This window comes from Epinephelus moara, chromosome 11 (genome assembly GCF_006386435.1).
Source record: "Epinephelus moara isolate mb chromosome 11, YSFRI_EMoa_1.0, whole genome shotgun sequence".
NCBI lineage: Eukaryota > Metazoa > Chordata > Actinopteri > Perciformes > Serranidae > Epinephelus > Epinephelus moara.
The window spans coordinates 15,441,390-15,513,478 of NC_065516.1; the positions used below are offsets into that span (position 1 = coordinate 15,441,390).

The 72,089-nt window shown below is 40.8% G+C and overlaps 3 protein-coding genes across 6 annotated transcripts in view; 2 read left to right on the forward strand and 1 right to left on the reverse strand.

Moving 5' to 3' along the window:
- asap1b (ArfGAP with SH3 domain, ankyrin repeat and PH domain 1b) overlaps positions 1-1,278 on the forward strand; it is an 83,860-nt gene extending 82,582 nt beyond the window's left edge. For all 4 annotated transcript variants that reach the window (XM_050056571.1, XM_050056569.1, XM_050056568.1 and 1 more), the window contains one exon: positions 1-1,278. This exon is cut by the window's left edge and continues 100 nt beyond it. The gene's annotated coding sequence lies outside the window, so the exon portion shown is untranslated.
- Positions 1,279-3,068: 1,790 nt separating this feature from the next.
- eef1a1l3 (eukaryotic translation elongation factor 1 alpha 1, like 3) lies at positions 3,069-5,487 on the reverse strand. Its single transcript, XM_050056560.1, has 7 exons — positions 5,328-5,487; positions 5,074-5,253; positions 4,697-4,993; positions 4,473-4,623; positions 3,978-4,234; positions 3,666-3,900; positions 3,069-3,580 (listed from the first exon to the last, which is right to left on the reverse strand). Exons 1-7 carry the CDS (start codon positions 5,469-5,471, stop codon positions 3,471-3,473), a joined length of 1,374 nt encoding a protein of 457 aa, XP_049912517.1. The 5' UTR covers positions 5,472-5,487; the 3' UTR covers positions 3,069-3,470.
- Positions 5,488-8,755: 3,268 nt separating this feature from the next.
- fam49bb (family with sequence similarity 49 member Bb) lies at positions 8,756-53,919 on the forward strand. The gene is made up of 12 exons (XM_050056561.1): positions 8,756-8,905; positions 22,458-22,549; positions 35,013-35,095; positions 36,216-36,337; positions 38,298-38,403; positions 43,639-43,778; positions 45,215-45,292; positions 49,395-49,511; positions 49,611-49,690; positions 49,777-49,903; positions 51,095-51,165; positions 53,140-53,919. The coding sequence occupies exons 3-12, from the start codon at positions 35,023-35,025 to the stop codon at positions 53,201-53,203; spliced, it is 978 nt and encodes a 325-aa protein (XP_049912518.1). The 5' UTR covers positions 8,756-8,905; positions 22,458-22,549; positions 35,013-35,022; the 3' UTR covers positions 53,204-53,919.
- Positions 53,920-72,089: the final 18,170 nt, after the last annotated feature.

A 72,089-nucleotide genomic window follows, 5' to 3' on the forward strand; every position in this document is an offset into this window, starting at 1 on the left:
TCTCCCTAAATTGGGAGGTCCTGTAAATAGCTATCATAACACCTCTTGTCACACGACAAGTGTCCTAAAGAAAAAAAAACAACAAATCAACAACGAAGAAGAAACCCAAGAAGGCTCATCTAGCCATGGATGCCTCATCCATGCTGTACAAAGAATGTGTGTATTCTTCCTTTACCAGTATTATCTTAACCCTATAGCATGGCTCAGACGAAGCCACTCTCAAACCCTAGCACTTACCTAAAGTCTATGTTTATGCTGTTACTGTGTATATATGTATGTAAATATATATATTTGTGTGTGAGTGTATATACATGTTTTATTGTACAAAACATGTACCATTGCTCTCTCTACCTGTCAGATTAAGCATCAGGGCGGTAGACTTTGAATTTTATCTGTATTGATTTTACTGGCCCTCATGAAATTATCAGCTTATATTTCTGGAAAAAGGACAAACATGAAAAGGAATGTGAAATAGGTCATGTCACTCTTTGTGTCTTGCATCCCTGTTTACCACCATAATTGACTGAAGAGGCTGGAGTCTCCCACTGATCTTCCCCCGAGCTGAAAACATTAAATGTACTCCTTGTTCTTGCTTGCTTTGTGTGTACACGTATTATGGTTGTTTTACAGTATAGAAACCTGCTGCTACTGTGTGGTGGAATATCAAAGCCTGTGGTTCACTGTAGGTCACTAATTTACTCCTTGTTACACTGTTCACTGTGTGTATGCTCTGTGTGTGAACTCGACGCCATCTCCACAGTCCTTTGACCTTTTCTGTGCATGGTGTAACAATGACTGGAATTGAGTGGAGTGCTGCGTTCAAGGACGCTCACCTCAGGGTTTGAAGAGCCACTATTAAGCAGGACTACACAAAAAGAGGTATCCTGTTGTTAAAGCCACTATTAATGACAAGTGCGGGAAACTCAAGAGGACATCTTAGCAATAACTTGATTTTCTGACAGGCTAGAAATTTCAACCTGTGTTCACAATTCAGTGTCTTGTTTAAAAAAACAAAAACAAAAAAAAAAACCTCATGAGCTTGAAATTTTTAAGTTTGAGTCATGTAATATCATTCCATGTTACTGGATCCGATGCGTTTCCAGGTTTGCCTGTGAAGCAGAGATGTCTTTTAGAAGCACGGTGGACTTTGTAAAAGGCCGGAGAGCCGATGTATTTTCACCCAGTCCTCACTGACTTGCAGTTTTACCCATGTTAAGGAACAAACCCATCAACCCATTGTATCATTAAAAGTGCTGTACTTCAACTCCGAGCCTGCTCTTTTGCTTTATAGCCATTATTCCATGTGGTATAAAGATCTGTTTGTGCCTCCCTTTGGAATTCAGTCTCTGGTATGAGAGGCAAAGTGCATTTTTAAGCAGCTTATTGAAGTTACAGTTGGACTCAAGAGAAAGACATGGTAGATGTTTTGGGAAATATGCTTATTTGCATTCTAGAGAGAAAATCAATACCACTCTTATATCTGTCTGTTCAATGCAACCAAGGTCATGCAATGGTGGATTGTAGTTGAGTACAATTTTGAGGCACAGTTTTATGCCGCTTTACATTCTATACTTCATTATAGATATATAACTTTTTCTTCTTTTTTTTTTTTTACTTCTAGTACGTATTGCAGCTGCCCTTCCAAAGTCTGTACTGTTGCATGGAGTATGCATACAGTTGGGACAAACATTAAATTTATCGTTATAGACTACCCAAAAGTGAGTAACCTCAAACAATTATAACAGGAAGTACTGCTTATTATTACATCAGTTGTCATTTTGTTGCCATTACTTGCAGGTCATTTACTTATCAGGTGGTGTTTCTCAAAGTCAAGGATCCTTCATTGGTAGGACGAGTCCTTCCAAGGAAGGATCTACAGAGACAAGGCAAGAGTCTGTCCTAACATTCGATGAACTCACACGCGTGCCCCCAGGTGAGCGTCATTAACCCTCCGGGGACAGAGGGGGTTCAAGGGAACTGTGATAATTAATGTCGTACTATTTGAACAAATGTAAGCAGTATTTTCAGAGTCGTGTGACTTTAAGTGAGAATATAGCCTATTTCTAGATTATGCTTAAAAACAAAACAAAATAACAGGTAGGCTAGATTAAACCCTTGTAAAAAGTAGTTTTAGATTTCTGCTACCATGTGTAAAAAACAAAACAAAACATGACCTTACCCACTTAGCACTCCATCCCTGCTGTGACTGATGAATTCAAAAACTGGTTTTATCTAAATCACATTTAAAAAATCTCATTTGGCAGTGGACACATTGGAAAATGCAGTTTCTGTCAATATTTTTTTCATGCTTTTATAATAAACACTCCTGCAGATATTATCCCAAATAAATGACATGTATCTAAATCCTGCCAAGCTGTCACTGAAGCAGCCCCACCTTCACTTCCAGCAAATTGTACACAAAGAATCGTGGGTACTTTCTATCAGCTGAGGATACACACATGCAACCCTGAAAACTGTCTTAAGGGTTCAGTCCCCAGTAGAAATTTGAAGGATCCTTGACACTGGAACGGTCCTAAGGTGGGACTTCATGACATCCTTATAATTCAGCCATTTAAGGATCTGCCCTTGACTTTAACACCCAGGGAGTCATTTCATACTATGGTGTTTCAACACCATGTAGCCTGTGGAAGTTTTAATACTTTTGCCACTGTATGCATTTAATTCAGCTAAGGCCAAAGCCAGCAGCCATTAGCTTAGCACAAAGCTCTGACCAGTTGTAATAAAGATGAGTAAAAGCTCACCAACATGTTTGTTTTAATCCGTAACAGACCATAGTGTAAATTTTTTTTTTTTTTAAAGATATTTTTCGGGCATTTTTAAGCCTTTAATTGATAGGACAGACAAGTGTGAAAGGGGGAGCAAATGGCCACAGGCTGGATACGAATCCGGGCCGCTGCGGCAACAGCCTTGTACATGGGGCGCCTGCTCTACCACCAAGCCACCGACACCCCCATAGTGTAAAAGTTGTGTGAGGACTTACTGAAGTCTCTGCTGGTTGCTTGGCAGCTGCTCAGATTTGCCATTTACCTAGCAGCAGCTTTACATTTAACCCTACAGGTATGAGTGGCACACTTTTGTATTTCCAGAAATAGCTAACTGTTCCTATAAGGAGGAAAAACCATGGTAAAGGCTGACTACTGTAGTTTCAAATTCTTTTACACACCTTACTGTGCAAAAAAGACAAAGTATTTGTTTCTACATTAACAGTAAAGAACATTAAAGACAAAAGTTCATCTCCAAATAATTCTTTATTTTGTTGTGTCAACAATTCACATAAACCAAAGTATACCATCCAACTCTACAACTTCTTTTGGATTTAACATTAACACAGGAATACATCACTTTTAAGACAACATAAATACTTTGTGTCACAACACAAATTGCATTTTACGAAATAAAACTGTTCACCAAAGCATCCATACCAGAATGTACTGGTAACCAAAAACAAATTATTTACACACTTGGGCTTTGTGGAGAGGTTTTGACCCTTTGTCCTTCTCCACTGACTTGATGACGCCCACAGCGACTGTCTGCTTCAGGTCTCTTGCTGCAAAGCGACCTGAGGAGAAAAACAATGAGTTGTTTAACACTGCGGAACATGGGTGACATTTATTTTACATTAAGACTGAAGTGGATTTATGTACCTAAGGGAGGGTATGTGAAGAAGCTCTCCACACACATGGGCTTGATGGGAACCAGTTTGACTGTAGCAGCGTCTCCAGACATCAGTATCTGCGGGTGGTCCTCCACTTTGTTTCCCGTGCGCCGGTCAAGCTTCTCCTTCAGCTCGGCAAAGCGACAGGTCACATGGGTGGTGTGGCAGTCCAGGACAGGAGAGTAGCCTGTTTTTATCTTCCCAGGATGGTTCAAGACGATCACCTGAGGACAGAAACAAAATGTCAGCACAGGGAGGGCCACTACACATTAAGTAAAGATTTTAACACCATTGAACCCACCTGAGCTTCAAAGCTGCTGACATCTGATGGAGGATCCTGCTGAGCGTTGCCAGCCACATCCCCACGCCGCAGGTTCTTGACAGCCACGTTCTTAATGTTGAAGCCAACATTGTGTCCTGGCAGAGCGGCCTGCAGCCCCTGGTGGTGCATCTCAATGGACTTCACCTCAGCGGTGATCTTGGCGGGGGAGAACAGGAGGGTCATGCCAGGTTTGAGGACGCCAGTTTCAATCTTACCTACTGGCACAGTCCCAACTCCTAAGAGGATGAAAAAAAAGAGCATTTTTAAGTCAACTCCAGGTGTTAAAATTAAAGTTTAAAGCCATTTTATCAGCCAACAAACATGGTGACATTGCTTTTCTTCCCCTACTCTGCTCCCTCTGCTGCACCTGCATCTCATTGTCTTAATGGAGCTCGTCAATTAAGCTCACAAGCTTGGAAACAGAGTCAAGGCAACTTAAAAATTACATTAAAATTAAGGTTGAGCATTTCTAACCCCCAATTTTGTAGACATCTTGCAGAGGTAATCGAAGGGGCTTGTTGATGGTGCGCACTGGTGGTTGAATGGAGTCCAGGACCTCTAGAAGAGTTTTCCCACTTGCACTCCCCTCCTTTCGTCTGGATTTCCAGCCTTGGAACCAGGGCATCTGTGGAGACATTACTTTAGTTCAATGTGTTGCATGTCCTTTGCAGATATTCTAAATTTAAAACCATAGTTACCTTCTGAGTTGCAGTGATCATGTTCTCCCCAGTCCAGCCAGAGATGGGAACAAAAGGCACAGTCGTGGGGTCGTAGCCAATCTTCTTGAGGAAGCCGCTCACGCCTCGCACCACTTCGTCAAAGCGTTTCTGGCTGTAAGGCGGTTCAGTCAGATCCATCTTGTTCACACAGACGATGATCTGCTTGACACCTAGAGTGTAGGCCAGCAGGGCGTGCTCTCTGGTCTGACCACTTCTAGACACACCGGCCTCATATTCTCCTTTAGCTGCAGAGACCACCAGGAGGGCGACATCAGCCTGAAATTACATTTATGGTATAGGTATAAAAAAACAAAAACACTTAAGTATACAATTAATATGCACTTTATGCTGCTTACCTGTGAAGTCCCTGTTATCATATTTTTGATGAAGTCACGGTGGCCAGGAGCATCAATTATTGTCATGGTGTATTTTTGAGTGTTGAATTTCAGCAGAGATATGTCAATGGTGATTCCTCGCTCCCGTTCAGCTTTCAGCTTGTCCAGCACCCAGGCAAATTTGAAGGAACTCTTCCCCATCTGCCAGAGAACATAAAACAAATCTTGTAACATGTTTTAAACAGTTTGAAGCAGCAGCTTTCTCCCTTCCTCACCTGTGCTGCAGCTTTCTCAAACTTCTCCAGTCTCCTCTGGTCGATGCCCCCACACTTGTAGAGGAGGTGGCCAGTGGTGGTCGACTTGCCGCTGTCGACGTGACCGATAATCACCACATTAACATGAGTCTTCTCTTTTCCCATGGTTGAAGGTGGGTTTGCAAACCAAACAATTTGACTGTAGGCTTCTGAGATGAAATGACCACGTTCACGCTTCCAGGTTCTTCTGTAAAATGAATGTGGCCAGCCTCTAAGGCCTGACTTTATAAGCTCCACCTGGCCTCACAAGACTCTTGATTAAACACAGGAGTGCTGCTCAATTAAGCTTAATTGGTGGATGATGCCTGTGTGGATGCTGTTCAGTATCAAAGTAGCTTGAACACCAAAAAAATAAAATGCTGGAAAGCTAAAAAATGCTTGCAATTTGTTTTTGTGTGTGTACTGCAATGAGAAAGATTAGATTATTGTTTTATGTGAACTACAGTGAGAAGGATTAAATTATCTTTCATCATTGCAGCAACAGGCAGGTACAGTCCTTCAAAGCTCACCACTACGGATCAGTTAATGATCTCAGAGTACAACCAGGTGTGTCATTCAGAGGTGGCCGACTTTGAAGAGTCTAATAAGTAACCTCTGCCTATGTATCAAAGGAACTATGACGCATTACAGCACTAAACTACTACAGGGAAATATTAAAGAGACTGCTGACTGTAGAGGTTCAAATGTGTGCTCGTGCATATAAAATAAGAAAATGAGGAGCTTAATAAAGATAAATCTGCCATCACAGATGCAAACAGACAAAAACTACAGTCTCTACAGAGGTGAAGGCCCTCTGATAAATGTCTCATTTCATCTTCTACAACTCCAAATTAAAATTACAAACATATGTTTGCATATAAACTTTGAATCCTTCTTTCGGTGAACAATTATGGGTCAGTTCAAAGAGACAACAGATTTGATTTCTTTTTCACCCTGCATTTTTGTGTTTTTTTTTTTTTTTATTTAGTTCCTATCATGCTTTTAATTAGACTATATTGAATTTAACCAAAAACAATTCTCTGCAACACTGTAATTTTTTTCATCAGTAATATTTTATTGAACTTTTTTGCTTTTGCATAAACATAAACAGTGTCACCGAGTGTTAATAAATCAAATATATGCACATAAACATGAGGGGGAAAAAAACAGAATAACAAAATAAAATAATAATAATATAAAAATACATAAGCAAATCTTTAAAAAAAAAAAAAAAAAAAAAAAAAAAAAAAAATATATATATATATATATATATATATATATATACACACACACACACACATTCCTACATAAATATGCAATACAATCTTCTCTGATTTCCAAACAAGCTCTGAGACACTCAGAAGGTGTGCAACGGATCACCATGCACATGGCGTCTGATTCACTACAAGATACATCCACACCAACTTCTCCACTTCGCCACATATTTCTCCGTCCTGTCCTCACAACTGAAAGAGATTTGTTCATATGATACAACTTTTGCCAACTCTGTGAACCATTCCTTAAAAGAAGGTTCACCTGGTTCCTCCAGTGTGTCATTATAATTTGCTTTCCCACCACTATACTGGTCTGAGATAAGCCCTTGGCTCCACTGTGAGATGTCCTTTGTGGGTCACTGAGAACATACAGCCTCGGGCAGTACTTGAAGTTAGTCCGGGTAAAGTTTTTTTATACATTCATGAACCTTTATCCAGTGGTTCTCAAACATGGGACGTTCCCAGAGTAGTTGAAGACGTGTCCCTTCAGAACAGCAGAACTGGAGCTGAAGCTTAAACAGTCTGGAGGGGGTCATTTATTGTTTAGCCCTGTTATCGTTCCATCTACCAATGACAATAATCAGTGGTGGAAGTATTCAGATCCTTTATAGAAGTAAAAGTAGCAATACCAGACTGTAAAAATATTCTGTTACAAGTAAAAGTACTGCAGTGGAAATAGTAACTTTAAGTACATTTTGTTGATACTGCTTATTATAATCAATATTATCAGCAAAATGTACTTAATGTCTCAAAAGTAAAAGTTCTCAAAATGCTAAAAAAAAAAAAAAAAAAGCAGTTTGTCTGGGCTGATTTTAACAGTTTCGTATATTGTTGAGTAGTTTAATTTATTTTATGCACAAAAGCAAATAATCTAAAACAGTTTCATTTTTATTATTGTTTTATAAGTTCATCAGTGGTGAAAAAGCATTAAGATCTTTTAATTAAAGGTCCAGTGTGAAGGATTTAGTGACATCTGGTGGACAGGTTGTGGAACTGAAACTTCTCCCGTGTGCCGAGCATGCAGGAGAACTACGGTGGCTGATGTGACAATGCAAAAACACAACAACATGACAACACAAAAACATGAAAATGCTTTCGCTAGTTAAAATCATAGAGTCATAAAATTGTCACTAATTTATTGTGCAAACCTTTGATGGAAACATGATTATGATGCACTACTTCTCTAAAATCTAATATGTTCATATCTTGTGTCAAGCCAAACCTAACACTTAGCCTTGCCCTCTTAACCCAACCTTTACTAATCCTGACTAGCATTTCTTTCAACCTCAACTATTTTTTTCAAACATTTGTTAACCCAATTAAATGTATTTAATGAATTTTGGATTTAAGGATTTTTTTTTTTTTTTTTTTTACATCTCAGTTAAATGTGTTAAGTGAAATTTGGTGGGGCAGAATTAAGGGAGGATGTGCGAGGGAGGGGGTTGTTGTGGCAGAGAGAAAAGACAGCTGCATATTGTATGAATTGGACGGACGTCAGAACTTAAGTTCAACAGAAATGTACATGTAGTCTTAATTTATTGGAATGAACAGAAAAATAAAAATGGGCATGTTAAATTATATCAAAGTATGAAATACATTGTGCAATAGATATGCTTACACAAGCCTATATTAGTGATAAGATGTCCTGTCCCAATCACCCTTAATTCAACCTACTTAGTAAATGTAAGTAAGTTAATGTAGGCTAGTGAGTTACATTAAAACAACACCAGTAATACCCTGACAGTGATAAACCCTCATATTAAAGAATTACATATATCCAAATTGATCCCAAAAGTGACTCAGGGGTCAAAGTGCAGGGTCAGACGGCTCATTAGCGCCCTCTAGAGCTTATTTGAGGTTTAATTTAGCGTTTTGTTCAAAGATACGTCGGTAGAGTGAATGAATAGCGGACAGCCGGTTCTACCTGACCGGTTTCCAAAGGTGAGGAGAGCTAATTAAGGCCACGGCGAGACCACAGGGTGACACATATTAATAGGCTGGGTCAGTTGTAATCCGGTGGAAATCACTGTTAAAACAGGCCAGCGGGTCTGCGCTGACCGGGCGGGTGTATGTACAGTTAGGGGAGGAAGGTGTGCAGCTTTCTCCTCCGCGCTCAGAGGTGCAACAAACCGAGCTCCCCTCTCGTTTGACGGCCACAATGACGCTCAATAACTAACCCGGAAACAGCAACAGCAAATCGCTTTTCTTCTTCTTTCAGCCCGTACCGCTGCTTCTCTAGCGTGGTGTCCAGACGTCGACTCCAGTGTTTTCTCTACGAGCATCAAGGTAAAAACTGAATTAATTACCACTTTATCTCGCCTTTTTCTGCCTCCTAAACTAACCGCTTTCACCGTCCACCGGTTGCCATTCAGCCCGGCTTGTTTTAAGTGTTAAATTTTGTTCCTCGGAGGCAAAAATTAATGATGAATCATTAACGTGTGCGGCGAAAATTAACCCCACGTATCGTGAAGTTACTGTGAAATTCAAACAGTGGGGAATATGAGCTTGTGTTTTTAATTTACACTCTTTAAGCCCCGTTAACTTCCCCTTTTCAGAACAACGGTCTCAAGGTAGACGTTAGGCGACACCGCTAGCTTGGTTCTTCCTTTATTTGGCCACAGGCAGTGAATGTTACATGCTTGACCCATATATTACCAGGTTTATCACATGTGTTTGGCCTCGTCTACATTGTGGAGACAGTTAATGTGCTCAGTTATCAACTAACCGTATGGCTCGGATTAAGACTGCTCGCTTGCAGGCAGTAAGTGATGCATCATTAAAGCTGCATTAAAGGAAATGCACACACTGACAGCTGGTTAGAGCTGGTTTGTCTTTGATGATTTACATGTTCATCAATGCATCATTGGAAAAATTGTCACAGGTTTCCAAACTGTGGTGTTGGCAGTGGTGGAAGAAGTGCCATCAGGTCTTTTATTTAAGTAAAAGTAGAAATACTCTTGAAAAAATACTCCTGAAGTCCTGAATTCAACTTCATGCATGAGAAAAAGTACAGAAGTTTTATCAGGACATTTACTTAAGCAAAAATAGCAATGCTGTATTATAGAAATACTCCTGAAGTCCTAAATTCAGAATCTTGCATGACTTAGCAAAATATAACACTATTATATTATAGGATTATAATGATTATGAGTGATGCACAAAGATTGTTTTAAGAACTGTTTTATATACTGTTGGATAGTTTAATTCACTATATAATAACACATCGGGTTACATATACTCATGTTAGATTGATAGATTAAAATCTCAAGCAGCAAAATAGCTAGTAACAACAGTTGTCAAACAAATACAGAGGTGGGAAAAGTGCAATATTTCCTTTTGAAATGTTGCATAAAATTGCATGAAATTTAAATGCTAAAGAAAATGTGCTTCAGATTTGTGCTTAACTACAGTGTTCTGGGAGCTTCCCAGAGTCCACAGATACAGATAAACCTGTCACTGTTATTTCATTTGAAAGTATTTCACCAAGTGGAGTTGGTCGCTTTAAAGTTTTCTCTTTGCATCGGTTTTCTGCATAACTCGGCTCTAGCATGATGGAAGTATATGTCGTTTCCTTTCCGCCCAGTCTCTGCAAAGGTCTTGAAAGTGGAAGTGAAACGTCCCAGAAAGCCGGATTTGATGGCGCGTTGGGCAAGTTAAACTCTGTTGTGGTTGTGATGCAACGTCTTTTGTCTCAGAACTCTCACGGTCTCTGCTTGTGCAAATTGGGCCAGTTTCACTGCACTCAGGCTAGTTAGACATGAGTATGGAGACTCATACAAGAGTTTAAAGATATGTTACCTCCTCATGTAACAAAAAATAAACAAGCTTTACAGGCATGTCTGTAAGTGTATGGTTTTGTGGAGAAAATACTGCAGGTGCTCTGCTATAAATGATGTGCTGCATTTATTTGTGTAAGGAAAGATGGGTTTACTGCCAGCCAGTGTAAAAAGGTCTCCGTCTGTCATGGCAAACCCAGTTTTGCTGTGTGAAATGACATGCCTCCAGGTTATTTGCCTTGTCCTCTTTTGCAGTTTGTCCTCCTTATATCTGCCACTGCACATTTTGCAAGAAGGATGTGTCACCTTGCTCCATATTCTTTAACAGATGGACCCAAATGTATGCTCTCATAGTTTGAGTCAGTGTAGATGTGTAAATGTGGGCTGGAAAAGACATGACAATACCTGACTTGTGCCACAGTTGTACGACTTTTTAGACATGGTACAACTTGTTGTGCCATGTCTCATACTCTGTCTGCAGTGGTGTGAACAGATAGACGGAGTGATTATCAAGGAGTTCAAAGCTCAGTTATCGCAGGGCTGATTCTTCCTTATTTTGCTTGTAAAAGTTGCAGCAGCAGTTACAAAGATTGCAAAAGTGAGGGGACCACTTGCAACAAGAAAGTGAGATCTGGTGTTAGGTAACCAAGTGGAGCTTTTTCTCACAACCTTGGCATGTGGCACAAGCGTGAAATGAGAATAGGCTCATTTGGCACAATATAGTCCCTCATAAACCCCGGTTTAATTCAGGTAGAGGCATGCAGGTGCACTAAGTCATGAACCATTCTGAGACACGTATTGGATAATGCAGCAATATTATTATTATACAAAGCAAACAGTAGCAGCTCTCCCAAATAGGATTTAGCTTTTAAATGTTACTGTTTAGTCAAAATCTGGCTGTAATCTGGTGATACAGTTTTTGACTCTCAGTCTTTGTCTATGTAAGGACACTGTTGACATTAGATAAGACTTTTGTCAGTGCTTTACATCAGTGTTTGCATTATGGGCGCTTGAATAACAATAGGGGCAGAGATGTGTCAAGTATGATTAAAATAGTCTCTCATTGTGCTAACGTAATGAACTCTGTTAACCCCTGAGGAAGCCCGTGTGAGAGGATTTTCCACATACTTTCTGAAGCAAATGTATTTTCTAGTTCGGACAACTGTACATACTGTAGCTGGGGTGATAACACAAGGGCAGAGTCAGTGTAATGGTTGTTAATTTGAATTATTAATCATTTTTCCAGGAGTCCTCCCAAGGACCTTCAGGGCAGAGCAGCTCAGACAAACTGATCTATATTTTATCATTTTAGAGGAAATATTTTGTTTATTATTCTGTAAACTGTCTACACATTAAAGAAGAAAACAGTGGTGAGATTAAGATCTGTTATTGCAATACATTTTTTGGATATTATGTTATTAGGAATAAATTGTTGGCTTCACTGGAATGCCACAAAGTCGCCAAAGGGTCCAGACCCCTTTGAACACACCCAGTGTCACTGAGCTGCCGGCTGCAGGTTGGGTTACTGCAGTTATTCTTGGTATGAGCTTCACTGTCGACTCCTGCTGACAGTCAGACTATTTATTGTATTTCCGGCTGCAAGTGGATCCACTCATGCTAAACGTCTCGTCTAGTTGACTCATTGTTGCAACAGTTAATGTACCATTGTGTGGTTGTGCTGTATTGTTGTGACATTTCTGGCAGCAGACGTGCGTTTGTTTACTATACAGTGACTGAAAGACTTAAATACTTTTCATACTATCAGCTGCATGTCGCCTTTTATCTTAAAATGGAAAAGTATTCGCCATAGTGAGAGTGTATGAACCACTTACAGTAACTTCCTCTTTTTATTTAGTGGTTACGTAGGCTGTTTTTGTTTTTGTGATCTATGGTGGGAGGATACAGAAGCATGAGCACTTGTGCAATGTAGTAAAATGCAATCACCAGCAGCTTCAGAAAACAACCACAGGCTTAAACCAACACCTCTCTGAGACAGTCGCCACCACAACTATATTTGATTTAGAAATCTGTTTGAATCATATTGTTAGTGTTAACATTATTGTGTCTACCCCGCCTGTATTCCACACACTACAGGCAGCTATAGACTGTATAAAATAATGGGCGAAGCCACAGTGACATCACTCGTTGGTATGTGGACTCCCATCTTGAAGCCTTGAGTTTGGCATTTTGGCCGTCACCATCTTCCTTTTTAAAGTGACCATATGTTGGAGAGAGGGTGGGGCTAACCCTAACGCTAGCTTTTAGTTTAGTTTGCATGATGCATTTACAGCTATAGTTTAGGGAGCAGTGTGTAAGATTCAGGGGGATTTAGTGGCATCTAGTGGTGAGGGTTGCAGATTGCAACTAGCTGAAAAATCTCCAGGTTAGAATTCTTTCAGTGTTTATTGTTCAGGGGATTTTTACCAGAAGCCAAATTATCCACAGAGCCCTCTTCAAACAAACAAATGGACCAGGTGATTTAAACAGGTAAAAACACAGAATAACCCAGTTTCACAGTACAAATCAGTGTTTCTCTTACGCTGTCCTGCATGTCGCAGATGGTCCGCTAACCCAGCACCTGCTAATGTGTGCTCACCTTTTTCTTGATCCAGATGTTTTGCAGGTTTTTACTGGGAGGCAAATTATCCACAAAGGTCTCTTCCTCTCCAAAACAAATAGACCCGAGGAGTTAAACTGGTAAAAACACTGAATAAAGCAGTTTCACGTTACACATCAGTGTTTGTCTGATGCTCTGATTGTTTTTCTCTGCTAACTTAAGATCCAGACATTCAGGAGATTTTAACAGGGAGCCGAATTATTTCAAGAGGCCTCCTCCTCTCCAAAACAAACAGACCTGGTGATTGATGAATTTAAACTGGTAAAAATACTTTGTAAAGAAGTTTTACATTAAAAAATCAGTGTTTTTTCCAACACTACTCATCACGGAGGGACTACTTACCAAAGTAGCCAACGCAATAGCGTAAATGGCCCTATTTAGAGCCAGTATTGGTTTTTCTGTTCTGGGCTACTGCAGAAACGTGGCGCTGCAGCATGGTGATCTCTGTGGGCGAGGACCTGCTTCCTGAGTTGATATAAATTGCTCATTCTAAGGTAATGAAAACACAACCATTCTTATTTTCAGGTGATTATAAACTTAAGAAAACATTCTTATTCTGTGATTATCTGCCAATATATCCCCGTAAATCCTACACACTGGACCTTCAACTGTGATAACAGCAGGCTTGAGACCATTATATATAAAAAATGTACATTGAACTCCTTTTGGAACAACCAAATGCTGAACTTTTTTAGGCGACCAAAACAATACAGTTAACTCTGAATCTGGGATCACGGCATGGCAACGTCACACAACCAGTGTAGTCACCATGGTAGCAGCTTGTTGTCAGATCGCACCCGCCTGTTAGTCAAAGTAGTCACGCCCTTAATTATGCATAACTGTAAGCCTTAATAATATTTTTAACAGTTGAGTTATATAAAACTTCACCCTCGTACAGTTGTCATGAAAGGAGAAATTAGCTTTAGAAACCAGAACTTCTTTTTTGTACCAGGCTGTAAATGTTTATTTCTGCTGTAAAGTTGCATTTTAACATGGCGGTCTATGAGGATATACTCGGTCTTGGAGCCAGCCTCAAGTGGCCATTAGAGGAACTGCAGTTTTTGGCACTTCTGCGTTGGCTTCATTTTTCAGCCCTGGAGGTTTCCACTTGCAGGCAGCATTGCGAGGTCAGGTGCTGCTGTCTGAGCTTCATGCAGAGTGGAGCTGAATTGACCCCTTTCTGTGACATAATACTGTTTGTTCAATTATTTGGATTAACTTCCTCTAACTGATTATGCCTGTTCAGCATTCTGCTCTAACACCATTATCATGACACGGCTTAATGCTGGAGAGTTAGCGACTTCAGCATCATTTAATTCATACAGTGCTTTCTATTGTTGGTTTTAGAGGCACTTCACTAACAATTACAGTACTTTGTTTGGTGTTTTGGAATTGTTCTATCTGACAATTAATACATCCACACATCTGTGCTATAGGAGTAATCTCATTCGCCTCTTGAGTACACATACTCCCCCTTCCATTGCTATTGCATGTCTGCTCTTGTCCATAAGCAGATCATGAAATGATGACATGTATGAGTCAGTCAGTAGGAAAGGCTGACTGTGCCCCCCTTTTTAAAGTAGGTCTGCGTGTTTCTGCACACAGCTGAATTATTGGAGAGCTGATATCATACACGATGTCACCGTCTACTTTAAAAGTTGAGAAATGACTGCATGCTTTTATTAACCTTATGAAGAGCCCCTGCTGCTCTGAGATTCATTTAATAGTTTGTTGATTAACACATGCCGACTGTTTTGCTGTTAAACAAGCAGAGAAAGATGGTCTGTAGCAGCCGAGGTCCTAGCTGTGGTGGGTTTGTGTTTGCAGCCTTTGGCGGTGGCGAGTAATGTACTTTTGATGTGTGTCTCTGATGTGTATGAGTCAGTATGTGTGCCAGTTTCTGATCTGCAGCGCTGGCTGTGCTGGTAGGCTCGAGCATTCCTCTCAACTTTCTCACTTCCGTCCTGTGATGTTGGCTTATCTGAAGCCCTGAGCTCGAATATAATGAGAAGAGAGAGCAATCTCTGTTTTTGTCCTGCAGGCAGTCCATCCAAAGGACTCTAGCAGGATGCTTTCATTTGTTGCTCACCGTATGCAGCAGCAGCATCTTCAGAGTAAATGTGATACAAAAGCAAAGTGGACTTTGCATAGATGATCTCAACATGACGTTTTGAATAACCCACTCAAAAGGAAATAAAGCTCTGTGTGCCCCTACCCCCACACATGCACAGAAAAACCCCTCAGGCTCAGATCTGAGAAAATCTACAGAGAAAACATCGGAGATCAGGATCTGTTGATTTTCTCTTTTGACTGCAGTTAAATAATTTTTCAATTGTCCTGCTGTCTTACAAAAATACAATAATATGATGACGATTTTATTATGTCAAACCAGGCAGGCATGAGATCCTCATGTGGCCGCCTACACGTCAGTGGACACACAGAGCAGGGGTGTTGCCACAGATGGCAGATCAGCATGTTAGAAATTCAGCTTTTGCATGAAACTGTTGCCGTGCCTGCTGCCCCCGCACCAAACCTCCACCCTCACATGGTGATAAGACTGTCAGACAAACCTGTCCTACTTTTTACCCCAACTGCCTGTGCATTAATTAAACTGTCTAGATTTAGGAAAGGATGGATGAAAAAATGTCAAAAGACTACTTATTTTTAGCTCCATATTTAATAATATGTATCATAGTGATGCATGTTGTTCTGTTTTATCATGAGAACATTGCTCTTATAGTCAAAGCTGCAGAAACCTGGACCAAAGGAGGAGAACTTCCTACTAATAGCCAAAAATTTTCATTTTATATTGTTTATACAGCACACAGGGCTCTTTATATGGGGTTTTATTTTGCAGAAGAAAATGAGAAGCAATTTCAATGTTGATATAGAAATAAAGATTGCATTATTTAAGATATTTGCATGGTAATTGCATTACATGGTGTAAACCAGTTTTGACTCTAGCTGAGATGCACGAGCCCTCAGCAAGTCATCTGTTGTGACATTTTGGTTAGGGAATCTCCCGGTCCATGTAACTGATCTGTGGAGGTTTCTCCTAATGAAATGATTTTCCACAGAGGCTCGGCCGTGCTCTGTGGGCTTCAGAGACTCAGTCGATAATATCCCTCCTCAGCCCCTCAGCTCTGGCTCACCAATAGAGACAGGGGAATATAAGTTGTCATGGCAACTTATATTGGAAGTTTTACTCAGTGGTACTGATATACTTCAACGACCTGTTGAATTTAGGCTGTATCCCAGTGTCACTTGCTTCAGTTTGGTTTCCTTTAAAAAAAAGTAGTTGATCTACTAACTGTGTAGCCTACATTAAAGGTCCAGTGTGTAGGATTAGGGGAATATATTGGCAGAAATGGAATATATATGTATGTATAATCACCTGAACGTAAGATTTTCTTACGTGTTTTCTTTACTCTGTATATGGAGCGGGCATGCTGAACAGTGTCGGAAAAATACTGATTTGCAACATGAAACTGCTTTATTCTGTGTTTTTACCTGTTTTCATCACCTTGTCTGTTTGCTTCGGAGAGGAAGACACCTCTGTGGATAATTAGGCTTACAGTAAAAACCTCCTGAACAATGAACACTGAAGGAATCCTAACTGGGAGAAGTTTCAGCTGGTTGCAGTCTGCAGTTCCCACCGCTAGATATCACTAAGTCCTACTAACTATTCCTTTTAAGAGTAAGACTAGATTTCAGTTTCCAGTATCTGGTAAGGCTGTGTGATACCATACGTATAGATATGTTTATTTACTGGATTTTTTGCTGCTGATGTTTGCAGACTCATTAGTTGTACTTAAATACGTATTTTTTATACTTTAATGTTGCTTGTATTTTGAAGTGATAGTGGCTGGGTTCTTATTGTTGAATATTTATTATCCCTTACATTCATGCCTTTTTCTATTTTTTGTAAATACTTGTGAAGATTTAATAAGAAGCACCATTTGAGGATGATGCTTTTGCAATTTTGTCAGGCTTGCATGATGACAATAATGTTCTAGAAATCTTAAAAATCATGAAACAGGGGTTGTGATTCAATGTATTGTGATAAATAGTGATACTGTAAGCAAGGTGAAATATTTGCCCAGTCGTCAGAGGAGAATTTTGGTGTTGTATGTTTTTGTAGTCCACAAATATGTTACATTTGTGCCTTTCCTAAGTATCTTACCAGTGTTTCTAAAGTGATGTATTCTGATTAAATGTTTATGAGCAGATGTCATCAGGGAGATGGTGGATAATGTGACGCCTAGGTGAGATGCCTGCCAAGCTGCAGATCACTGTGTGACACCAACAAACAAACTGGTGGCCTTGTAGCAACCCGCCTGTGATTCAAGGGTTTCAAGCAGCTTTTTAGCTGCCTAATGTGGGTATTTTTTAGCAACTCGACACAGTAAGCATTTTTTTTTTACTGAGATATTGCAGTGTTTCCTGCCAGGATAGTCACACGAAAAGCGTTTATTTTTATTAACGGTTTCTCCAGCCGTGATTGTGCCACCAAAATCTGGTATTTTATACCAAATCGTTGTCTTTTCCTAACCTATGCTATCCTATTGTCAGTGTTGTGCATCCCTAAAGATGTTCTGAACTGAACTCATCTGCCAATTGAAGTACACCCAGTTTAGACTAATCCAAAATACAACAGTCTTGCAATAAACTTACCTTGACCTTTTTGTAGATGGTAATTCGTGGTGCTGTTTAACTGGTGTTTCTGATATTTTGTCCACCCCATTTACACCAGTGTGGTTAGACTAAATAAACTGGTAAGTGAGCATGTATTATGTATGTGTGTGACAAATGGACATGTCCCACATATAGATCCTATTGATTACCTCAGTGGTCTGCTTTGTAGTCAGACCCGGCACTCGTCAGTAGCACACATGGTCTACAGCAGGCCCACACATGTTGGCTCACATTTATTGACCCCTTCATGTGGTGGAGTCAATTAAAACCAAACAAATGTTTGTGGCATGTTGACGTACTGCTGCTTCAAACTCCAGATATGAAAGCACAGATTAAAATATGTCTTTGCCACTCTGAGCTTTGTTGTTGAGATGTTGCTGCCTCATAAAACAGCTCTTGTACACAAAACTCACAAATCCAGTTTTGCTATGTACGTAGCTACTGTTCAAGTATCTGGAAATGACAAAGCAAAACAAGGAAATAAGTCTTTGAAGCAGCAGGAAGTTAGATCAGAGAAAACTTGACTGAGCAGCGATGATTTATTGCCTCTGATGCTGTGGGAATAAAGCAATATCAGACTAGTTGTGTTGGTAAACATGAGCATGCTGTGTGCAGTTTACCTAAGTTTTGTTGTGTAATTTTAAGGGTATTGCAGTTCAGATTTCTCTTCACCCCTAAATTGCTGCCATTACTCATCTGCTCCCATGACTTGATCTTTACTCAGACGACCTCTTTCAAGTTTTTGTGAGGATAAATGACTCCTCACGTGACGAGTGGATGTCTCCACGGTAATTGAGACACAAAACAGTGAACCCCCCACAGTGACGCGGGTTAACTGGGCTGTAGTGGTTCCCCTGGATTTAATTGTTGCTTGAAGGGACACACACATATACACACACAGTGCCACCGTATGATCTCATCATGTGGGTCTTTCCCACAGCAGCTCTGAGATAAATGACAGTATTCCTAAAAACAGTTTGGGCCACAAACCTAAAGAGCATAATAATGGTATGAGTAGCACAGTAGTGGTGTTTGTCATTTGACACAGTGTTGCTAAAGGAACATTCAGAACATTAATATGGCAGTAAATGTATTTGCTATGTAAAGATATTGTGAAGTAATGGCGTCCTGAGCAGAGAATTAAGTCACACTTCCCCTGTGTGTGTTGTAATCTGAGCTTCTTTGTTGCAGTAGACAGCCTGGCTGCACGTGCATGTTAGTGCATGTTAGTGCATTTGAGTCCCTGTGTGTCTGTATCCCACTGGCTAGCTAATGGTCGCTGCTCTGCACTGTGCTCTTTAACTGTTGGGAATGTTGTCCTGACCCACAGTGGCAGGGCTATCGCTGCAGATGCACAAGGCCCACCCACTCTCTGATCCCCCCCAAAGTAAAAAATGTTTGCTCTGTCAGCACTGTTGCTGTTGTTAGCACTGTTTGCACCATTAGTGCTAGCCCCCGCCATTGTAACTCCCACATCCATGTTTGAAGCTCAGACTCTGAATGTCACATTCACCTCCTTTGACACTTTCATATAAACTGATTGAAGATCCTGGAAAGAAATTACAGACAATATGTTTCTCACTGTTACAGAGATGGTGAGCTAACAATCAGCATGTTAGCATACTGACATTAGCATCAAAATCCAGCATGCTGACCATAGACTGTTTAAGATAATGGGCGTAGCTACCGTGATGTCAACCATTGGTTTGTGGACTTCTGTTTTAAAGCTTAAAGTTGGGTATCTGGCTATTGCCATCTTAGTGTTTTTGGAGCCAGAATTGACCATATTTGGACAAGAGGGTGGAGCTGTGGAGGAGTGAGGGGTGGATCTTACTCATAGACTGTAGCGCAAGTGGCCCAGCCCTTAATTATGCATAACTTTAAGCCTAAATAAAATGTAAATGGGTTAAATATAAAAAAATTAAATATAAAAATTCATCCACCATACAGTTGTCATAAAGGGGGAAATTAAATATAGAAACCAAAACTGTTTTTGTCCCAGGCTGTAAAAATGTTGCTGCTGTTGGATGTTTTAACATGGCACTTTCGCATCGACTTCATTTTTCAGCCCCGGGGGAACTTGCTGCTTGATGCTGATGTTAGCATCAAAGATCAGCCTCATGAAAGGCATGGCTGTAAACTCTTAGTTTTGTTGGCATAAACAAAAGCATCTTGTTTGGTATTCTTAATTTTTTCTTTCTTAATGTTATGAACTTATGTAATTTATGTTTGGACAAAAGAAAATGAGGATGTTGGTTTCTTTTGTTCAGTAAAGTAAAAGTACGGATTCTAAAAAAAACACAGTTTTGGAATTGGTACCAAAAGTCTAGTGATACATATCGATTTTAAACGTTTTCAGCATTCATTTTCTACTTTATCGATACACTGGTACCAGCTACTGCAGTCAGTCTGCTGTTCTCTGCATCTAATCAGCAAGAGAAAAGTTGTCATATGTTTGAAGGTATTGAATCAAAGTTAGAAATTCCAGTATTGTGACAACACTACTCAGGTATGGTACTGGGACTAGTAGTGGAAAAATTCCAAATTATATCCATTCAACTTTATGATAGCCCCACAAGATATGTGAATTTTTTTTAAAGAAAGTAAATAAAAAATAATTAAAAAGCTAAAATTTCTACTCTTTTTCAGCTTTACAACCTTTTCCAGCTTGAAGAACATGAAATCATACAAACAAGACACATTACTTGTTTTGACTCCATCATTCTAGTAATCTTGCTTTTGTGTATTGAGGTAATTTCATAAAGAAACATTAAGTCCCTTGTTTTGTGTCGCCCAAAATACTCATGTGCTGCTCCACAGTACTGTAACCCCGTTAACCTCATGTGCTCATTCAAGGGATGATTTGGCCTTATGTTGTGGCCCCCAGCTGTAGGCATGATGCATAGCTGACTCCCATGATGCCCTGCAGCAGATGTCACCCAGAATGTCCCCTGTGTCGTGTCAGCTGTAATGTATTAGGAGCAAGACATGGTCAGTTTGCATGAAGGGAATCCTCTGTCACAAGGAGGCAAAAGAACAAAGACTGTTACGTCGTTGTTTTTCAGATTCAGAGAAATGTTTCTTTTACCTCAGCATCTAGTCTACTTCCTGCTTTTACTTTTGTAGTCTGCCCTTTTCACATTGTCTTATTCAATCGTGTTACCGTCTCTCCCACAGCTCTCGGAGTCCCTGTGGGTTTAAAGTTTCAGGGTTTGAAGTCTGATCACATTCATGCATGACCAACACCATGCATTTGTATGCAGGCTGGCGCAGAGAGCAGTGCCGTGGACCTAATGGTCTCACAGTCTACTGAGCTTGTACTCTCATTCAGGGCTTGTGAGCAACTTGTGAAATGAGCTTGTGGCTTAAAGAAACTGTACTGAATCTTTAATCTGGGGCGACTCTTGTCTCACTTCAGGCTGAAACTACATGTGTGTTTTTCGATCACAAACATTTGATTGCCTTTTCCAACTCTTGTTTCACACAGAATGAAAAGACATAAATGTGAGCCTGACTGAGTCAACTGTGTTGCTAAGCTCTTACAGGAGGGCGCAGGGAGCCAAAAACCTGAAGTGAATCAGAGGAAGTGTTACACAATAGGAAGTGGTGTGGGTTTTTTTTTTCATGTCCGTCTATTTGTCCCATGTTTTATAAAAACTCTGCAATTAGCCCATGTTTCACAAGGAAGGTAGGACACAAGAACAACCCAGTTATTGCATCCATAAAATGATATTGTCAGGCTTTCTATAATGTTCCCTTTTTGTGTGATTTTAGTGTTTTATCACCCATTTTAAAAGGGAACTTGCAGTTAGATGCAGTGTTTTGTTAAGGGTGTGACCAGTATTTGTGAAGAGTGTGCTAGTTTGTTCAAGTGTAATTTGTTCCGCTGATAATGCCCAAAAGGAAGCAGTCTTGTAGGTACTTGAGACAAACGAGAGGAAATGGATGTTTTCAGTGATTTTTTTTTTTTTCTGTGCATTTGTGTATTTTTAGAATTAAGCATTTTATTTGCAGATGGCTTCATTTTGTGAAACGATGCCACACTGTTGTCTCTATCAGTCAGTGTTTGCATTAGTGCCTGAAATCCTCCTTTTCACTCTATATTGTTATACATTTTAAATGCCTCTGCGCCGGACGTAGCCGTAGCTGGACTCTGGAGGCATTATGTTTTCAGGATGTCTGTTCATCTCGTTCTTGTGAAGATATCTCAAGAAAGTGTTCAGGGAATTTCTTCAAATTTGGCGCAAACGTCCATCTGGACTGAAGAATAAACGGATTAGAATTTTTTTGGTCAAAGGTCAAGGTCACCGTGACCTCACAAAAAATGTTTTTGGCCTCAACTCAAGAATTCTTGTACTAATTATGACAAAACTTCACACACATGTCTAATAGGATAAAATTATGAAGTGATAACATTTTATATCCAAAAAGTCAAAGGTCAGATTCACTGTGACATCATAATATTCTGCATAAAGCACTTTTCTGGCCACGACTCTACGTCATATCACTGTGACAGAAGGGGAGACATTTGATCTGATGCTTAATTGGTAAAACTAATCTTTGATGCCTACCTTGAAACTGTGCTTGTTTAGATCTTATGTTCGTCTGGGCTGATAATATGTGTGAAGCATCCATGTTTTCACAGACATACATGTAAACTGTAAGAGAAATTTAACTGGTACGCGGAGGCATACAAGCGTTAATTCTAGTTGTATTGCATCTGATGTGTTACTGTTGACCTGTGTTTCAGAGGCTGACCTCTGGTGGAGGACTGTGACCCGGGGCCACCTGCCAGGCTGGGCCTCCCTGCTCCTGACTGACAGTTGCACAGCTCCACTGCTGGTAAGTCCTTGTAGCAAGTCATACTTTTTGGAGATTGGAGAAGGCTTGCTTTTAAAGGAGTCATATCAGGCCGCAACTAATTATTGTTTTCATTATCAAGTTTCAGTTATTTGTTTGGGCTTTAGTGTCAGAAAACGGTGAAAAATGTCCAAAATCTGAAGATATTTGATTTACTGTAACATAGGACAACATAGGACACTCACACCTGAGAAGCTACAACCAGCTATTGACTGAAAAAACAATTACTCATATATTAAAATTGTTGCTTTTTATTTTCTAATGATTAGCTAATCGATTTATGGACTAATTGTTTCAACTCTAGCTTGTTTCAAGAGTGTCTCAAAGGGGAACTTTAGTATTTTTCAACCTGGTCCCTATTTTCCCATGTTTTAGTGTGACTAATGGGAACAACAGCATTGGTCTAGTATTGACCGAGAGGCCTCAATACCACACCAGTGAAACAGGCAGTAATTTAACTACTTGAGACATGTTTGCACCGTCAATTTACATCCACTAAAAGTGCTTGTTTTTGCCACTGACAGGCTCAGACTGTTATTCTAAGTCAAAGACAACATTATGGAGAGGATTCCTACAGAGATAGACCTTTCTGTTGAAGGGTAACGCTGAAAACACACCAAGGAATGGTGTATTGCGGCTTGCGGTGAGCTGCCATGAAATGTGTGTGGAAATCTTTGGCGGCCGTTCCGAGCTACGGCTGTTTGATACTGTGGCAAAGTGCAGCCAAACTAAAAGTTGGGAACATTTTTATCTTTAAGCTGTGAACTGTGGCCAGAGAATACCTGCAGCCGGTCAGTTAACATAGCCCTGTGACTCCTCTGACAAGTTGACAAATGTTATAAAAGAATTTCCTCCTTCCTGAAACATGAACATACCTCTCATCCACAGAAACATTTGATTATTGGGGCAAGCTGCACTTTGAAGCTGCTTGGTGTGTTTTTGGCTTAAGATCCCTTTTGTTTAACCAGAAACAGCCCTGCAATCGCTATCTCCAAACCTTACTCCATTTAAATTAATAGTAGTTTTATCATTGTAAAACACACTTCATTTAGAGTTGACCGAAACAGAATAAAGCTTACAAGAACTGTTTTGGTTCCTCTTTCCTCTGTTTCGATATTCACCATCTCAGGTTTGGTTAATATAAGCACTTAACTCACCTGGATAAATGTGAATATATACTGACTTTGTACACTCTAGAATTACTGTATTTTTAAATGGAGTCTGGTGGGTTTGGTGATGGTGGTTTCAGGGCTGTATTTGACTAACAAAAAGGATCTTACGCTTGAACAGAGAAGTCTGTCTCTGTAGGGATCCTTTCCATACTGTTGTCAGACACTCAGAATAACAATCTGAGCCTGTCAGTGGCAAAAACAAGCACTTGTAGTGGGCATAAATTGATGTGCAAACATGCCCTGAGACTTTACATTGCAGCCTGTTTCACAGCTGCCAGCTACAGCACTAGTGCTCAGTACTAAACCAGTTTTAGGTATTGTTGTTCCCATTAGTCAGTTAGACACCAAAACTTCTGAAAATAGGGTCCAGGTTGAAAACTACCTACGTTACCCTTACAGCAATATTTACATCTTTACATGTACATTGAGTTGTTCGTCTAGTCAATATGATAAAGAGAAATTTCAGTGACTGATAATTCTTTCAATGCACATACCAGCATGTTGGTATTGTTCTAAGACTTGAAAAGAATGTCAACCTATCCTCTAATTCCAACTCCACAAGCTGCATGTCTGTATTCTGTTCATCAATGCAAAGTTTGACCATTTGAACTATTTTCATACTGTAAGCTTTCCTTTTCCACTCCAGATAACCATCTACATATCGGCTGTTATTTGTTTACATGTCTATTTATATCTGCTCAAGGACATAACTCCTATCTGATCCTAATTTGAATCAACTGCAACGTCTGAAAAACAGGTTGTTGAGAATAACAACCGAAAATACTCTACGGCAGGCTTGTTTGTGCGCCTGCATTTCTCCCTTTGTTTCAAAGCAATTTGGGTCATGGTGCATAGTGATGGGCTTTGAATGAATAGAGGCATTTCTCTAAATGGCAGTTGAGTCAGTTACCTTGTTTTCTTTCCACTGGTGTTGTTTTCCATGTAATGTGGGCTCAATATAGGTAGGAGGGAAAAATCACACAACTGTTGGTGGAAATGTCCAAATGCAAGTTGCATGTTAAATGGCTTGCACTCTAATTTCGCACCTCATATACCTTTACCCCAGACCTCAGAAAATACAGCTCCTTCAGTTTTCAGACTGACTACAAAAATAGATACAGGTCAGGTCAGATTTTTTAGGGGAAAAACATGTAACTAGGACACTGTCGGCCTCAGTTTGAATACAACATCACATGGCTCTCTATGGACATTGTGCCCCAGCCGGTGGAGAATCAAACCTTGCCAGAAATGCCCCTTGTGTGTCTCTTGAACTCCCACACTCGGAAGAAAAAATAATGAAGGGGAAATTGGAACACTCACTTAAAAATCATCTTAAAAGCTGTAGAAATCCTTTCAGCTTCAAGACAGACTCTCCCAACTTGCTTTAGGTTATCATGTGGAGGAAGAAGAAGAAGCACACTCACCTAGTTTAACTCCTCATGAATCACCCACGTAGATAAAATTACAACTTAAGTGGAAATCATCACCTTATCTGAGGTTCAAACATGAACAAAAACCACTTTCCGAGCTGTAGTTGGGTGCACTGATACAAAGTAGACATGTCATTATGTAAGAACGCCTGTGGTATACCTATTATAGTGTTAATGTGCCATTCTGTGGGTGTATGTGTAATGCTTGCTCAGGAAATGAAGTGCATTGTGGGCCATAAAAAGGAGTTGAGTAATGTAGGTGCTCCCAGCTTCCTACCCCCCCCCCCCCCCCCCCCCCCTCAAGGCCAGAGTGTTTATGTAACTACAGGGCACAGGGTCACCACTCACACGACAAGCTGGCAGCTCTGACATGAGACTCGCCACTCGCCAATTATGTTTGACATATTTTTTGTTTCATTTAATAGTTGGTTACTCTGTGGTGTTGGTGTGTAGTGGTTTTAGACTCATTTTAGAGCAGGTTTTCTGTTTTTTAAGCAGGGTTTTACTCATATTTCCTGCTCACCTCAAAAGGAACTATTATTATTTTTTGCTCTCAGATTGTCTTTTTTTTTCATTTCTCCCCTGCTTGCATGTCTGCCCATCCCTGTTGTATTTTCCTCCGTGTCTCCTTGGAGATTGTTACCATGACACACAGCTATCATTCGATTGGCTAAGCTCTGGTGCTGGAATTCTGTGCCGGTTTGACAGCTAAGCCTCAGGTGGTACATATATAGGATCACTAAGTCAGTGTATCCCCAGAAGAGGTCTGTGGTCTGTGTGCGTGTGTGTGTGTGTGTGTGTTTGTGTGTGTGTAGGCTAATGCTGAGCTACCGTGGTGCTGTAGTGAGATTCAAATCCATTCACTGAAATAGCCTGAATGGCAGAGCTATTTTAGTTAGCACGCAGTACACAACCCTGTGGCAGTACAGGGGTGCAGCAGACATGTTGCATTATAAGTGGAGAATGGAGCTGAGCTAATGCAGCAGGCCGAGTTTTGTGTGAATGTATACAGGATGGATTAGCCTCGCTAAGCCAGGGGGAGGTGTGGTGCAGTAGCCTGAGGTGAAGCTTTTCTTGGCTTGCCTGTTGCTATGATCATAACTGGGTCAATAGTGCCCCCAGCTGGTGAAGTCTAGTAATGCTATACCTGTGGAGATGGTGGCTTGTACACAGATAGATTTTTTTTTTTTTTTTAATTTTGTAAGAATTACAGCTCTAAAATGGGATTCCCCAACTCACTGCTCTATCTGTTATTTGGTTTTTGGCATATCAGCAAGTATGCCATTAAATGCACAACAAAAAGCTTGGCCCATCAATTTCGAAGGCATGCTTTAATAGTGTGGAAATATCAGTTGCTCCACTCTTGACTCAGCATATGGAAGACGCCCGGCCCCTCTTGACCTCACCCGCTGAGCAGGTAATTTGAGACGATATGTCTGAGTGAGTGTAATATGTAGAGTGGCTTGTTATATCAGCTAAAAGCTCCCAGCTTCTCCTTGGTTATCTATTATTTATGCCACTGGAGGGCTGACACTGTAACTTCCTGCCCAGGTTCCCTTAAGGAGCAGGTCAGGCTGCTGCCATTCCTCTGCAGACATGTTGGGAAGCCTTAATGTCTGGCAGATCAGGATGAAACATGGCATGGACATTTAGTCTGCAGAAATGTTATTTTAACTTTGTGCGTTTTACCCTGAAATGGCTGCATGTGAACACTGGATGGTGCTCTTACATCAGGCATCAGTGCTGCTTCCCATCCCGCAAAACTGACCTGACGACTTGAGTTAGAAATTCATTTTATTTTGCAAATAATTCTAATAAATTCTGCAGCAAGATTCTTCTCAACAAGTCATTTCACTGTAATTGCTCTCGTTTGCATTTATGCAATTTAGACAAAGCTTTCCTGAAGCTTGCATGTGATGGGAAAAAGGTTTGGGAGTGGTCTTCCTCACCATTCACTCCTCGTGCATAGTGGTTCGCATCCTCCAGATGGCACTCCTCTCTTACTGAATGAAGATTCTGGTACTCCTCAATCTGACACTCATCATCCATCCAAAAACCTCCACTGTGCCCCACCCAAAATCCTGTTAGGGTAACACTGTGCAGGAAAAAAAAAGCATTCAAGATGATGCTCTGCTGTATTTCTTCAATTTAAATCAGGCTTTAATTTTGCTCAGCAACCACTTATGTAAGTCTGAATGCTCATCCTTTTAAATCTCACTCTGTCAACACTCTGAGTGAGATTTAAGGACGCAGTGACGTCAGTGAGTCAGTCAGAAGGTCACTCGAGTAATGATGGTTTCAGGGCTATTTTAGCAGAAGAATGGGAGTTCTGTGTTTGAATAGGTTTAGGAGGCAGCTGCCCCGAGGGAGGTGCTGCTTAGACCGACGACAGTGAGTCAATATGCCCCCCTTAATGATTTCCCAACACATCCTAGGAAGGAGTCAGAGGACTCTCAAGGGCAGGGTGGGGAGGGCTTCCTTCAGAGGCAGATGTTCAGCGGATGGAGCAGAAAATCAAAGTGGTGAAATTGGGGTAGAGTTCTTACAAACACCATGATCTGGTTTTACAGGACTCTTTAGATGTATCTGTCACAAAATATATCCAGGCTATTTTAGAAATGGAGCAGCATCTTCACTTGGGATGATCATATAAGGCCCCTGTGGTGTTGATGCTTGCTAGCTGCCCTTTTTCCAGTTAAATGCATTGATGTGAAATTAACATCAGGACGAGCTGTCAGCATGTGTGTGTATGTGTGTGTGTGTTTTGATGGTAAAAAGTGTTGTATTGCTGTGACTGAAGAGCAGCGCTGAGAGCCTCTTCATAGAGCTCCAGTTCAATGGAACCAGCGTTTTAGCTGACTCTTGTGTATGTGCCTGTTGCCATGGTTTCCAACTTTCATCAGGTGCTGTCCAAAGAGAGGGGCTAAGCTGAGGATGAGGCGCTCCCACTTTCATCCTCCTCTGATCTGCCTCTCTGGACAAACTGCCGGTTTTGCGTGTTCGTTTCCATGTGTGCCGATCGGGTTCATCACGGTTGCAGGAGTTGTTTTTAGCGAGGGAATATTTTTAGCAGCCTGTGTGGTTGCGGGAGTTAGATGAGACAGCTGATACTGGATGTCACCTCATGTATCACAGTCGGTTGTAATGATTTAGTCATCCTGTGAGGTTTGTTTTGATTTGCCAGAATCTGGGTGAGGGGGGCATTAGCTGATGTTTGCAACAATACAGGGGCGTGGCTACGAAGTAATCGAGTTCACCCCCATAAACAAACAAATGGCAACCCCCCCCCTTCTTTCCTCATCACCATGTGCCCCCTAAGCCATTTTTAGTCAGCTGTGTAGGATTGGCAGGAGATGGTCTGGGGTGAGGAGATGTGGAGTGGGGGGAAGGTGGGAGGAGGAGCAGGGGCGGTATAGGGTGGGGTGGGGGGGCGCATGCCAGCCCCATTTGGGAAGTGCTCCCCCATTTTCTGCCTGTCGAATCGGGCCAGTGTCAGCGAGCTCCGGCGGGTCCAGGTCTGGCCGAGTGGGCTAATGCGATGTGGCGTGTCACCCGGGGAATCTAGGTCAAGTTTAAAGCTGCCTAGCTCTGCCCGCCTCTGCTGCAGTGTGATGCCTCACAATCCCTCCCCTTACACACACGCAATAATATTCAGTACACGCCCTTACCTACATGTATTATTTTATTTAAACATCACATATAGACAAAAATGAGACATGCATTTTCCTTTCTGGACCCACATAATCTCAGACATAAACACACATACACCCTGCTGCCTCTCCCCATCCCCCCCCTCCACACCCCAGGCAAGCTCTCAGCCTCTCCACGGCGGGGCCCACGTGACGCTCCGCACTGTGTCTGCGCCCAGTTGGGGAGGGGAGGGCGTTGTTTTTCTTCCATAGTAAAGCAGCAGGGCACGTGGATCCTCATGCTGCAGCCGAGTAGTGGAATGTCAGCAACTATCCCTCCCTTACATTAGCCAGCCATCAGCCCCCGAGCCGTTTTTGTAGGACGTTGCCGCAGTGCTCGGTTTCAGCTGTGCCCTCCTTGTTGAAGGGGAGGCACAGGCAGTGCCATCCAGAGGTCAGGCTGCTGCATGGGCGTGGCACTGTTTTGGTGTCTTTACCAAAATAAGCTTCAACCTCACTGCACCATCTGCACCTATCTGCAAATATTTGCAATTTTTTTTGCCTCTGTAAATCTAACATTTTATCATTTTATTGGTGATTTTACTGTTACAAAGTGACAAATGTATCATCACATTCAGCTGCAATCAGAATATAATAATGTGTTCAAACTCATCAGTGTATGGTTTAATTTTGCAGTATATTTTCATTTTAAAAATGAATGATAATGTGAATTTGCTGAGCTGCACAGAAAAAAAAATCAAATCACATTGAATCACTAAGTGCTAAATAGTGGAATTAAATATTTCCCCATTTCCAGTTGACTTCACTCCTCGACTAATCCGCTGTTTTTGGCGCATTACCTCATCTGTATTAATATATTCATGTGCTTTCAAGTCCTACTACTACTGTACTCGCTCCTCACCCGGAGCTCGCCTCTGATTGGCTGCTGCAATGTTTTCAATGGCACCAAATTTTTTTTGACTCCATGGATACAGTGAGCTGTTGGGTAGATCAGCTCAGCCAATAGGAGAGCTGCGCGGGCTCCTGCTTGTCAGATTCTGCCCCTGGCCTTAGAAGCAGCCCTCCCTCCCTCACTGCGAGCACGCGATGGCTCAGTGGGGGGGTTCAAAACAACAACAAGGCTGTCGTCGGGCTCTCTGTGGTGCCCCGGACATGCCAGCACTACTGGGTACTACTACAGCCACTGAGAGAGGGGGGGGCTTCAATTCCTCAATCTCCCTCTGATACAGTATCTGTGTACTCTCGGCCAGCACTTCATCCTCTCACTTCTCTCTTACTACGCTATCGCTAAGCAACCAGTTACTCAGCTACTAACACATCATGTTTTGAATTTATCTATAAAGGAAGGGTTGTCATTATTCAGTAAGAAGTGCATATGAGTTGCATGTTTTTGTAATCTGTAAGTGCTTCTCAGGATGAAAATTAAGTGGAAGAGCCGGATATTAAAAGCTGTAAAATGTATGAACAGCTCTTTTTCTGGTACACTTGAAGATTCTCTGCTGGACTTTGAAATGCAGCCACGCAAATCCCCGTCCTTAAAATGACCTCATTTCAAGCAGCACAAGGGAGCAGCGCTGGGCCTGCGAGGCTGCCAGTGCTTGCGTTGAAACACTGCGAGCCCTGGCAGCTCTGCCAGCCAGCCGGTCGGTCGGCCTCAGCCTGCGAGCTGCTGAAAGGTGGCGGTAGAGGACCAGAGGATGCCCCGGCAATGATGGGCAGTGCCCACATCATCCAGCAGGGTGAGGTCAGTGACAGCTCTCATCCCTTCTGAGGCTGGATCAGGTGCTGCTGTCCGACAGCCAGTGAGGTGCCAGCGCTGGCACAGTTAGACATTCAGGTCACATTAGTGGAGGGTAAGAAGACGAGGCTGGACAGGGCAGGTGGGTCCTTGCAGGTGGTCACTGGGTAGCCTGAGTGACTAACAGTTGATAAAGTGGCTTTCGAAGTAAATAAAAATAAACACAGTTCACACAGAGTTTGAAAAAGTGGTGCTGGTTGCCAGCTGTTTCAGGATAAATGGAGCGAATTTTCAAAAAGTCAAAAATAGGGCTGCATCAGCCCAAAAGTCAAAAATAGGGCTGCATCCAACAGTAGGTTTAATTATCGATTAATCTGCTGACTCACTTTTCAGTTCATAAATTAGTCATTTAATCTATAAAATAACCTTCCCAATTTCCTAGTCAAGTTAGGGCTGGGTGATATTAATCAAAAAGCAGTATACATGATATAAATGCATTTATGTACCGCAATATTAACCTATCTTGATATAAACAGTATCTTGTCATCCTATATCTTGTTTGAAAATACATCAATATACCTTGAGAAATCCATAAAATGCCCAGCACTAATCCAGCGTGACATCTTTAAATGTCTTTTTTTGCAGAACGAAAGTCCAAAACTTGGAGATATTCAGTTTACTGTCATAGAAGACTAAGAGAATCGGCAAATATTTACATTTAGCAAACAAACAATAGAATTTTGGGCCTTTTTGCTTAAAAAATGTACTTAACTTAGAAATTAATTGATCATCAAAATAGTTGCAGATTAACTGTTTGCCGCTGAATTCATTGTTCCAGCTCTAGTCAGAAGTAGTCACTCATAGTCAATCTGTGTTCTGTGAGAACCAGAGGAAGCATTAACATGTCAAAAGCGCTGCATGCTCCTTTAACATCTATTAATAGACAGTGTCGATGAAGCACCTCGTTACAAGGAAGGTGGTTTTATAAAAATCTTTGTGTACTCAAACTCAACAGTCGTATAAAAATTGGCCACTCATCACTAATATTTTCTCTGTCAGAGTAAGGACATGACCCACTGCTAGATTTTCAAGTCACAAGACATGTCACCCCCCCTAACCTCACCCCCCTGATGGTGCATCTCATGCATTTTAAAACCTGCTCCATCTAACCCCCTGCTCCCGACTGCTGAGTGTGTACCTTGCTCTGTCACAGCACCTCCCTGTCTCCCAGCATTACCTGTGTTGGCATGATTTACTCTGTCACCGCCGGCCCCTCACTCAGTCACTTCAGCTCTTCACCTGTCACTCATCTCAGATGACACCCGCCTGCCGAAGTTTAACCTCGTCATTATTATGCGTCGACTCTCCTCCCGCCCTCTTGAAGTACACCCTGTCCATCTCTGCTCTGTCACCAAGGGTTGAATCTGTCTGCATTGATGGAGCCCGTCGCTGTTTCTCTCTACGAACTGCCACAGATCTCTGACTTGTCATATGTCAGTTGACCTTTGCTTCTGAGAGAGATCGGCTCGGTGCTTTCTAGGAGTGAGGAACACCCGAGCAGAGAGCTATGCAGGGCTGTCACTTCTCATTGCACACATCACAGCTGAGGTGTGCGTTGAGTATGGATATACAGTAAATGTGTGTATCAGTGATGTGTGTGCCTCAGCAGGTAAGGTATGGGTGTGACAGCAATGTCAGTGTAGGGCTGCCAGACCTTGGACACACTGATCTTCCCTTTTTCCTCACTCATCCTCTTCTTTAACCTGCAAGTTGCCTGGAAGTCAAAGTCTCATTTACAACAAGTATATGGCACATTTGTTGGGTCACTATCGGTAAAGATCATGTGTGATCATCAAGTGTGAAGAAGTGAAATAAAAGGTGTTAAAGTCTGTCAGGAAGGAGTGCGCTGTGTAAGAGGAATACTTAACCCCCCAAATGATCGTGTGTATCAACTACACACTACTTGTTACACTGAATTGATGAAGAAAAATGTTTTTCTCACATGCCTCGACATCAAACCAAGAATCCAAATAATAAAGTTCTTGATGAATTGAGGTCATAGGGATCCATCTTAATCTGTGTTCTCTTCGAAGCCAGACTCTATTAAAAAAATTGTGTTTAAAGTCACACAATAACATAAACAAACTACTGATCAAAGTAGCGGTAGACCAGCAGCTTCTGTGTTCAGTGAGGTAAAATTACTGTTTTTGTCAGAGGAGTCTGGCTTTGAAGAGAGCATAGATAAGTTTCATTTTTAGGAAATGGCTGTCTGTTTGGGAAGTGCTGAAATTACGACTGGATAAATGAAACTTGGTTTATACTGCATGAATTGTGTGAGAGTTGGTAAACTGATGTTTCGACATAGTTCTGTGGTTGTTTAATGTGGCCCCTATGACTTCAGTTCATCAAGAATTTTCTCTGGTTTTGGATTCTTTGTTTAACCAAAGGTATGCAAGTTAACAATTTTTTCTTCACAAATTCAACACAATATGGGGCGAATAATTGATAAACACATGGTCATTTTGGGGTAGAAGTATCCCTTTAGTTAAGGTGCTGTGTGTGAGTGCACGATGTTGTTCAAGTGCAAAGCAGTTTAAGGTCTGCTTTGGTTTCAGTGCAGGATAATGTCTTCTTCCTACACATGCATATCTATTGCTGAAATGATCAGTCGATTTTGATAATCAGTGAATAGCATTCATCAATCCAAAGAGGGAAACATTAGCTGGTTTCAATCTGTAGTGTGAATATGTGTTGCTTTTCTCTGTTTGTATTTAATTGCTGTATAGTGAATATCTTGGTTTTGTACTGCTTGTCACCCTAAGATTGGAAAATGTTGATAGGCATTTCTTTTATTTGTTTTTGACATTTTTAGACCAAAAAACCCCAACAGTAATTATTATACACTGTATATATATTGCTAAAATGATGTAGACATTATTCAGTCCTGGCTGCAACTGACAGTTATTTTCATTATCGATTAATCTGCTGATTTTTATGACAGCTGTGGCCGGAGGCATTATGTTTTTAGGTTGTCCGACATGATATTTCAGGAATGCCTTGAGGGAATTTTCTCGAATTTAGCACGGATGTCCACTTAGACTGAAGAATGAACTGATTAGATTTTAGTGGTTAAAGGTCACTGTGACCTCAGAAAACTTAAGAATTCATACACTAATTATGATAACATTTCCCACAATTGTCTAATAAAATAGAATAATAAAGCAATCACATTTCATTTCCAAACGATCAAAGGTCACCTTCACTGTGACCTCATAATGTTCTCTGGCCATTACTCACTGTCATATCTGAGGAACAGAAGGGGAGACAGTTGGTTAAATGCAGAATTGGTGACGCTGAATCTTGGGTGTCCACCTTAAAATTGTGCTGATTGTATAGATCTTCTGTGCTGCCAGAGGAAGATGTGTGAAGATCCATGTTTTGGAATTCGTGGCTTCTTTGCAGCAACATCTGTATTTGAAGCATTGTTAACTGTCATGCCTACATATGAGTCTGGACAGACATGGGTGTAAACTGTAGCTGCAGCTTGACTGGTTGTTGGAGGCATACAGCTGCAAGGGGGTAATTCTAGTTTTCACAATTAACCACTAGTTCCGTCTACAAACTAATGAAAGGTGTTCATTATAATTTTCCCAGAGCACAAAGTCTTTAAATTCCTTGTTTGTCGACCATTTCAGCTTCATAATCAGTAATTAGTTGCACTTTCATTTCTCCAGAATCAATTGTTGTCCAACATGACCAAACAGAATTCATATGCGTACTATGATGATGATGACGTATACAGTACTGTACAGACGCACTGTGCTCTCACAACAGATGTAAGTCACTGTGCCGCATGTGCTGTATGTGCTGGTAGCATGTTAAATATTGATGTCATGTTTCAGCTCCTATCACAAAGACACTGCATTGCACTACCTGACTCTGAGTGAATTTCATATCATAGAAGGTCTAATTCACAAACAAACTGAAAATGGTCATAAATGGGGCTCTTTGTGTTTCTGTACGGCAGCTTCCTTTATAAAAGTTTAATGGGATGTGTCCTGTTATGTGTATAGATGTGATTATATTTGATTTCCCTGCGGTGGCTCTTGAAATGGATTACTTTGCATAGCCTGTAAATGCTCACAATTGCTGGGAAGAAACTTAACAAAGCAGAAAAACAAACAGATTTTTTGTTATTTTGGGGGACTTTCTGGTCTGACATCTGGTTTGGCGAGAGCCTGGGCACAGGAAACACACATGGGAGGGAAGTCCAAGGGGAACGCTGGTGTATGCGAGCAGTGGGCACATCTGGGGCACCACCGAGTTCACGCAGGCACCAGAGCAGTGAAGCAGAGCAGGAGTGAGGTGTCATGGATACAGCAGTGTTTCACCACCTGCTCACTTTTTTCTGCTGCGGTCCTTCATTTACTGACTTCTCTCTCTTCTCCTCAACAGGTATCGTAACATGGGGAACCTACTGAAAGTTTTGACTTGCACAGATCTGGAACAGGAGCCCAATTTTTTCCTCGATTTTGAAAGTGAGTTTCTTTTTTAAGTAATTGCTCCCTCTCCTGATATCGATCACATGAATATCTTACCATAACATTATCAACTCTGAAACTCTTAAGTCTATTCACCCCGACTTATCTTTTACGCTAAGTTCTTCCCAGCGGCAAAAAGAATCAAATCTACCACTCGAGCTTCTGCACTTCCCATCAACCTGCCTCTTCCATGCTGGCATGTGTGGAGAATATCAATCAGGCAGCAGAGTTGCAGCAGAGCCCCCTCCCCAAATATAAAGCAGTGAAGTTCAGCTGCTGCGTAGCCTAAGGCCCCTCAACACGGCTTGATCCTGCGCTGTACTGTTCTCACACTTGGCAAACCCAGAGACTCAGTCATACCTTTAGAAGAAACAATGCCTCATGAAGCTCACTGTTTCTAGGTGATTTTTATATTAAAAGAATATCACAATTACATATCCGACACATACGTTCATGCAATACTCAATATTGTAGAATTTTCTCTAAATTTCTCTGCATTGTAAGCACATTTTTAAGAATGCAATGTTACACCCTGATATCAGACCTCACAGAGGCTCACACCAAATGTATAAATGATGGTTTTTAAATGAATAATGCACAATAAATTACAATGCAAAATAAAAAATACCTTATACAATAAAAAGACTGCTGCAGCTGCCAATATGAGCTGTGTTATAGGTGTTTGTTCTGCAGGGCAGCAGGAGTTTACAGACATCACACTTGGCAAGGTGTTCTTGCTTCAGGTGGTGGAAAAGGTTCATAGTGTTCTTCGTGTTCTTCATTGCCACTTCTCTCCAAAAAAAAAAAGTCTGAACCATCTCTACTCCCACAGTTGTTACACAGAGTGTGTGTGTGTATAACCCTTTTCATTTGTCTTCTCTTATCTTGTTCCATTTTCCTCCTCTCAGCCAGGAAAGTGGGCGGCGTCAAAACTTAAACGGGAAGCGGTGGAAAGATGAGATTATTTCAGTGAACTTTCATTTGCATAATTGGAAGTTGCATATTAGACTTTCTATCATATTGGAGGATTTGATGAAGTTCCTAGAGCTGCCTTTTACTGTATTTTGAGCCCAGTGGCTCCCAATTGGCCCCGATGACCTTGTTTCTCTCCTTGCAGATGCCCAGCCCACAGACGCAGAGCGAGAGGTGTGGGAGCAGGTGGACGTGGTGCTGAAGGACGCTAAGGGGATCCTGGACGAGCTGCAGGCGTACAAAGGAGCAGGGCAGCAGATCAGAGAGGTACACCTCCGACTGACAGACTGACACAGAGCTGTTGCTGGGTTAGGGCAGACTGCTGTGTTGACAAGGCGTGTAAGGGTTTCTGCATTAGTTTGTAGGGACAGTTTAAGTGTCTTTATTTAGAGCTTAAGAGGAGTGTAGGTGTTACCTGTATCTGGATCTGATTTTGTTATGATTCTTTGTCTTCAATAATGTGCATCATGTGTTACATTATTTATACTTGTTGCATGTGCCCTCTTCCCCAAACCTAGGGTGGTCTACAAGAGCAAACATGCTCCAACAGCCCAAATCATTTCCATTAGGAGAAACGTACTGCAGCTTCAGACACGATGCCAATTCAAAAACACATATGAAAATCCAAAACAAACACAGCAATGGAAATGTGCTGCACATAAAAAAAACTTGCTGCCGAAAGCCAAAACAAATATTAAAGGCAAACATGCCACAAGTACAGAAACAATGCAAATCAAAAACACACAAACCATGAAAATAAATTCAACAAAAATAACAAAGCGTATCTCATCAACGCAACTGAAAATTTTCAGGCCTCTAGGGGGAGCTCTAATGATAGTGTGATGCTAACGCTATCTACGTACATCTGGACTAAAATCAAATGTAAAAAAAGAATACGTAACTTTTTATGTCACCCCTGTACTCCACTTTTCTTAATACTTCAAAAACAAACACACTCCCTGGTCTGGTCTCTCTCTCAGGTCAAAAATCAAGCAGTTTCACTTATAGTATTGCTCCCTCTAGAGGCCTGGAGGACTTTTGTTGTTGACAGGATATGTAGGGTTTTTCTGTTTTAAAAAACTATTGCAAGAGACTTACTTCTTGTCTCAGTCTGTTTATAAGCTCCGACATATGAATAAAGCCCGACACTAGAGACATTTTTATTTTTTGCACTGTGTACTATTGGCATCCCATTTTTGGTTTAATGCAGACCAAGAGTGAACAATAGTAGTTTTGTGTTCAGCAGGGTGCAGTTGAATTTCCTTTTAGCTTCAAAAATCAGCAGATTATAAAACTTTCAGGGTGAGCTCAGGAGCGCAGAGTGAAAATTTGGTTTCATCTCATTTAGCTGAAAGAGAAGAATATTCTCTTTTTAAAAGAGTCCTCCTACGACATCATCGGACTCACAATAGACAGTTAAAAAAATGATGCAGCAGAACCAAAGATATTGGCCTTTTTATTTCCTTATAAAATCTTTACCCAATACATTACCCACAATGCCACTTACTGCAGGCAGTTTTGTCTCTGAAGTCCTTTTTACACAAAGTCCCTCCTTTATGCCACCTTTGCTTTATACATAGAACCAAACAAGGGTGGCATAATGACACCCATGTGTTTGATTTTAGGTAGCATGGAGCTCATTTTCAGTAGCTGTTCTTTGGGTAACTGACTGCTAACTGCTGCTTTTTAAATCTCCCTGTGGTGGGGCAGACACATAACACGTCGTCAAAATGTTAGACCTGTCCCTTCCTGCTGGCTGTCCCTTTTACACATTGATTTGGTGCTCTTACTACCTCCGCTGCTGGCTTAGAGAGGAGACAACTCTGTCCCCCATTTGTACCTCTTATTAAGAACGGCGAGGTGGAGTAACGGTGTAATATTTGTGCCTTGAACAGCTAGTTTAAAAGGGGCTTTAGGTTCACATATGTTATGCTTGTGGCAGCTAATGTAACCCTGAGCTGTTAGCCTCAAAAGGAGATGAGTAGTGGCTGCAGAGGTCTGGTGAGCTCACCTCTTTGTGACCTCACAACCCTGGATTTTCTTGATGCAACATATGGAGTCATACTCTCTAAGACGTGTAAACTTTGATGCATAAAATTCATGGTGTTCCCCTGGATAGGTGTCTCTTTACACAGTTAGAGGTGCCTTAACTTGTGTTGAACTTTTACAAACTGTTATCCACTGTAACATATAGACTAATGTTTTTTTTTGGTGTTTGAATTTCCAGGCAATCCAGAATCCAAACGATGAGGCGTTACAGGAGCAGGCGTGGGCGGCTGTGGTTCCCTTAGTGGGGAAGCTGAAGAAGTTCTATCAGTTCTCCCAGAGATTAGGTACGTTTCTGTCTGTCCAATGTCTACAGGAACCTTCATTATGGAGGCCAGGAAGAGTTACATGAGTGATTCTCAGACTCAGATTCACTGTCTCAAGTGGGACAAGCTCAGGTGTCCTGTAAGATTTCTGTGACACGGGCACTGCAAAATCCCAATGTGCAATCATTTCAGCTGTCAACAGTTTCAGTGCAGTTTATCATTTTAGCGCCAGACGTGATACCATGAAGGACGAAAGCAGACGACCTTCATGTAAAAGGTCTTTTAAAGTGGTACTACATAGACACAACCTCCATATATGACCTTAATTGTTTGCATGTGCATCTGCATTATTGACTGCTGAGCTGCAAAAGTCAACAGACATGCAACACACACACACGCACACACACACACAGACAATATGCACCCCAGACTTATATAAACATGCTTTGAAAACCCCCACAGCCGTGCATTTCTCAACATGCTGCTTGCGTTGCGTTGTGCACTGACCTCTGTGTGGGATGGGGCTATAGGTTGTTTAATTAGCATGGATACATGGGGGAAGGGGGAGCAAGCTTACTGCTCCCTGATCTTCTTATGACCCCGAGGCTGAAGGGGGTGGGCTGTGGAGCCCGCCATGCCTTGACGTCCTCAACCCCGTAATCCCAGTTGCGGTCGAGAAGGTAGTCAATGGGAGCAGTGGGCGGCAGAAGCCCGGCGATGGCTGTTATGTAACGAAGTAGGCCACCTCCCAGCCTCGGCTGCTGCTCTATTTCACTGCCTTGACTTTAGGCTTCAGGGGCTGTGATGGCCTCTGCAGCCGGCTGTCCTGCCTGATATGCATGAAGCTGAAAGTCCTTTACTACAGGCTGGTGGATCTAAAGAGCACCACTACCAAGGATGAGCGATATTATGGAGGGGAGATTATGCAAGTAGCTTTGCATTTGAAGTGAGGGGACAGATTTCTCCCGCTCCAGCTAATAGTTCTGGCAGTGACACACACATTTTGACTTGAATTTAACATTGCTGATAGAACTTTGTGTATTTTATAGCTTCAAAACTACCTAAAATCCAAGATTTTATCCTCCTATTGCTTGTTTTGTCTGTCAAAATAGTCAGTATTGATTTTACAGCAAAATAAAATGGAAAACAACTTCAAAAGTGTCACATTTGAGAAGCTGGAACCTGTAAATGTTTCCCTTTTATGCCTGATAAACTACTAGTTCATGCTCTGACACCAAAACTTGACTTAATTGCAACATTTCTGACAGTAAAAATACAAATTTTCTACCTACAGACCTTCTTAGAATCAATGTGATGTCTTCATATTGCCTATTTTGTCCAACCAACAGTGAACTGACTTGCGTGAATAATCAGTTATGTAAATACATTAGTTGTTTAATTTTGTAGAGCTGAAAAGCTTGGTCAGTTAATTAGCTTTGCATATGAAATGAAGGGATATTAAGTATTTCTTCTTCTCAATTTACTGCATGTAAACTTGACTTAAATTTAGCATTGCTGAAAGAACAATATAAATATCCAAGCTACAAAACTACCCAGATTTCAAGGTGACATCTTCATATTGCTTGATCTGTCAGTCGCTACAGTCAGTCATCTTCATTTCTTATTTTTTCTGACAAAAATATTCACTTTACAGCAAAATAAAACTGAGTATAGCAGAAAAATTGTCAGTTCTGCAAGTGCAGTAGTTGTTTGTTTTATATGTTTTTAGAAGAGAATAGAAAAAACCTTTGTTGTCTGCTAGCGTGGAAATTTGTCTTCAGCCCATTTAACTCTGATAACTCAGTCATAATAAAAACAGACATGCAGTTAGTGAAACAAACATATAGACAAGGTCATTATAAACACTTAACACATTACATCAGTTCGTGTGAGTGTCTGTCTGTGGTTTATGACTCATGGTTTATAGCTGAAAAAGCCTAGTCGGTTAATTAGCTTTGCGTTTGAAATTAAGTGACAGATTTGATCAGTTAAGATATATTTATGTTGCTGTTCTTTCAGACGAACAATCCAAATCCTGAAAATATTCACTTTACACCAATATAAAGCAGCAAAATTCTCACATTTGAGAGGCTGAAATCTGTAAATATTTGACATTTTTGCTTGATGAATGAAAGTAAGTTATGCAAGGGACAGTTTTCTCCTGCTCCAGCTATTAGTTCTAGCATTGACACCCAAATTTAACATTGTTGTCAGGACAATATACATCTTTAGCTACAGACCGATAACTGGTTATCATAATTACAGGTTTTTACTGTTCCCAAGAGAAACAGATCTGATTCAGTGTCAGCTGGGTCTGTCAGACATTGTTGACCAGACTAAAGTCCCGCCATGCTCTGACCCTCCCCTCTCGGCGAGTAAAGCGCCTACGTGCCCGCATTCTGCTCGCCTGCTCTGCCGTGACCTGATGAGATCAGACATCTCCCCCCCTGCCCTGCCCTCCACCGACTTCCCGACATACTAGAGTGGCTCATTTCTGAAGGCCTGAAAGCAGCTCCATCTTAACTTCTGTTTTGACTGGGACGTAGAGGAGGGGGGTAAAAAAAAAAACTGCACCACTAAGGCCATTTTTAATCAGCCGCTTCGCTGCAAACGCTGGCCCAAGCAGATGGGAGTCATTACTGAACGGCAAACGTGCTCAATTTACTGCACTGCCAGCGCTGTGTCCGTCTCCTGAAAGTCCCCCTACGATCATCTTAAGTGGTCCACTGTCTGAATCTGCCCTTCTCTTGGTCATGTTGACATCGTCATGTGTAATCAACAAGAATTATAAAGTACACTTTGAATAAATCTATCTAAAGCGCTCATTTGGTTCCACGCAGCCTCATTGCATCAGATGTGGAGCTCGTCTGGGTTATGTCATTATTGAAGCCTCTCCTCAGCGTCTAGACTGAATTCTGAACACTGTCTGCATCTATTAATAAAAATTCCCTCTGGGCTTTAAAGGTTTTCTATGTTTTCTCTTTTTTTAAACCGTGTTTGAACAAGACATGTTTGCCTAATAAAATTACTTGTGTGGAAGTTGTTCATCGCACTTCACTTAATCTTTTCCTCATTTCCCTGCCGGTGCTTCTCGTGCATGCTTAATTATGGGTCTGTGGGTATGCTATGTCAAGGCATGGCACAGGCTTTGTATTTACTTACTGTCAAAACAATGAGTGTAATCCTGCTTGAATGAAATCCCGTTCCCCACCCCCCCCATTTCATGCCAATGAGATAATTAGTCCCATGTCTCATCTGCATCTGAGCAGGAAAGCCTCTCGGCCCCCCCAAAACCCTCCCTCTGCCCCCCCTCAGACTGGCACTGGCACACCACCGCTGCCCCATTATCTGTCTCTGTCCTAATCAGGATGCTTCAGCTGGCTGACACAGTACGCTGTTCACATATCTCACTGTGTTATGATCCACTTTAAGAGCTGTACTTTGGCCTCATCCAGCATACATGTAGAAGAAGGGTACCTCCTCTCATGCTTTTCATTCGTCTCTACAACAGTTTTTGGAGGGAGTTTTTTCCTTCTGAATTTATGGTGTCACAAGTTGACCTTAAATGTATATGGATACACAGCAAATCTGATTCGTAAAGATAAGATTAACTGGTGTGATGCACCATAAGTCGAACACACTGACTACAATATTGACAGATGCATTTAACATGCAGTCCCTCAAGGATTTCACAGGCTTATTTGGGGGGAACTGTTGCAGCGTGAAATTCCTGATTTATGGCTTTTCTAAAATACTGCACTACTTTTTTTGTGATGAAACTGTGAGACCAAGTGAAAATTGAAAAAATTGTAAAAAAAAAAAAATTTTTGTATGTGTGTATAATTTATTTAAAAAAAAAATCAAAGGCAGCTTGTTCCAGTGAGAATAAAACCCCACAGCTTGTGATTTATATTACACTAACGTTTCCAGTTAGCACACATACTTAATCTAACTCACTTTGAATCTTTCAGCTTGTGCAATAGATTTGGATGCTTCTCTGTCATGATAAAATCATCATCTGTTGTCAACGCATTTCAATCATTCAGCGCATGTTTTTTGCGGTAGAAAAGTGTCGACTTTCATTTGTGTTTCACCATAAAGTTGTACATGGTGCAAAACAGTGTACCCTTGCTTTCATGCAGCACATCAGCACATTGTGATGCACAGTTTTTAGCAGTAATTTTTGTGTGTAAATGTGAGACATTTGTGTGGCACATGTGTGTGTGTGTCTAAACAACAAGGAAGTGAGTTTGATATTATGCGGGGGACTGCTATGATTGGCAAACTCACAGCAAACAACGACGATTGGTCTGATTTGTGAAAAAGTTGCAGTGATTGGACAAAATTCCAAGGTCGCATAGAATTCATGGGGATTGGTTGTGATAGTGATATCCTGTAGGGGCTGCATTTTATACCTATTTATTATGAATTTGTGCTGCAATGGATCACTTTTATTATCAATTAATTAGTCAGTTATTCTTCTAATGAACCGATTATCATTTAAGCCTTCAGACAGCTCCTGGCAGAGCCCCCGGAGCTGTCTCTAATTTGCTTGTTTTGTCCAATAAACTGCAACCATTCAGTTTACGATAATATAAAACGGAGGGAAGCTACAAAGTTCTCACATCTGAGAAGCTGCAACCAGCAGATGTTTGACATGATGACTTAAAGTATTTGTCATTTAGGTTGTTGATTAATTTTTATAAAGCTGAAACGACTCTTTCATTTATAATAGTAGGCCCTCTTTGTTTTTGGGTTGTTGTTTGGACAAAAAAAGACATTTGAAGACATCACCTTGGGCTGTATTTCATTATTTTTTGACATCTCACAGTCTAAGAATCAGTCAGTTAATTGAGTAAATAATCTGCTGATTAATTGATGCCCGACAATATTTTTCAATTGATTTACTGACTGTTATGCATATTACATCTTAATATTCATCACTTATTTGTGCTATATGCAGTACTTCTTCACTCTTTTGACCTTTGCATCTCTGCATGTCGAGCTGATACTTCAGCTGCTCACTGGGTGCTTGAATGACAAAAACCTGAGTGTGAAACATTATTCAGCAGCACTCACTGACGACCTGAAAGACTTAACACACATCAGCTGCTGTCTCAAGGTTCAACACCTTCATCAGGGTCATGAATAAAAGCTCAGACCATATATATTTTACACAAAAAGGCTGATGTTTCTGTGGCCGCCCTCTGACAGTGCTGCAGCTCTAACACCCTTATCTCTTGTTTTTCCTCACAGAGGCGGCGCTGCACAGCCTCCTGCGAGCTCTGACCAGCGAGACTTACGACGACCCCACTCAGCACCTGGAGCGGGAGCAGGCGCTGGCCAAGCAGTTCGCCGAGATCCTGCACTTCACACTGCGCTTTGATGAGCTTAAAGTACGACCCGTCTCTTTTCTCCAACGTATCCTGAGTGTCAGTTTCTGCTTTTTAAAGCCCTGAACTCACCTTTTACATGTTGATATAAACTCTGCACTTTTCTCCTGTGATACAAGCCAGACATCTGAGTTGCCCTACAAGCTGCTGATGCCCCTGAATTGATTTTTCACTCTGTGCAATTTCAAACTGCAGCCAGTGAGCGCGTGATTAGCATTTAATTAGAATCCTGATACTGCTTGGCTGTTTATAATACAGTGGATGTCAGTGAAATGGCTAATAAGGGTTACAGCAGGGAGAGGAGGTCTGCAAATTGTTGTCGTTCTGAGTGGAGTTCTGCATAATGTGGCAGGTTTTTATAAATGATAAACTTCAAGAACTTGAATTAAAACACAAATTGCTTGTCGGCAACCATAAAACACCAGGAATCAAGCACGGGTGTCGGTCGAATGCCCATTGTCAACATAATTGTGTGAGCACTCATCTGGGTAGACAGTGAGTGAACTGGTTCCCCTTCACCCCTCGCTCCGCAGATACAAAAAAACTTAACAAAAAAAACACACCCCGACACCCCGAGGCGATTTGCTGCGACGTCCCAATTAGTGCCCACTACCCAGGCTGGCAAGATAAAAACATGAAGGTGGGGGGGGGCAAGGTGGCATGCCAGGCCTATTCATCAATCTTTCACACCCATACACGAGCTTCTGACCTAGTTAAAGTGTCTGTGCGGCGTGCAGCCCCTCCCTGGCGGAGCAGCCTGTCTCTCCTGGTGCACACAGTGGACACAGACTGAGCACCAGTCCATTGTAGCGGGATTAGCATGCTGCCAGTGCAGCTTTGACTGTGACAGGCTCATACAGGAATGAGGATAATTAACCACATGATGAGCTCTCACTGGTGGTGACGTTTGAAAGAAGCTCTCTGGTTGGCCGGCTTCTATTTGAGGGGTCAGTTTGGCTTCACGGTGAAACCAGATGATTTATATTTTTGTAGGAATCAAATAAATAAACAGACTCCTGTGGCTCTTATCTTTAGCCTGCACTTGTTCTCTGCCTAATGAGACCTTTCATACTTTTTTGTCAGCTCTATAATTGTTGACCCTCTTGTCACAAACTATACTGATGCAAAGCCTGACTGTAATGGCAAAACAACCAAATAGTTCCTGACGGGATGGCGGAGACGTGGATGTAAAAGGGGGATGAGTGTCAGAGGATTCAAATCCAGTTCACCAAATAAAACTGTAATTGTATCCATGTTCTTTTCATGTCGTTTCCCCCCAAAGCTATGTTTCTGCCTTGTTGGCTAAAACATTGTGTCATGACGATGGCGCGTTTGAACCAGAGCTGAATGTCCTGCTGCGGGCGGTGCCACCTACAGACATGCAGAGAAACTCTCTTTATGTCTCTTTTTAGATGCATTTCTATTGTCTTTTTTTGCAGATGACAAATCCTGCCATTCAGAATGACTTCAGCTACTATAGGAGAACCCTGAGCCGAATGCGGATCAACAACGTACCGGTGAGAACATTGCGTCCCTCTACTCTCTGGGTGGTGAATCTGCTGTAGTTAAAGAAAACTTTTTTTAAAGCAGATACAATTGATGTTTTTATATTAACAATGGGTCACATGGCAACTTGTAAGTGAAAGGAGTTTCTTGTGGTGATAAAGCATGGATGCAGGATTATAATCATTGATGCATTCAGGTGTCCATCACTTTAATGTTGCAGCTGGAAAAGGTGGAAATTACTTCATAAACTGCTGGGTATCTTAACCTATAATAATTCCTTATTTGATTTATATTTTGTATTAATAATCTAGATCTGTAAAGTAACTTAAGATGTCAAATAAATGTAGCAGAATAAAAAGTAAGTTAAGTACAAGTATCTCAAAATTGTTCTTAGGTAAACAATGCAGGAATTGTCAGTTTGCCGTTTAGGCAGTGCTGTTTTGTGGCACTTTCCATAGCTACCTCCTGGACGCTTGCTGCTTACAGTTTGACACCCGCTTACTAACTTCTTCTAAAGTCCCGACCTCACCGGCACGATGTACTCAGGAACATCCTGTACAGAGCAAAATAGGAAGAAAATATCGGCAGATGGCAGAGTCTCTGCAGATAAATACACCACCATGCACTTCTAGTGGGTCATAAGTGGGTCATACTGAGAGAGAATAGTTTTGTATGAGTCCATATATTGTTTTTCGGAAAATCCTGCATAGTAAACCTTTAAGTCCAGTACTTAATATACTTAAAGTTCACCACTGACCAATGCAAACAAGGGTAGCATGTATGTCAGCTATCATTAGATTCAGCAGATATGTCTGATGAGATTATTTTATTTAAAAAAAAGTAAATTTTGGTTTTGTATTCCTTTAATGTTTCCATGACGCTGGTCCTGATCAAATACCAAAAATATGCGTCATCATGATTCATCTGTGCTCAGACCTGATGCTGATTAAAGCCATCAGTTCTCATTATAATCCCGGCTCAGTTCAGACTCCCATCAGTTAGAAAGGCAGGGGTGATGGCTGAAGTTTTCAGACTGTTAGAGCTGCCGGGAGTCAGGATGAGTGTGGCAGGAAGCGTCTCGCAACATGAAGTCGGAGCCCCACGGGGAGTTTCAAGGAGTTTGAAGCACAGAGTGTCGGGCAGCGGTGCGTGGCGGCAGAAACTGATCCCCAATCAGTAGCATGGCCCCAAACCCTCTAGAGATGAAACGCTTAAGTACAGGTCATGTGGAGTCTGTACAGCAGATCACACCCAAGACAATAAAACCCTTTTAAAAATAGCGGTGCGTTTAAGATTTGTGCATTTGAATTAAGATTTTGATTGCTCTACATGGATGCAGGATGACATCACCACAGCTGGCCAATTAATCAGTCCATATGACTTCATGTTTACAGCTCTACAAGATCTGATCTAAAATGACACATTTTTCAGTGTGGACCAAATTAACGACCTCCCGCAGTACCTTAAAGGGACAGTTCACGTAAAAAATACCTATTTCTCCTCTTACCTGCAGTGCTCTTTCTCACTCTAGATTGTTTTTGAGATGCTGAGTGTCGGAGATATCGGCCATAGAGATGTCTGTCTTCTCTGGAATATAATTGAGTTTCTTTTGGTGCTCTGAGCACCACAAGCCGAGTGCCATCTAGTTGTATTATACTGGAGAGAAGAGAGAGAGCTCTACGGCCAATATCTCCAACACTCAGCAACTCATCCCAACACAATCTAGACTGATAAACAGCACTACAGATGAAATATGTATTTTTCATTTTAGGGTGAACTGTCCCTTTAAGTTGATATATTGTTTGTGGTTAAAGTGCCAAACAATGGACCCAATGCTATTAGAGTGTTGGATGTTTCCTGTATTGATTGCAGACAATAGCTTTCACAGGAAATTCAAGGACACATCCACTCCCCTATATCATGCATGCTACACTTCACCAGATGCATCTTTATTCAGCAGCTTCAAGGACATTTAAAAGATACTTTTAATGCGGGAATGGTGAGATTCCAGCGTCCCTGTGTGCGCAGAACAAACTGCTCTTAGTTTCGACCGTCTGACAGGAGGTCTTATTCTCCAAACCAGAATGTGCCATTAGGCAAATGGGCCCAGACAAGTTGTCGTTAGGACCTGTCACTGCTGAGAGATGCTCAGGCTGCTGTCCTCTCACACAACTGCAGCAGCAGACGCATTTTAGTCACCACTCAGACAACTGAATCATTCAGACATCTGAGATGAAACACATCTGTCCCCGCGGTAACAAAGTCTTTGAGCTCATATGTCATCATTTGTTAAAACATGAATTGGTTTGAAATTTTTGGGAGATTATTCATATTCTGTCAGTGTTCTCAAAAAAAAAAAAAAAAAAAGAAGGCAGGAAACGATCTTATTATTTAAATATGCAGACAAATTTAGAACAGGCTGTTCAAGAGACACCTTGTTCTTTGTTAGCCGCCAGGTGTTTTCAATGTCTCGTTCAGTCTGAGACTATAAAGCAGCAGGATGTGTTAGTCAGCTGGGGAACCAGGAGGAGCAGCAGGGCTCGGTGATGGGGTTCATATCAGTGTTCCTCAGTTATGACTTTATTTAATTAAATTCCTTTTTATGTGCAGTCTATTGGAGCTGCACGACAACGACGAGCGTGACGCCAAACAAAACTTCTAATATTTCCAGATAAAATGTTATATTTCATGCTTTCTTTAAGAGGTTCAGATGGAATTAGCTGATTATATATTTTAATAACAGGATTGTCATTTCACAGTGAAGAGTAGTCTACAGCTGCAGCATTACTAGATATACTAATGTCAACATATTAATCCACACAGACTAAATAAATGTCAGTACATTGTCCATAACAAAAACTAGACACATTAACAAGACATCGAGGTGGCTTGACTCAGTTTCCCTCTAAACAGAGCCTTGAACCTGTCCACAAAAGGTGTGAGACGCTGATCCAGATGTTCATTTTGTCAGCTGCATTACGAACACTCAGGTTTAGCTCTGGACTCCATTTCTCCTTGGTTCTCTCTTGTCGTTTCAACTTTCCTTTTCTTTGCAAACTTTGATAACATCTCGCTGCTAACATTAGCGTCACAAGATGGTCTTTTCTTAAAACTGTGCTGTCTATGCAGTAGAAGAACTTTTGCAATAGGTGCCACATGACCAGAGAAAACAGAGAAAAGGGGCTGTGGTATTTGCTTTTGCTCAAGAGGTGGAAAATCTACAGTTACCAGAATGCACTGCGCCACACTGGACCATTAGACGCAATGCAAGCTTGTCCGTTTTGACGCAGTAACATGATCTCAGCTCATATATAATCAGCACTGCATAGTTTTACAGTTTAATCTCAGTTGGTCTGTGTTTGAGAGAGAGAGGAGCAGCTCTCTGTCTCGATACGCTTCTATAATCTTTGTGTCCGTGGTGGCGGCGAGTATACAAAAAAAAAAGAGGAAATGCAATCTGTAGTTCAAGCAACAGCCAGCAAAACAAGTCGTCCCATAGGGAGATCTTGGCGCTGGTAAGATCATTAATACATACTACCCACATTGCTATGATACAGAGGAAATTGGCAAAGTATCCCTTTAGAATGTGGATACAGTAACACATGCAGTGCTCAACCAGAGGAAGATATATTCCTATGTAATATGTGAAGTGTTATGTGGGAAGGTCTGCATTGATTTTGAGTTCAGTCCAGATTTTGGGAGACTATACTAGCTTTCTATTTGTTGTGAACATGCAAGCTGTATTTGTAAAGGTCATGGTGTTCAGTTTCACAATGGGCACATAGAGCTACAGTGGGCAGAGGAAATCCGTAAATGAACCAATAGATAAAATCAGTGGTGTTTTCTTCATGTATGCTCCTCACAGAGCCTCTGTAAACTATTTTTGACCATTCAGGATAGTAGTTATTTTGGGAGAGAAAGTTTGCTGCGGCAGTCGTCCCTTCAGCTCATCAGGGTGGATGTTTCAATGACTGTGTATGTGGGATAAAGAGTCCTCATGAGCTCCAGGATCTGTTTGGTGGCAGAGCCTGAACTTTGACCTGAAGAGATGCAAGAAAAAAAAAGGAATTTCACAATAAAATGTATTTTTTTTTTTTTTTAAATGATTGTCAGGCGGAGGGTGAAAATGAAGTCAACAATGAACTGGCCAATCGGATATCTCTGTTCTACGCCGATGCCACGCCCATGCTGAAAACATTAAGCGACGGCACGACGAAATTTGTATCAGAGGTGAGAGTGACGGGAGAAAGCAGTGAGCACTTTGAGCACCTATGAAGTAGCATCCTCTCATTAGCTTTTCTGCTTATATATTAATTTATTTATTTACAGAACAAGAACCTGCCCATCGAGAATACAACAGACTGCTTAAGCACAATGGCGAGTGTGTGTAAAGTCATGTTGGAAACACCGTAAGTGACTTCCTGCAGTATTAAAAGCTCCTTCAGTTCTTGTTCTTTGTGTTCATGCATCTTATAATGGCGTCCTGTCTTTTCAGGGAGTACCGCAGCCGGTTCACCAGTGAGGAGACGGTGTCATTCTGCCTCCGGGTGATGGTCGGTGTCATTATCCTGTATGACTACGTTCATCCTGTAGGAGCTTTCGCAAAGTCGTCCAAAATTGATGTGAGTACAGCCATGTTCAGTAGGGTGGGGAGAAAATGTTTTTTGTTTTTTTTTCATTATTCTGTTTTACAATTTTTAGTTGACTTTTTAATGCCTGGATTGATATAATTCAAATGCAGAGGTTGAAATAAGTTGCTGCTCTTATTGTGGTAGTCTATGAGTAAGGTGACCGTTTCAAGAAAAACAAAGCTGAAGCAAGGAATCAGAAAATTATGGACGGTCCGAGGAGTAGAGCTTTAACTCTCCCCTGAGCCTGACTGGGCCCCGACGCAAGCTGCGCTTTGATTTCTCATTTTTTTCCTTGGGCTTGAGTCTCTCCAATTCTCACCAATTCTCACCAATTAACCGTTTCTTCTTTTTTATTTTCGGAAATGGGCAGATCTTGTTGATAAATTGCAGACGTTTTAGTTGATCGAATTAAGACAAGAAGAGACGAGAGGGTAAGAGACAGAGTGTGCGCAAGAGATAAGGATGAAAACTAAGAGAAAAATACATGACATAACACAACATGACATCATTTTTACAGTAAAAGTTTGGCTTCTTAATTGGGCATGAGAGTAAAACTCCTGCCTTAGGTTGGGCTCAGGTCGAGCTTGGACAGAAACTGCGTGGGTTCATGTGGGGTCAGGCCAGACTTTTTGTGCCAGATTAGAGCTCTACTGAGGAGACAGACCCTCAGCTGCTCAACTAACAACTCAAATTCAGCCAGCCTAGTGCCGGATCACCAAACCTTCTGTTGCTGCAGTTACACAGATTAGACCCAACTGGCTGTGAACCCCAGTGCTTGGGTTTCCCCCGGCTGGATTCAAGTTGCTACAGCTGCTATTGAAGCTCTGTTTATGGTTGATTGTTGCAATTCACATCAAATAGGCACCCGAGAAGAGTGATAGTATCAATCGGAAGCTACGCATATTGTCCCAGCATTAATGTTCAGAGTTGGAAGAAGTATTCACATCCTCTCTTAAGTAAGAGCACTAATACCACATTGTAAAAATACTCCACTACAAGTATAAGTCCTGCATTCAAAAACCTTACAACCTTCTCCATGTAGTGGAGCAGAAGTACAAACCTGCATAAAATGAAAATACTCAAGGAAAATAGAAGTACCTTGTACTTGACCGGCCACCTTCCCTCCACTGTCCCTCTTCACAGCTCTCTATATGAAGCTAACAATGTGTTTCCTGTCCACAGATGAAAGGCTGCATCAAAGTCCTCAAAGATCAGCCTCCGAACAGCGTAGAAGGCCTTCTCAACGCTCTCAGGTAAGCTTATGTTGAAATCAAATTGAGTTTTCCCCCCACAGCCCAGCATGTAATGTGATTGTAGCCACAGTCATGGCTTTGACTGAAAGGGAGAAGGCTGCTCATGCTGTGAGCTGAATGATCCTGGTGCCTGTTCATGAGCAGCAGTCAGGCCTCAGTGACTCACTCTCTCCACAGTCCAGCAGGGACTCGGTCAGCTGTGAGCCCTCTGTGCCAGATCTGGGCTGGGTGTCGAAGACTCTCCAGAAAGGCCGATTACATCTGACACCTCTGCCCCCTTACAGCCTCCCAAATTTTTAGCTGCCTCGCCTCGCTTACAGCTGCTCGAGATGATGGGGGACATTTCTGTGGCGACCTAACATCTGTATCTCTCTTTCTGTGTATCGGAGCCCGAGGCACGTCGACACTACACGGTCGCATGAAGTCATTCGCGTGCACAAGTCGCCAGATTTTCATTCAGTGGTTTCATCTCTGATCTGACAGAAGATGACAAAATATTGTAGATATAAGCAGCGGTGGAAACTGAGTAGATTTGTTCAAGTACTGTGCTTGAATTATACCATTTTATGCTCCTTCATACTTTTACTCCACCACATTTTAAAGTGGGATATTGTACTGCACTGCAGCTATAAATACATGGTTATAGATTTTACCAGTGGTGTCCAACCTGTTTGGCTTGTCCAAAAGAAAGTGTCTAGTTAAGACCCCTTTTTACATGTATTTATTTATTTATTATTTTATTTGACAGGGACAATACAAGTAGGCATTGTTAACATTTACATAAAATGCAAATGATGCAATGTGCATAGGACTTGAAGCTGTGGCTCATTTGCAGACCTCGTCCCTTGTTAGGCTTTTGAGGAATAAAACACACAACACAGCACTCTATTACAGGCATAGAGACTAACAATAGAGCAAACAGAGACAAACAACCACTACAAACAGTAGCTGAAACAACTTCCATCAGTGTCTTCACAAAGTTCCCAACACAAAGTTTGTGTTGACATCTACCCAATTTTTATGCCTCCACACTGGTGGCCAGAGGCAGTATGTTTTGGGGTCGTCTGTCTCGTTTTCATGGGTGCAATACCTCAGGAGCGCACTGAGGGAATTTCTTCAGATTTGGCAAAAGGTCTGCTTTGACTCACCAATGAATGGATCAGATTTTAGTGGTCAAAGTTTAAGGTCACTGTGACCTCATAAAACATGTTTTTGGCCATAACTTAAAAATATGTGAGCTAATCCTTACAAAATTTCACACAAATGTCTCACAGGATAAAATAATGAAGTGATGACATTTTGTATCCAATAGGTCAAAGGTCAGCTTCACTGTGACATCATAATGTTCTGCAAAAACAATTTTCAAATTGGTGACACTAATCTTTGGTGTCCACCTTGAAACTGTGCTGATTGTTTATATCTTCTGTACTGCCAGTTTAAAGATGTGCGTTAGGTATCCATGTTTTAGAATTTGTAGCTTCTTTACAGCAGCATCCATATTTGAGGCATTGTCTGCTGTCATGGCTTCATATGAGTCTGGACACACATGAATGTAAACTGCTACTTTACTTGTGGAGGCATACAACCACGATTAATCCTAGTATTTTTTCAAACAAAAAATGTTAAGTACAATAGGATGCACATAAAATCTGAGGAGGCAGATATAAAATGCAGAGGCCTTGAAAGAAGGTGGAACACAAACAAGCAAAACATCTTTAGAGTCTCTGAATTCTCTTGTTGCATTAACAGTTTCAGTGCAGGATTTCATTTCTTTATAAATATGGGTCTACCATCTCACACAATTCCAGGTGTTGTATGTTGGAGGTTCAGGTTTCAACCATGTAATTGTGATATGTTATAGAGCAGCCCCCCAAGAGTACTTAAGAATAGATAATATCCCTCTCCTCAAAGCCTTCAGGACTTGCTGTGCTGTGATTTTACTTCAGTGAATGATCTCTACACCTCCTCCTGCAGGTACACAACTAAGCATCTAAATGATGAATCAACCAACAAGACTATCAAGAGCATGCTGCAGTAGGACTGAGCTGCTACAACTGCTTGCCTCACACCCTGCTGGGGGGAGACGCCACTCTCCTGACTGATGTCGGTGCACAGAATGTTTTCTTTTTTGTTTTTTGTTGCTTTTTTTATTTTATAACAGAAAAAGAGCTACAGCTCCGCCCTCTTTTATAATGCAAAATGCTACTGCCATTATGAACGTCTTTTTCTGTGCCAAAAAGATGTTGCTGAGATGTAATGTTTTCGATATAAAGGCCATGCGACAGTGGCAGCTAATGAAAGCATTGTGGACCCTCTGGTGTTTTTAAACCTTGTTTTTCCCTCTATAAGGGACGGGAGTGCTTTGACTTGAAAATTTAAAAGAGAGAGATATATAGAGAAGTATATATTATTTTTGTTTGATTCGTTATTTAATATTACATCCTCTGCATGATGAAATGATGTCTTTTCCTTCTATTTAAAAAAACTAATGGTTCAGTTTAATTTGTCTGCTCTGTTGTGCATTATGTTGTTGAAATGGTACTTGTCGAAATGAGATTTAAGAGTACTGTTTTTATATTTTTTATAGGTTTTAATTTGTGCATATGTCTTTTTTTCATAGTTGTGTTGTATTTTTCATTTGAAAACTTTAAACTGTGATGTGTGCAAAATCAAATTAAAGTTGGGAGTCTGTACTGTAAATGGACAGTATGCTGTGGCTGGAGGAATTAAAAGGAGAACTCTTGTTTTCTACAATCCGCCTTGTCAGGTTTGATCTCTTATCTCGCATCATCGTCTCCAGATGGGGAAGGGTTTTCTTTTTTTTTTTTTTCCTTCTTTTTTCTTTTGCAAAGGTTTGGGTTTTCAGAGAAATTCACCTTCTCACGCTCAACCACTGAACAGACAGTGAGGAAGAACCTCGTAGATCTCACAGCCTGATTAAATACACACAGTGACACACACACTGAGGCAGTTTAGTTTCTTCGAAATGAGCTCAGCTACAAGAAATAGTTTTAGCATTTTAGCATCATTAAGCCAAAGGTTGTGGTTTTTGGGCCTGCAACTTCTGTTTTCTTTGACTCTCGCAGCTCTAAGAGCATTGTATTTGCTGCAGCAGGCAGCAGGTTCTTATACCTCCCCACAGACGACAGCCATGGCAGGAGGCGTCATGTTTTCAGGTTGTCCACTGTCAATCTGTCCATTTTTGTGAATGCAAGATCTCAAGAACACCTCAAGGGAATTTCTTCGAATTTGGCACAAATTTTCACTCGGACTCAACAATTAACTGATTGGATTTCAGTGGTCAAGGTCAGTGTGACCTTGCATCTGTCTCATTCTTGTGGACGCAATATCTCAAGAACACCTCAAGGGAATTTCTTTAGATTTGACACAAATGTCATTGTCAATTGTACTGATAAGAATTTTGTGGTCAAAAGTCAAGGTCAGTGTGACCTTACAAAACATGTTTTTGATCCTGACCCAAGAATGCATGCTAAATATGACAAAACATGACAAAAGTGTCTAATAGGATAAAATAATGAAGTGATGACATTATATATCCCAAAGGTCAACTTCACTGTGACATCATAATTTTCTGCAAAAAAACACTTTTCTGGCCATTACTCAGCGCCATGTCTTAGGTACAGAAGGGACGACATTTGGTCAGACACTGAATTGGTGACATTCATTCTGGGTGTCCACCTTGAAACTGTATAGATCTACTCTGCAGCTGGGGGAAAGATGTGCATGAAGCATCCATGTTTTATTTCAAACTGTAAGAGAAACTAGACTAGTGTGCAGAGTAATACAACCGCAGGGTGGTAATTCTAGTTTTTTAGAGAAAAAAACAACTATACACTACCTGCACAACACCAAACGGCAGACAGACACATTTAGCAGCTAGCTGGAGAACACAGTGGAGCATTTAGTTGCCAAAGAGCCAGATGTTTCCCTGAGCAGTTGGTGGAGACCAAAAACAGAGCTAAAAGAGAGAACGTTGGACTAATAGTCATCAGGTGGACACAAACACAACTCCAAGGGAATGTCAATGTCGCTGGGTGACTGCTGGATGTATAGATAAGTAATGTTTGCTAATTTGTAAACTTAGGTGTTTATGTCAATTTGACATTCACAACTTGTTTCCACTGCCCTCAAGTGGCCAAAAAGTTAAAAAAAATAGTGCTGTGGATCAATTGAAATACTTCCATTAGTACACTTCAATCAGTCAATCAGTCAGTAGCTTTATTTGTTCCCATTAGGGCAGTTGGTTGTGCAGCAGTGGGATGCCAACATTTTGCATACACAAAACTCAGGGCACACAATAGAACACTAAGACCAGTGGTGTAAGGTAGTTAACACGTTACTAGTTAAAAGGCGCACACACACACCACTGGCAACTGTTCATAAAAAAAAGCCAACGGAATCTAATTTAGGGAGTTTTGCTAGTTGTAGATGAGCTCAGCTTGTCGGTCTTGACAAGTTAAAGTTAAATAAAGTACTGTTATAATCAAGTTAAATAAATGATTGCTATGATGAAGTTACATGAAAATAAATGTGCCTAAACTAGCTACCAGATATCGTCTTGTCACATGATCAAATAAAGACTTGACATTAGACAACATTAACATACATGTCACCCAACAGTCATCATTGCATACCTGTATATGACAAAAATGTCAAAATTATTCATTTAACTAAATCGTTTTTTAAATATATACAGTTTATTCAGAGTTTTATTTTATGTAGAATAAGCATTTAATTTAGTTTTAGATTGCTACTGACTATTTTACCCCAAAAGAAAAGAAAAGAAAATCATGAAGGAGAAGGGTTTGCATTTTTGAAGGCATATAGCCTATAGCAAATAGCACCATGTTTAATTTAATGTGAGTGCCCCATTGAACACAGGTGTAGTTCTGAGGTGGCAGTCTGAATCATTTGCAAGCCCATAAAACATAAATACACAATAAAATATTAAGTCATTTAAATGGATTAGAAAATCCCAATAAGTTAAAGATAACCAACCAGGGGCGTCGGTGGCTTAGTGGATAGAGCAGGCGCCCCATGTACAAGGCTGTTGCCGCAGCGGCCCAGGTTCAACTCCAGGCTGTGGCCCTTTGCTGCATGTCATCTTTAAAAAAAAAAAAAAAAAAAGAGAAAGATAACAAACCAACAAGTTAAACCATTTGGAAGTAACTACCTTTTCCTCTTAGAGTTTAGGGCGGAAATGGTTGAGGAGTATTAGAGTCTGTTGGTTCCACGTTGTACGCTGTGTACCCTATGCACTTGGTGTAGTGTGTGAATTTCGAGAGGGTTGTCTTGTCTCAAATAGAATACGGCTACTGTGCACTTACCAAAAAAGATGATTGCAATATTTGACCACCTCTTCTTCTTCTTCTTCTTCTTTTGAATTTTAAAATATCTGCCAGTTTGTTTGCTTGTTCACTGAATCAACCGCAGTCATTGTAGCTTCCTCTTCCACCAGTCTCTTGCTTTCCACTTCGTAGCCAAGATGGTGACCATTGAGGCTGAGGAGTGTCCAGTGTCCACACTTTGTGACCGTTATGAATACACCATCCAGGTACTCAGTAGTGTTAATCGTCTAGATCAGTGTGCTTTTGTGTGCTCTTTTGTATAACAATATAGACTTATGATTTTGTATGGTATAAACACTGAGAGTGTTGATAACTGAGCTGTACTATAGAGGTGCTGGTAGTTGTAATGCTTTTTACCTCCTCACAGAGCTGAGCTAGCTGTTTCCACTTGTTTACAGTCTGTATACCAATCAAAGCTATCCAGCTGCCAGCTGTAGCTCCGTATTTACTGCACAAACATGAAAGTGGTATTAATTAACAAGATAGGATTGATTAGTTCCAGTCTCATGAAAGATAACCTATTAGAGAAAACAGGAAATGTTTTGTTTCTCTCTCAGATAAAGAAAAATAACCATTTGAGCCTTTGTCACGGTTACATATTCACTAAATGTGCTTCTACATTTGAGCTCTTTTTGCCTTTTGTGAGTGCTTCATGTCGACTGTGTTTAATGGCTCATTAAGAAATATAGTTTTATGATGTCAGTGACGAGTGATCATCTCCCTTTCATAGAAAAAAAAGCTTTTCTGAATCCATTATTTCGTCTTTACATATTAAAGCTTTTCACCTTTTACTCTCAGTGAGAAAAAAACAGTAACATCCTTTCAGTTCATTTCAGTCCACTAACCTTTCCTTCTTTTTTTTTTTCCCGGTTATGTGTCAGAGTAAGAAGGGGGCTACTCTTGGGTGGGCACTGCAGCACTATCAGCAGTGCGTTGGAGAACTTCTCAGGGTCAAAGACAGAGAGGCAGCAGAGTGTGGATGGGTGTGTCCTCTGCAGCATCACTGCACTAACAGACATGTGAAAGGAAGGAAGCGGGAGGGAGTGAAGGAGGGAGGAAATAAAGTGGTTTAATCTTGGGTGGGTTTTAAAATCCTTGAGGGAGAGAGTGGTAAAAAAAAAAAAAAAGGGAAAGTGCTTAGCTTCGGTTGCAGTTTATTTTTCAAATGAATGAATGCAGCTTAAACACGGTTGTAGAGGATGCAACACTCACAGCCAAAAAGCTGCCTGTTCGTCACCGTGACAACTTCTCAGTGGGCAGCGGTAACCTTGTTCTGATCTCCCACCGTGACCCTCGATGCAGAGGCTCTCACTCATCCTGCACCATCAGCTGCTGCAGGCGGAGACAGCAGCTCTGATAGCCAGATGAATGAACTCTTTCTCAGTGGAGGGCTGTTGCATTTAATCGAACAAGAAGTCAACCTTTCCTCTGATGAGTTTAGATCTTCCACATCAAGAAATTGTGCTGTTTGGAGGCGTGGCTGCAGCCAAAAAACCCTCTTAAAATGTGTTATGCAGATTAACAGAGGATACAAAGAGATAGATAAAAATCTGTGAATATTGTGAAGTGAATGAGGTGGAAAATAACATAAATATTTTTCTCAAGTCAAGTCAAGTCCATGTGAGGCTATTTATAGCCAGATATCACAAATCACAAATTTGCCTCAAGGTCTTCCGTCCTTAGACCCTCGACCCAACTCCCTCAAACAACATGAGGAAAAAAACTGAGAAACCTCAGGAGAAGTCCATCTTGCAGTATGGACAGATGTGCAATAGATGCCATGTGTACAGAATACATAAACATAATAAGATTGCAGTATGGATAATCAGGATGGCAAAATTATAGATTGATCTGCTGTCCTTTAATCCATGATCTGTGCCAAACTTTATTTAAAACAGCAAATGTTCTGGATTTAGATTTGACATGAGATAATAGAATTAAGGATGGTGCTTTAAATGAATACGTTTTTGGATATGTTTTCTGAGTAGGGCTGCGACTAATGATTATTTTCATTGTCAATTAACCTCATTGTCATCATTTTCTCGATTACTCAGTTTATTGTTTGGTCTGTAAAATGTCAATCAGTGTTTCAAAGCCCAAAATGATGTCCTCTAATGTCTTGTTATTCAGCATGCTGTCATAGAGGAGTAAAGTAACCAGATGATATTTACATTCACAAAGCCGTAATGTCCTTGTCTCTTAAAAAAAATAGTCAAACTGCTCAATTGATTACCAGATTAGGTGGCAATTGATTTAATAATCAACTAATCAATGAATCGTTGCAGCTCTATTTCTCAGTTAATCATGGAAAAAGAGGAGAAGAACAACATTAACTCTTCAGACGTGATTCAGACATCATCTGTTTTAACTGACACGAACTGAGGCATAAATGTAGATTTTGTTGCTATTTGTGTTTTACATTTATTATTATAGAACCATTTTTATTGTTACATATCAGCTGGGACATTACATTGTATATAGGTTTTACATATTTGTATGCAGTCAACATATTGTGCTGTAAGATGCTGAGAAGAAGGTGGACACTGTGCACATCCGCCCCTGTAAGGTGAAGGTGTTGTAAAAATGCAGAATCAGAATCAGAAATACTTTATGGATCCCTGAGGGAAAATTGTGATTCGATACAGTTGCTCTGTTGTAAAGGATAGAGAATTATAAGAAGAATAAGAGTATGAAATAGATGTAACTATCAAGCAATAACATAAAATATAATAGCAATAAAAATGTGCATTACAAATAAACATAAAATATGCATTATGCAACAGTGTTAAACAATACTACTTAAAATATCAAAAATATTAAAAGATATTAATATTAACATATCATCACTGTGCTGTGGCTGTTAGTGTGAAAATTTAACTGCAATATATACATCAATGGAATAAAACAACAATAGAATAAGAGTGAATATAACAATATGTACAGTTACATGGATAGTATGTTGAATAAACATGTACATATGAAAGCAAACATTTAATGAGGCAACATTTCGACCTTCAGGTTTTCCTATGTTGACCTTGAGTGTGTGGACTACCCGTCTTTTAACTTTAAAATTGTGGATGTGAGACATTATTTGAATGTGGTTTGTTTTTTGACTTGCTGGATGTTACACCATGCCAACGCTTCATTTTGCTTCTGAAGTTTGTATCAGCACTTAATTTGTCATCTTGGACAAGGTGCTTCTTCCGCCACTCTCATAAACAAAACCCAGATGGACTAACATTGTTGGTGACATTATGAATTTGGAGATGTCTGCAGAAAGGCCACATGATGTTAAGTGTGAGACAGCCGAGCATTTTATCCTACTTGGAGATGAAGAAGCTGAGGTGCTGATATTTTTTAAATTGTATTTTGAGGTATTATGTTCATAGAAAACAGAGAGTGGAGCGTCTCATTCAATGCACAGTCATGAACAAATGTTTTTCATGTCTGATTTATGCCAAAATGCACTGAGAGTGCCAAGCACGAAACGTGTTGCAATTAGAAGTAGCCTTTTTGTGTTTCTTTTTCCTTTTTGCACCTGTGTTGTGAGCACATTGAGCACATTTAAAATGTGATTCTGCTTTTTCTGCATTGACCCATTTGGGCGGCTGATTCCTCCACTGTTACTGTGTGTTGCTGCGCATATGAATCGTGTTGTTTTCATACTCGTTAAACTGTTCAGTGACCTCATGTTGCCCTATAAGGAAGCATCTGGATTTGTAATGTTGCTCCACTCAGGTTTTTACCTTAATTTGACGTTCATACAGATATTTTTTTTCTGTTTTCTCTTTTTACAAAACATCAAATAAATAAATAAAATATTGTCTGATTAAAATTTGCCCAGTTGTCATGGAGACAGTTCAGCTGTGTCATGTCACGAGAGGTTTGAAACCTTTAGAAACAACCTTACCCTTTAATGTGTGAAAATCTTTACTGCTCTTCTACCAACCCAATCACCAGAATACATTTTGGATTTGTATGTTTGGATTTGGAAGTTTACCATGAATATGTTACATTTGCAAGTTTCGTATGTTGAATTTGTACATTTCATATGTTGAAACTTTACATTTCAATTTTCAGTTTTAGGTTGTGACAATGTTGTGGTTTATGTAGTGTGGTTATATTTTGGCACAAAAACCACCTAGCTAGTTTTGGCTCATACCCAGTTTTGTCACCACAAGCACAGCTGGAAATGTCCCAACGTTTAGTTAAAAATGTCCATTTCTCAGCACAAACACAGTTGGAAAACTCCAGATGTTTCGTTAAAAATATCTGTATTTGTCACAACAAAAATGGCTGGAAATGTCCAGACTTTCAATAGAAAAAAAACAGGTTTGTCACCACAAACACGACTGGAATTGTCCCAGTGATTCAGCCTGTTCTTATTCCCAACTTGTCAAATACCTCTGCTTTGTCAGTGATTTTGGTGTTAGATACCGCCGCATGGGGGCACCTTTGGCGGCGGTATGATATGCACCAGGCAGCTGCTATTTCTGATGCTGATGGCCACAGCCGAACTTGACAAATACCACTGCCATGTCAGCAGATGTTAGTGATAGACACCAAAGCACCGAGACACTCTTCTTGGCAGTATGACATGCACCAAGCTAATTCTGACACAGCTGGAAACATCCATTCATCCGTTTTCAACCACTTACCCAAAGCCGGGTCGCGGGGGCAGCAGGCTGAGCAAAGTATTCCAGACATCCCTCTACCCAGCAACGCTTTCCAGCTCCTCCTGGGGGACCTTGAGGTGTTCCTAGACCAAACAAGACATGTAATTCCTCCAGTGTGTTCTGGGTCTGCCCCGGGGCCTCCTACCAGTTGGATGTACCTGGAACACCTCAGGAGGCATCTGCTGGAAACAACCATAGTGTAAAGACTGAGAAAGTCCATAGGTCCATAGGGTGGGTAGAGGAGGAAGTTGATGGGTCAAACAAACATTGCACTTTGACCCAGGAGCCTTGATGTATCAAGTGATGTGACACTATCTTAGTAAAAGCTGGACTTACTTGAAGCCAGACCATTGTTTTTCACACCTAACCATGTGCTTTTGTTACCTCAACTTAAAGAAAATAAATGTAAAAATGAAGTGTTTTACCTACGTAGTAAGTTTATTTTGAAAAAGACTATATGATCGATGATAAGATTTGTATAAAACATTCAAATGTAGCATATCCCTTTGCAGAAATCTACAGTCCCAACATTTTCTCTTGGTGACTGTGTCACTTCTGCGGGTCATTTGCCAGCAGAAGAAAATATAAATTGATCCTGGCTGTTAAACTTACAGGTATCTATAAAACCTGGCTTCATTTTAGCTTTTTTCAAGGCCAGACTCTGGACAGATCTTACGTACAGCATCAGTAGAAAACAAGGCAACCATTAATAATTTCTTGTAACCCTCCTTAACCACCGTAACTTGGGCCCCTAACAGAGGAACATAATTGAGAGGAAGTGAATTACGATGTTATTAACACCTCACAGATAACATCTCTTTCTCATGACCCCAAACGCTCATCGTGTGGCACACGATGTCACACTTAAGGCAGAAAGGAGGTGATGTTGTGTTAATATATTTTCGGGTTTGACTGGGTTTGAAGAAGTGAAAACCATTTTTGTGTTTTTCGGGGACAAATCGGCCCCTTCTTACACAACGAGGCCTTCTCTAAACACACACTGAGTTGATGTGTTGACAGTTTGGACTATTACAGTATGTGCCACAGTGATCTGGCACAACTGTCAGTTATTTCTGAGTAAAGAGTTTCTTCTTTTATTCCAGTGAAAACCCCGGCAGCCTGAGAACAACTGTGTTCTGTCCATAAACCACAAGGCCCTAACACATTGCTCATCTGTCTCTTGGGTGAGACAAGTTCACTTTTCTGAGAAAGACAACGGCTATCCTCTGAGACCACCCCGCCACCCTCTCAACCACCCCCTCACAGATGTAGACCCCCACCCCCTTAAAAAAAAATCCCACTTCCTTCTGCACGTTGCTTTAATCGGGGGAGTCTTAGTTAATCAGTCGTGTCAAAACATTAACGGCTCATTGAGGATCACGTTTCATGCCAGCAAAACTGTACCAAGAGTGCTGTAATCTCTGTCCGTTGGGCAGATAGCACTATTTGCTTGGGCAAAGCATCAGTGCTTTATCAGGAACTAAGAGTCAGTTGAAGTGTTGCCACACATCAGTGAGAGAGCAAAAGTTCCTCTAAAATACTGTCAAAAAAAGTGAATGTTTTACACCAAGAAAAATGTGCTTTTTGTTTTTGTCTGCTTTTGCTCATAAGCAACCTGTAACACTTTCAAAATAATTTCATACAGTCCATACGAAGTGACCAGACACACAGAGGAACATGCATCATTAAACTACATTTGGAATAATTAAAATAAAACAAAACAACACTTTTCTTCCCTTTTCTTTGTGCAAATTACTGTCGAAAGTGTGAATATTCTGATTATTGTGGTAGACAATTAATCAATTAGTTGTTTCACAGGAAAAATAACGTGAAACTATTTTGATAATCTATTAATTAGAGTCATCTTCAAGCAAAAATGACAAATTTTACCTTTTAACAGCTTCTCAGTGGTCAAGATTTTAAATTGTAAACCAATAATTTATTGGCTTTGTGATATAAGTTGGAAAAATATGTGTAAACTTTAAAATTTGTCTTCAAATTTTTCATCGATTAATCAATAAATGTAATAATTTCGGATCACTCAATAAATATATAACTGTTAGTTGTGTTTATACACAGGGGCGTCATAGTGGGGGGAAAACTGGGACTGAGAGAGGCCCTCAAAAAGCCTGAAATGAAAAGTTTGGTTTTGTTTGCAGTTGTTATTTTTTTTTTTTTTCTAAGTAATTAGTGCCATAACGCAATTAAAACTGGCTGAATAAATTGGTTGAAGGACTACACTTTGTATTTTAAAAAAGTGGAAGCTCTCTAACGGTCCTCTCACCCCTTAAAGGTGCAAAACGGTTTAGTCCACCTCTGAGCTACAGTTCGTTTCTTAACATGGAAATCGGGCTTTCAAAACAGAAAACAAAAGAAAAACTAAAGAAACGAAAGGGAAAGAAAGCAAACTGAGAAGAGAAGAAGGGCGGGGGCCCACAGAGGTTGCTTATGCGTCTACACTGACGCATAACCTGATAATCTTGAGTGCTCTGGAGCTTTCAGTCGTATCGCACTGTCTTCCTCAGAAGCTGGAGATATTGTTGAAATAGAAGATGTTTAAATTTCCATTTTACTGAGAAATGTAGGCACTTTTTTTTGTACACGTTGAGATTTATAAAAGTTAAGATTCAAGGTTGTTGACCTTGCAAACAAAACTTGACAGACCAGGGATGGAAATCTCGATTTAGCTGTTAGTTGGTTGGTCGGCCCACCACCTAATTCCAAAATGAACTATCCCAACAACTATTTAATGTATTTCCACAAACTTTGATACCAGCATTCATGGTACCCAGAGTATGAAGCCTCCTGACTCTGGTGATCCCCTGACCTGTCCTTTTCTACTGAAACACCTCAACATCTGCTGGATGGATTGCCATGAACTTTGGTACAGACATTTGTGTTCCCTTCAGGATGAGTTATATTCACCTTGGTGACTTTTATCACCATAATCAGGTCAAAAAATAGTTTTGCTCATAACAAAATACCTGCAAACCAGATTACACTCCAATCAGCCTCAGCTTTTCTCTGTATTTAGTACGTATTATCAAATGTTAGGTTATGTTTCAGGGATTTGAGGATTTGTGACTTTGCCCAGACTTTTGTTGGGAGGTCTGGGGGATCCGCCCTTGGCACCCTATTTTTTTTTTTTTGATAAACTGGCTTTATTCTGATGCTTTATATGCACTCTGGCGTCTTTTTTACACTCAGGGTACAAAATAAATTCCCCCTGTGAATCAGTTTATTTTCATTGTAAATTACATAATGATTGGCAGGCAACCAGACACCCTAGTGTGGGACAGATTTGGTCCGTGGGCCATATGAGTATCACTGCTGTCAAACCTACATCCTATTTTGTATCTAATTTTTCTCCTACTGTCTCCATCAGTCTGACACCATCACAGAACAAATGTGGAGGATGACTAATTTTCACTTCTGCCACATAAAAAGAAGCAAAAATTGTCAGACGTTACTTACGTTATGTATCATAGGTAGGCCAACAGAAGAACATCTTCTCAATTATATAGGATCTCCTCAGGAAATAGCATAGGTTCAAGGCTTTTTAGAAAACATTTGGGGATGGAGCCCCTGAGGCCACCCCTCCGCTCCACTCCTGGTCTTGTCTAATAATCAGTATTGATATCTAACAGGATGTTCAGTCTTATTAGTGCCACAGCGAGAAAATGGAGTGACTTCATAGAGTTCACTGTTTCCAGGATGTTGAACTGATTTGATTTATCCCCAGTCTGACCCACAGTACACTGACAGTTGCAGTAAGTTTAGTATTGCGTGCAGATGCGTGATGATGATACTGTGCTCATGTTTCACACCTTCACAAGATGCTGTGTGAGTGTAAGAAGCACCTTAAGTCGTTGTCTTTTCCTTGTTGACAGAAGAAACCATGTTCTACATGTTGAACATCACACCAGTCATTCACACATGGAAAAACAGCCTGTCTGGATGGAGGGGCACGCAACAGAGATTTAGGCTAAAGATGACGGCAGCTTTTGCTCCTCTAAAGTTGACTGTGAATTTTGAGTTTACTTATATAACTAACACGCTGTGGTTCATTTTCATGATATGGCTGATGATATACGATATGGACTTTGTGGTTGAAAGCTCCAGATAAAGCTAGTAAGTGGACCTTGTTTAAAATCATTATGTCAGATTTACAAGATCCACAATAAACGTTCAAAAGAAATATTGGTACCACTTTCTGCTAAAACACACTTAACAAAGGGTTCACAAGTTGTAAGTGATGTTGATTCATATTAATAACTCATTTATTAATGCTGTTTATAGCAGTAATGCACCATTTGTATTCAGTACTGTTTTATATCTGGATCTAAATTAACTGACCTGCAATGTTTTAATTATTTAGAGAGTGAAAATGATCAACCAAGTTATGGCACATTAACAGTGAAATTAATTAATCACAACCTGGCAACCCAAAGACTGTTGTTATTAAAGAGTTATTACTGGCCAGCAAAGCATTAATAAATCATTTATTAACCATAATACAGCTGTTTGTTATGTTGTTGTAAAGTGTAGTTTGTGAAAAACTGCTTTCTTCTTTTATACATTTAGAGAGATGTTTCCCAAAGTATTGCAATAACTCGTTAAAATTGTTATAACTGTATCAGAACATGTTAAATTTGGTTTTTCATTAATTTTGAAGAGTGGTTTCCTAATTTATTACAAGCTATAAAGAACTGATGAATAATTAATTAACCATTAATTTTAGCTACAAGCTCACAAAATATGGTAATACCTAAATGTCAAACATTTTGACAGATTTTCCTAATTAATTACTAGTTGATTAAGTATTCTAAATAATAAGTGATGTATCCTTAACGTTTAATTTGTTAGAAACCAATTTGTTCTTTTACAGGTTTATTACAGTCTATAAAGCATAAATAAATAATTTAAAAAAAAAAAGTGGTACTGAAATATCACCTGTTTATTCACACACTTTGGCAGATGTTTTCCAGTTGTGACGGGCCAGCCAAAACCTCAGTGTTCAGATTCAAAACTAAGAATAACCTCAAAGCTCCAGGTTCAGATTGAAACTTGGACATCAAGATTTTTCTGTCTGCATATACAAAAGTGTCGTGGCCACATTCACTTCCACTTGCAGTTTTGATACACCCTGCCTATTGCAATTTCCTCAGACGGAGGTCCTGAAGGGAGTCGACCGTTTTCTGTCTTCTGTAGGACCATAAATCATGGCTCTGAGTCCTGATGACTGTGCAACTGTGGTTACAGTCTCCACCATCGAGGTTCGTCTCCAGCCATCCTGTCACTGAGTAATATCCGACAGAATGGCACAACATTCAAATGAGAGGCCCCGGCTGTGTGTGAAATCTGCTGGTGTGGTCTCCCCAGGTTATTGTGTTTCAGTGGTCGTCCTGTTCAGGCTCAATGGTGAAATAGTTTCAGTTTTTTATTCTTGGTAATAGGAAATCTTGGGTACGACAGTGTGGAAATGTTTTAGAGCTCTGTAACACTTATGAAGATGTAGACAGCAGCCGATTAGCTTAGCTTAGCATAAAGACTGGGAACAGGGGGAACAGCCAGCCTGGCTCTGCCCAAATGTATCGAATCAGCCTGCCAGCACCTCGAAAGCATGCTAATCAATATGTTACATGTCATAACCAAGGTGTTAAAACAGCAAGTTTTTTAATGGGGGGTTTATTTCTTGGGTTGTCAAACAAACAAGATATAACATCTTTATTAATGAGTTTTAGAAGTGCCGATGAACATCTTTCTTTACACTTTGGACAAGGCCAGCTGTTCCTAATTGCTAGCTGTTTTCCACTTTTTATGAATGCTAAGCTAAGATAACTGGCTCAAACAGCAGGGCGCTACACTGGGACTAGGGGGTGCTATAGCCACATCACAAAACTGTGTGGCCCCAGTTAAGCTCCCTCAAGCATCTTGAGATCCAGACATGCCAAACTGACTTCAAAGAACTATGGGCAATGACAGCCAACTGTTGCATCACCTCACATTGTCTGTGTCTCAGCCAAAAAGTTGCAAATGAACATTCCGGAAACGTAGGTTCTGCGTCTGCATGAGTGGGAATACCTCTCCACACCTGCAGACGACGGAAGTCTATAATTGTCATTCAAAAAGGGAAACCTGAAGACCGTTTTGATGCTAGTTAGCCAGTTAGCACATTAGCAACACAATCCAATGTTGAAAGAACAGAGCATATTAACTGTGCGCCAGTGAACGACAACACAAACCATCACAAAATGTTTCCGCTGAAAAGAAAAATAATCTTATCTTATGTAACAAGCTTGTTTTAGTCTCACTCCCTCTTGACTTCAGTTGTTTACTTTCCTCACTTCTGTTCCTCTTCTTGTGCGCTGAGCTGAACTGCCAGTCAGAGTGGTTTCATTCACTGGCAGGATCTGCCGTCTTCAACCCCGATTCAACATGCTGAACTGGCTGATAAAAAGCCGACGGGGGCCAATGAGGGCCAACGCCGCAGGATACACTGCACCACCTAGGTAGACAGACGCTCACCGACTGCCCAACATTGACTGATAGCCGACCGTTGGCTTGGTGTGTCAGGCTGTCTGATGTGTTTGCCTACATAAGGCTACATTATGTGACTTATGGACCATTTTCTGATCAAAAGAATTATGATCAGATTATGCATATGAAATAAATGCACTTCTTGTTATTGTTGCAGGTTGGGTGTATTTTGTTGTTTGTCATTGTGGCTGCTTGGGCGTTGTCTGGTGCTCAAGTCTTTCACCTTTGCATGTTAAAAGACGTTACATTCATTGCTTTGTGGTCTCTTGTATAAGGCTTATAGCTATTTTGTTGATTATTCTTTGGCCAAATTCAGTTAAAAACTACATTTATGTTTAATATGTTGTGTACCATATCTGCTTTTATTGAAAAAATAGGATTACTTTCTAAGCATCCCCACATATTGGTCTATCTATCTATCTCTTGTCAAGAAAGCGGATTTTCCCAAAAATGACAAACTGCTTCTTCATGTGTGCTACGCTGTTACAGTCTGCACTGCAGGTTTATTTGTTGTAAATGGTCATGCGATGTCATGAATTGATGTGTGCACTTGTTCCTCATTTGTTTTCTGACACACACATGATTTTGTTTTGATGTTATGTCGAGTTGACGACACAATAAAATCTTCAGAAGAATACAGTTTTGACAGCAGATCACAGAATAATAATTTATGTTGAGACAAACTGTTTTCTCTCTTGTGATCTCAACAGGAAAATAAAACATCTTCATGTTGGTCTCTTGAGTTTACTGTAGCGGCATTTATGCAGCGCAGATAAGTGTGTTTATGACTGATATGCTTCTTTAACAAATAGACAGATAAAAGCCAAATTAAATGTATTTTGATGTATTTAGTCTGTAGTATCTTTACAGTGCTCACATTTTGAAACGATCATTTGAATTCTTTATGACTGTAATAGATCAGAGGAGAGATTTATTGATTTGAAAATGTCACTGATTATATCTTCCAAATCATAGATCATGTCGGTGATACTCTCTTTTGGCTCCACAGTGTTTCCTTCCTAAGGCTGATGAGTGTATTCATATTGAATTAGAAACCAGGCAGGGTGTGTGTGTCTGTGTGTGTGTGTGTGTGTGTGTGTGTGTCTCTGTTTGTGTGTGTTGAGAGATGGGAGGGGTGTGTCAGCCGGCGCAGTGCTGCTGCTGCTGACTTTAGCCTGAGCCGAGAAGCTCCAGCTGCTACTGAGCGTTCACATTACTGTAATCAAGCCCTGTTGGCAGCAGTCACACTGTTCCTCTCCACCTCCAGCCCTCATGCCATGCTTCAGGATTATCTTACATTACTAGAAAGGGCGCTGTAAAAGATGTTCCGGCTTAAATAAGACTTTTAAGGTGAGCAGATTTTTGCACGTGGGGTTATTATTGGCCATTGCACTTGTCTCTAGTGCAGGTTTAAAGCCTGTTTTTTTTCCTTTTTAAAAGACAACACATGTGACTTATGGCAGATCGCTCCTTCAGCGAGATTCAAGCTGAAGTAAAATAACCTCACCTGATTTTATGATATGATTTAAGGACTGAGGTGCATTTGTTGCAGTGCTCATCCCTCTCCAGCAGCACTCTCATTAGTGACCTGCTACTCTGCAGGGCGTGTCACATGAAGCAAGAAAGGACAGCAGCAACTACAGCTGCAGCTGTTTGTGTCTAACATACGAGAGGAAATCTTTTATTTATTTCAAAATGAATTTAACAAAATGTCACCTCACAATTTACATCCTCTGCAGCAGCAGTCACGGCTGCACCCAGAATAAAAAAAATCCAGCAAGGTTATCTTTTCATAATATCCTTTTTTGATATGTGAAAGATGCACTTGGGAGTAAAAAAAAACTTCTCAATGTCAAGATTTTTTGACTTACTCACACCCACAAACACACACACTTGGTCTGGTGGTGAGCCTGCAGGTGGTGCAGTAGCATCAGCTTTGGCTCACAGCTCTGTCTGTCGGCCTCTCCCTGACTGGAAGAAGAGCTGCTGACTGGAACACATTTCCTCCGCTCTGCTCTGCAGAGGGAAAATACTGATTCAGCTCTTATGGGAGCACCCCGTCTCTGGGGTTAGTGGGGCCGAGGATATCACCACCGCTGCTAAAGACACCCACATCCCGTCCTCATCACTCTCTGACACCTTTAGAGCATACAGATTAAAGATTTTTAATAAAACACAGATATTGATCTGCTGTTAACCATGGCTAAATGTGAAAGCTTCTGATAATGCTGAAGATTTTTTTTGCACTCGTTTTGTGAATTCAACGTATATTTGACATGATTAGAAGCCCAGGTTGATGTTCAGGCTCTTCTTATGTGTCAGAACCATGCGTTTGCTAATCACAGTGCCGTATAGAGGAGGATTGTCAGTGTGTGAGAGGGGCCTTAAGGTGATGATAACTGACTGAGCCCGGCTGCTGGCTGGACGACCTTCTCTGGTCTTTACAGCCTGGCAACACCCTAACACCTTCACATGCCCCTGCAGAGCGCATCACCCCCCTCTTCCTCCTCCTTCCTCTTTTACATCACCCCTCCTCAACCACCACCACCAAACCCTCACCCGCGCCTGCTATTCCACATGAATAATGCAACGGGCCTCCTCGTCGCTACCAACATGCCACGGCATGTTTTATTCACACTAAAGTCAGACAGATCTCCCCTCGCCACTGCCCAGATCCGTGAGCCGCCCGTCGGCCCAAAAGACATCAGCATCAGCTCAGTGTGTCTGCTCGCTCATCCTCCTTGACCTGCACATCCCTGCAGAGGAGAGCGACCCCAGTTTTTAATGGAAGTGCAGCGCTGGAGGTAAATATTTGCATTTAATTTTGGACACCCTGTCACATCCTGCTGAAAATAAATGGGCTTCATTCAGTCGTCCTTTTCTATTCCATTTAGCTGTTGTCTTGTTGTGGTTGTTTGTTTGTACATTTTCAAGGTGGTATCATTTCTACACTCTTAATAACACACTGAAATAAAAATGAATACCTCTCTCATCCTGTGCTGCTATCACCATTGTTCTGCTGTCTTTTATTGTGTGCTGAAATTGAATTAAAATCTCCTGCATTTCACATCCACAGTTTGCACTTTGGGTCTTATGGATACATTTGCACCACATTTCTGTTAAACAAACCAATATAATGGGTCAATAATAAGAGCTAATTAGGGTCAGGTTGTTAAAAATCCCTCTGACTAATTGGACCGTGTGACCTTTGACCTTCTGGAAAAGGCCTGCAGAGGATCTGGACCAAAGTTCCATTTATTAACAAGCATTTATTAAGAGAATGCTAGCATGTATTAGTGCATCCAAGAAACAATAATCACCAGTAAAAAGGGATTCTGATGAAATATGTCCCTATTAAAGGAACACTTCACCCACAAAATGATAATTTGTATATCTATTACTCACCCTGTGTTATGTTGAATTCAGACTGAAAACGTTGTTTTTCTTGCATGGCTTTACAGTGAATAAATAAATCCAAAAATGGAGACAATTCTTTATGAAATGAACTAAAGGGAGGCTGCATCAGGACATTTATTCACAAACTCTCACACAAGTCGTTCAGTGTAATCCAAGTCTTTTTATATCTGTGTTGTTTATCTCCAGCTTAATGTTACGATACTGTTTACCTTTCACCTGTGTCACTTTCTGTCTGTAACCTCTTTGTCTACTGTCTCTTCAAAATAAAAGCACTGCCATGTTCACCTGAAATAACAACATAAAAGCAACATAAATACATTACAAATGCAAATTTAACACGTCAGCTACTCAACACACTACTTGAAACACTTCTGCATGAAAAGGTTCATGCACAAACTAGTGGAACACCTGACAAGTGCGTGTTTGAATTCTGCTCATTGAAATGAACGCACAGAGTTCAAACTCACAAGTTTGCCATGATACGCTCCTTGTCTGCAGAAGTATTTTTAAGGGTATGGTCTGAGCCAAAGTGCATGTGTTTGGGAAGTACTGAGCTTACGACTAGATAAATGAGAGTTGAGAATTTTTGAAGGGTGTTTTCATATAATTTTGCTGTTGTTAAATGTGTACCCCTATGACTCCAAGTCATCAAGAATTTTATCAGTTTTTTAAAATATTTTATCTACAAGTGCACGTCACACACTGAGCGAGCCGCCTGTTAATGACGCTGTCGGCAAAGCAGTAATGATTGTGCTAAGTGGCTAATGGGCATGTAGCTACTTCCATGTTTCAGATGATACGTCATGTTTGTAGTCGACCAATGAAGATGAGTTTACATATCACCTTGGGTTCGTCCTTCACCTTCTCAAAATGATCCCACACTTTGGATTTCCTGCCCGACATGTTATTAACTAGCCTGTGG

Excerpts from the sequence above, each read along its gene's own strand:
- eef1a1l3 (XM_050056560.1), bottom strand. The coding sequence starts at position 5,471 with ATGGGAAAAGAGAAGACTCATGTTAATGTGGTGATTATCGGTCACGTC. Across the intron at positions 4,994-5,073 it reads TGATAACAGGGACTTCACAG|GCTGATGTCGCCCTCCTGGT; the intron begins GTAAGCAGCATA and ends ATGTAATTTCAG. Across the intron at positions 3,901-3,977 it reads TCAGCAGCTTTGAAGCTCAG|GTGATCGTCTTGAACCATCC; the intron begins GTGGGTTCAATG and ends TTCTGTCCTCAG.
- fam49bb (XM_050056561.1), top strand. The coding sequence starts at position 35,023 with ATGGGGAACCTACTGAAAGTTTTGACTTGCACAGATCTGGAACAGGAG. Across the intron at positions 35,096-36,215 it reads TTTTTTCCTCGATTTTGAAA|ATGCCCAGCCCACAGACGCA; the intron begins GTGAGTTTCTTT and ends CTCTCCTTGCAG. Across the intron at positions 49,512-49,610 it reads CGACGAAATTTGTATCAGAG|AACAAGAACCTGCCCATCGA; the intron begins GTGAGAGTGACG and ends ATTTATTTACAG.